The sequence below is a fragment of the Sapajus apella genome, unplaced genomic scaffold (assembly GCF_009761245.1).
Source record: "Sapajus apella isolate SASKATOON/1434 unplaced genomic scaffold, GSC_monkey_1.0 scaffold16, whole genome shotgun sequence".
In the NCBI taxonomy this organism is placed as follows: domain Eukaryota; kingdom Metazoa; phylum Chordata; class Mammalia; order Primates; family Cebidae; genus Sapajus; species Sapajus apella.
In genome coordinates this window covers 21414835-21486315 of record NW_022436956.1, presented here as the reverse complement: position 1 = coordinate 21486315, position 71481 = coordinate 21414835, and the positions used below count along the sequence as shown (strand labels likewise).

At 45.5% G+C, this 71481-nt stretch overlaps 1 protein-coding gene and 4 long non-coding RNA genes across 5 annotated transcripts in view; 1 reads left to right on the top strand and 4 right to left on the bottom strand.

The window, feature by feature from the left end:
* LOC116556276 overlaps positions 1–719 on the bottom strand; it is a 2211-nt gene extending 1492 nt beyond the window's left edge. The window contains exon 1 of the long non-coding RNA XR_004270919.1: positions 570–719. This is a non-coding gene — a long non-coding RNA (uncharacterized LOC116556276). The remainder of the gene's footprint in view (positions 1–569) is intronic.
* Positions 720–768: 49 nt separating this feature from the next.
* LOC116556275 lies at positions 769–3288 on the bottom strand. The gene is made up of 3 exons (XR_004270918.1): positions 2560–3288; positions 2023–2158; positions 769–870 (listed from the first exon to the last, which is right to left on the bottom strand). It is a non-coding gene; the product is annotated as an uncharacterized LOC116556275 (long non-coding RNA).
* Positions 3289–20083: 16795 nt separating this feature from the next.
* LOC116556274 lies at positions 20084–27225 on the bottom strand. The gene is made up of 3 exons (XR_004270917.1): positions 26468–27225; positions 20505–20951; positions 20084–20227 (listed from the first exon to the last, which is right to left on the bottom strand). It is a non-coding gene; the product is annotated as an uncharacterized LOC116556274 (long non-coding RNA).
* A 15427-nt stretch (positions 27226–42652) lies between these two features.
* TMPRSS5 (transmembrane serine protease 5) lies at positions 42653–62878 on the bottom strand. The gene is made up of 13 exons (XM_032285507.1): positions 62073–62878; positions 55249–55351; positions 54779–54877; positions 54178–54300; positions 52241–52376; positions 51817–51930; positions 50275–50318; positions 49380–49542; positions 47996–48174; positions 45631–45729; positions 45038–45180; positions 44566–44718; positions 42653–43381 (listed from the first exon to the last, which is right to left on the bottom strand). The coding sequence occupies exons 1-13, from the start codon at positions 62073–62075 to the stop codon at positions 43367–43369; spliced, it is 1374 nt and encodes a 457-aa protein (XP_032141398.1). The 5' UTR covers positions 62076–62878; the 3' UTR covers positions 42653–43366.
* Positions 56875–58015, top strand: LOC116556273. The gene is made up of 2 exons (XR_004270916.1): positions 56875–56975; positions 57902–58015. It is a non-coding gene; the product is annotated as an uncharacterized LOC116556273 (long non-coding RNA).
* Positions 62879–71481: the final 8603 nt, after the last annotated feature.

Here is a 71481-nt window from a genome sequence, read left to right as displayed (position 1 = left end):
TCTCTTTGGAGATTAATTCTCCTTTCCACAAAAATAAGAAATACAACTGAAACTACAAACTGCAAAACTGTACTATGACCTGCAAAATAGATCAATTGTATCAAACCATACCTTGCAACACCAGCAAAGGTCAAACTGCCTTAAGACCAGCACATTGTTGTGTTGTATGTACAGAGGCTCGATGCCAAGACCATGGGAAAAAGAGTTCAGCACTGACTCTGAACTCAGGCTCTAGAGACAAGACCTCTGACAATTCCAGAAGTTCACATTGTTTACAAATTCTGACCAACCCCAGTCCAGACTTCGCTTACAAATTTCTACCCTGCGACAAAAACCCATTAACTTCCCCATTTTGAGCCACCACTGCATCTCTGTCAAAAAAATGCTCCCTTATGCCATAAAAGAAGGAGCGTTATTTTGAGCATTAATAAACATGTCGTGAAAGAGGGAGCATTGTTTCTCAGTGGTCTTTGTAAGAGGGTTTCAACAGGTAGACAGGGACCCATGCCTTTTGCTCTTAGACTGTCAGCTTGGTTCATGGAAACAGCCTATCCAGCATGTGCACTCACCGAATATAGAAAATGGCTCGTTGTGGACCAAGCACTTCAGAGCAGCCAGTGAGTCATTCCCTCTGATAATCAAAATTCTGGGATGTTTAGCTAACTATTCAAAATTAAATATATTACAGTCTTTTCATATGTGTTTTGAAAAGCAGCCAGGAGTCCAGAGGAAACCTCCACAGGACACTTGCCTTTCAACACTTGGAGCTCTCGGGGCACTTCTTGCAGAGGAAGAGTGGGTAGAAATGCAGGAGCAGCACGTTTCTTGTCTGAAGGGTCTATCGCTGGAGGAAGTGTATCGCTGAGGAGCCTACAGGTGGTGGCGAGAGGAGAGGGGTACCCTGAGCCTGCAGGTGGTGGTGGGGGGAGAAGGGTGCTAGAGCACCTACCTTCTTGTCCTCCTCAGCCCCAGCTCCTGCTCTAAAGGGTTCCACATTCGCTAACACCTCCCAGCCTTTGCCCATGTGAATTGATGTCTTAGTCTGCTCCTGCAGCTATAACAAAATACCATAAACTGGTAGCTTAGAAACCACAGAAATTTATTTCTTAGAGTTCTAGAAGTTAGGAGGTCCAAGGTCAAGGCTCCTGCAGATTTGACACCTGAAGAGGGCTCATTCTCTAGTTCATAGATGACACCTTCCCATTATGCCTTCATTTGGTGGAAGGGACAAGGCAGTTCTAGGGGGTCTCTTTTATAAGGACACTAATCCCATTCATGAGGGCTCCATCCTCGGGACCTAATCACCCCCAAAGGACTCACCTCCTACTACCATCAACTTAAGGGTTTTCAATGTAGGAATTTTGGGGGGACATAAGCATTCAGCCCATAGCAATGATATTAAGGTTATAATGGTTTAATATTATAACAGAAAGGGGTGAACCATGCAGGCAAATGGGAACTTCCTCACCATTCAGTTTGGGAGATTTACGGTTATCTCAAAGCAGAAGAACTTGAATAGCCAAATTTATGCAAGTACATTTTCCTTTTTTGTTTTTTTTTTTCTTCCAGTGAGTTGTTTTTAAAAGATCTTAGTAGTTGTCTACATAGAAAGCCTTTTGTGGTTTTCTGATAACCAAATGCTCTCCTCCATAACCCAACATGTAAAAATAGGCCCTCTCAAGTGTAGCCCCATCTCTCTGTTGCCTTAGGGGTCTGCTCCCAATGTAATTATAACCCCTCTTTCACCTCAAAGCTGTTTCAGTTTGGATAATAAATTATGTGATGACCCTAGTAATAATCTGCTGTTGTCAAATGAGAAATAATGATCCAGAACATATGTTGACTATGTAAACTTTTCTATTATTTTTTATTAAATATTAATTTTGTATGTGTGTGTGTGTCTGTGTGTGTGTGTAGACACACATATATTTTCAGTCCTCGCCAACACTCTGGGAAGTTAAGCAAAATTAATGTTCCCATTTTATATGTGAAAAAAATCAAGGCACAGAATAAATAACTCACCCAATATTGCACAATGTGACTTCAGAACCTGCACTCTTTACCACTGTTTATTGCTGCCTCCTGAGACGCTGAATCTTTACTCCAGAGAATCTGGGTGGTCAGAGAGGGTTTGATTTAGACATGCTGGTCCTGAAACCTAGGAAGAAGAAAAATAAGAGTTCAAAGGGAAAAAACAGTAAGAAAAAAATAGATGGTCCCCCCTTACATTTATTTCTTAGAGCTGCCATTTCTAGAACTTTGCCATTTGTAGATGGTAGCCTGGGCAACATAGTAAGACCCTCACCGCTAGACAAAATATTTTTAAATTAGCCAGGCATATAGCACATGCCTGTAGCTACTTAGCCACTCAAGAGGTTGAGGTGGGACGATTGCTTGAATCCAGGAGTTTGAGGTTACAGTGAGCTATGACCATGCCACTGCACCCCAGACTGGGTAACAAAGTGAGACCCTGTCTCTAAAAAAAGTATATATATTTTTTTCTCACAGTTCGGGAGGCTGGAAGTCCAAAATCAAGGAGGAGGACCCTCCCTCCCTTACCTCTTCCAGCTTCTGGTAGCTCAAGGCACCGCTTGACTTCTGGTGGCATCTCTTCCATCCCTGTTCCCATCTTTATGTGGCCTTCCTCTATGTGCCTGCGTCTCTAATCTTCCTCTGTCTTTCTCTTCTAGGAACACCTGTCATTGGATTCAGGAACCATCCTGAATGACCTCATCTTGAGATCCTTAAGTTAACTATGTCTGCAAAGACCCCTTGTCTGAATAAAGTCACATTTTCACAGTTTCTGGGAATATGGACATGAATATGTGTTTTCCAGTGGGGGATCACCATTCAACCCACTAGGCCTCTGGATGTACATGACAGGAGATGTAGCTCCTATAAGTGTATAAACCTAGGTCTAAATGTATTCCTTTGAGCTCATCTTGAAAAGTCTTTTTTTCCCCCTTCAGAGTTGCTTAATTTTCCCTTCTTAAGAAAACTCCCCAAGTTACCAAAAGCAAGAAGTATTTTCATCATTTCTAGAAAACCTCATAACTTAAAGGAGGCCATGACTGTAGAAGGAAGCAACACCAATCCTATCCTAAAAGCCCTGCTTTTCTTCTGCCTGCCTGGACATTCCTCACCAAACTCAAATGTCACTCTTTGAGGCTTCCTGGAACCATCCTCTCACCCACCCCTACTCACAACCTCATCAGAGACACAGCCAGCTTTCTGCTGACTTTCACTAATCAGCTGTGTGACTTCAGGCTGCTCTTCAAGTTTCTAGGCTTATTTCCTCCTCTGGAAAGAAGGAACAAAAGAAAAAAACAAAGGGATGAAGGGAGACAAGAAGGAAGGAAGGCCAGTCTTGAAGGTCCCTAATAAATATCCTAGCCATAGCATTAAGGTTGTTGAGTGAGGGAACCACATCTTTGTTTATGACCTCCATCTAGTTCTCATTTCCCTGCTTAGGAAATCATTCCATCTTCTTCTCCCAATCTGGCTTGGCCTCTCCTCCTGCCTCCAAAGGGCTTTCTCCAAAACCTGTCTTACTCATCCCGTTAACCAAGTCTTCACTAGTTCTTGAAGATCTCTGATCTCTGCCTCCAGCCAGAACTTCCCAGTTCTAATTCCCAGACCCAGAGCTCTTCTCTCTCCCCTAAAGGAGACAGAGCAAAATTCTCTTTTCCTTTATTCATCTCTTATTTCCTCACCAATAATTAACTTTATTATTATTTAATAAAAATACATAGAGTACACTCCTAGCAAAGCACCACAAATACTTGGTTCCAAATATCAACATTTGGAATTCACATGTCCCACTATCACCAGCAAGTGATTATTAGAAGGAAGAATTTGCTGTAGGGCTTTTATGCCTTTCCTGTTAGAGGTGACAGATGGCTCTCAACAACAAAAAAATATACCAGTCACTCTTGATACAATATGTGCACACCAAACCAAAAAGACAGAGATGGACAGCAAATTGGCAACTATTACCACTACAGTTTATATTTGGCATTTGAAGACACTGGTTGTATATACAGAAGTCACATTATGCCAAAATAAAATCCTTTCTTAATTTGAAAAAAAAAAAAAAAAAAAACAAAACAGGATGGGATGGGCACAGTAGCTCACACTTGTAATCCCAGCACTTTGGGAGGCCAAGGTGGGTCGATCACCTGAGGTCAGGAGTTTGAGACCAGCCTGGCCAACATGGTAAAACCCCGTCTCTACTAAAAATACAAAAACTAGTCAGGCATGGTGGTGGGCGCCTGTAATCCCGGCTACTTGAGAGGCTGAGGTAGGAGAATCTCTTGACCCTGGGAGGCGGAAGTTGCAGTGAGGCAAGATCACACCACTGTACTCCAGTCTCAAAAGAAGGAAACAAATCTTTATATGTTCAGTATTTTTTCCACCAGACTTCAATCTCAACACCAGACCATTCAGTTCAAAATCAAGCACATGGTAACCTTGCTGCCTGCAAAGGCCTAGGGCTAAAAGTTAACCACTTTAACATCCTAAGGAACACGACCTGGGGAGGCCAGCACCATGAGTTTCAGGGGATGAATTGCTTCAAGTAGCTGCCACCTTAGGCCGACCTTGCCTATGTCCTTCAGGGACTGGCTTTGAAATTTCCACAGTAGCCTCTCATCTTGGTCTGCACCATAACGTCAACAGTGTTTTATTTCCCAAACTTGCTAAGGGGAGCAGCTGTTTCATCCCCACACCTGCTACCACCCCCACCCCAGCAGAAGGGCTGTGAGCAGCAGAGCCAGCCCTGTGTCCTCCCAGCCCACCCCCTCCCTGCTCAGAAGCTCAGCCAATGGGGTAGCCTTTGGGTAGCCACAGGACCACTCTCCCCACAGATCTCACTGCAGAATTGGAAAGGTTTCATCAACTGCTAGTAGCAGAAAAAATCAGATAGCAAAAAAATCGAGTTGTTCTCTTTCAAGCCTGCCCTAGGGAGTCTTTGCAAGCCATTATTCTGAAGCCTAGAAGCAATGCTCCCCAGGGTGCCTTGTTCGCACAAATACTGAGAGACAAAACAAAAATGCTGAATTTCAGACCTTCCAAGAGCCCCTGAAGAGGCTGGAGTTCCCTCCGGCAGAACAGTGGCTTTGTGTGTGCAAAGCAATTATAGGAGTCAGATACCAGAGAAAAGGGAGGTGAAACTAAGCACTGCCCCATTACAAAGTACAAATGTTAGTAGCCACCACCTTGTGGCTCCCCCAGAAGCCCAGAGAGCTCCAAAGTGAACAGGTTTCCATTCACCCATCATTTAATAATAGGTGTCAAGGGTTTCAGCCGCCCCTGTCCTATTAGAACTGTTTTAATGGGGAAGTAAACAAGCAAATTTGTGATCTTAAAATACCTGGTATGTTTTCTTAGCCACACACAAGTTGAGGTATTGAGCATGTAAAGAGAGCAGGGAAGACCCAATGCCCAAGGCAGGAGGCAGTTCCTGGAGGAAGCCATGTCTGAACAGAAGGAAGAGGAGCTGGCCAGGGGACGGGGTAAGGAATAGATGTCCAGGCTGCTTGCCCTCCACCCTGGGAGGGACAAACACTGCCATAGTCTATGCCATTGAAAGAAGCTCAGTTTAGCTGGAACAGAGGACAGGAGGGAGGGCTAGTGAGCAAAGAGATTGAAAAAGGAGACCATGGCTGGGTACTGGATTGCAGGCGCTGTAAGGAGTCTGGACATCTCCTAAAGGTATCTCGAGATTCCTCAGTGTGGGAGGAGCAGGAGAGAAGCAAATGATGGGATTGGATCTGCAATTTAGAATGATTTCTCTTCCAAGGAGCACCCCTGGACTCTTTGTTGTCTTTGACACACTCGGAGCTGCTGTCATGGCAATTGTTAAAAAATAGAACTTTTAGAAAATGAAAACCTGAAGGTAGAAAATGGAAGATGGGAGAACTCCCTTAATATCTCTGAGGGTCCCATTCTGTTGGCTGCTGGTTCACTCTGATAATTGTTTCTTTTGCTGTGTAGAAGCTCTTAAGTTAAATTAGATCCCATTTGTCTATTTTGGCTTTTGTTGCCGTTGCTTTTTGTGGTTTAGTCATGAAGTCCTTGCCTATGACTATGTCCTGAATGGTGTTGCCTAGGTTTTCTTCTAGGGTTTTTATGGTGTTAGGTCTCATGTTTAAATCTTTAGTCCATCTGGAGTTAATTTGTGTGTAAGGTGTAAGGAAGGGGTCCAGTTTCAGCTTTCTGCACATGGCTAGCCAGTTTTCCCAACACCATTTATTAAACACGGAATCCTTTCCCCATTGCTAGTTTATGTCAGGTTTGTCAAAGGTCAGATAATTGTAGCTGTGTGGCATTACTTCCAAGACCTCTGTTCTGTTCCATTGGTCTATATCTCTGTTTTGGTACCAGTACCATGTTGTTTTGATTACTGTAGCCTTGTAGTCTAGTTTGAAGTCAGGTAGTGTGATACCTCCAGCTTGGTTATTTTTGCTTAAAAGGATATGAACAGACACTTTTCAAAAGAAGACATTTATGTGACAAAAAAACATATGAAAAAATGCTCATCATCACTGGTCATTAGAGAAATGCAAATCAAAACCACATTGAGATACCATCTCATGCCAGTTAGAATGGCGATCATTAAAAAATCTGGAGACAACAGATGCTGGAGAGGATGTGGAGAAGTAGGGACACTTTTACACTGTTGGTGGGAGTGTAAAATAGTTCAGCCATTGTGGAAAACAGTGTTGCAATTCCTCAAGGATCTAGAAATAGAAATACCATTTGAACCAGCAATCCCATTACTGGATATATATACACAAAGAATTCTAAATCGTTCTATTATGAAGACACATGAACACTTATGTTCATTGTGTCACTGTTTACAACAGCAAAGACCTGGAACCAACCCAAATGCCCATCAATGATAGACTGGACAAGGAAAATGCGGCACATATCCGCCATGGAATACTATGCAGCCATAAAAAATGATGCGTTCATGTTCTTTGTAGGGACATGGATGAATCTGAAAACCATCATTCTCAGCAAACTGACACAAGAACAGAAAACCAAACACCCCATGTTCTCACTTATAGGCAGATGTTGAACAATAAAAGCACATGGACACAGGGAGGGGAACATCACACACTGGGGTCTGTTGTGGGGTGGGGAGCTAGGGGAGGGGATAGTGAGGGATGGGGAGGTTGGGGAGCAATAACATTGGGAGAAATGCCTGATTTACATGACAGGGCAATGGAGGCAGCAAACCACCATGGCATGTGTGTACCTATGCAACAGTCCTGCAAGATCTGCACAGGTACCCCAGAATTTAAAGTATAGTAAAATATATATACATACCTGAGGGTCACTATGGGAAGCCAGCTTAAAGCCCACAAAGTCAGAAGCTCTCTAGAATCCACAGCCAAATTCCAGGGAAAGACCTGGCCCCCAGCCTGCCCTGAAGAGAAGGAGTGATGCTGGGTATAACCTCAGCTCCCTCTTCGCTGCCTCCAGGCTGAGCTTGTTAAACTTTCCATCATTTTCCAGCCAACTGAACTGCATCAGATGAGACTGAGTCTGTGTTTGTAACAGATGAGAAGAGACCCTCTCTACATAGCTGCACCCCCTCCACCCCACCCTCTGCCAATCCCAAGAGTTGAGCCTATCTCTCTCTGCCCTGAGTTTGGGGTTGCTCTAGGAGTCTTCATGGGGTGCAGTGGCCCCCAGACTACTGGGCTGTCACTGAAGTTGATGCCTTTCCTGCAGGGGCAAGGAACCCAGCAGACCTGCCTGCTGCTTCATTCTGCCACCTGGGGAAGGCAGAGTTCTGCCTCTGAGCCTAAAAAGTTTTCTAACCCAGGGCTAAGTGTGTGAATGGAAGTCAGGAGGAACCAGCTCTAGGTAAGGCCCTAGGAAGGGCCTTCTGGTCAACCTCCAGCGGACCTCAGCTCCTCTTTCTCTTCCCATGGAAAAAATCAGAAATTGGTTATTTGGCATAATTTTGCCCAAAGAAGAGATGGAAAGGCTTGGAGGTGCATACAACGGTGCAAGAGTAAAGAGGAAACCAAAACTCTTCCAGGGAAGGCAGGTTCAAATGACCCACTTAATTATAAATGATCTAAGACTCAGGTGACAAGAGGTATCAGAAAACAACCAAAGACTCCAGACCCCATGGGGGCAACAGCATTTCTTGTACAATTCAGAACACTAGAGGTTGAGTGATGTTAAGAGATGTCTTATTTTAGGCAAAAATAAATGTTAAATAGGGCTCCCTAGATGCATGTATAGATGTGTGTGTAGATGAATAGATTCATGTATAGACAATTCGCATTTGTACAGAGCTTTTATAGTTTGCAAGGCATTAACACCATTGTACTGGATCTTCTTCACAAACCAAATGAGGTAAAAAAGCAAGGTATTATCACTACTACCTTGTGACAGGTGAGGCAGCTGGAAGGAGGTTGAAAGAAACAGGTGTGACATAGCAGAAAGGACATAAGATTTAGAGTTTAAAGACCTGAATTCAAGCCCTGCCTCTCCCACCAACTAGATCGCAAAAATAATTGTGCCTGTGTATTATAGTTAATTCTTAAAAGTGTGACTGTATTTCCCTTATTTCCAAGTTCTTGGGAAAAGAATGGACACCTCACTCTTGCCCCCATATGTGGCCAACACAGGTCACATTCTCTCTCAAGACTCCCCAGAAATTATTGCCCTTTAAGTTAATACATCCAGAGAGCTTTGGGTAGTGCCTAGCATGTAGTAAGCAGCATATGAGCCTTAACTAATATGGTTTATCTCTTTGTCCCCAGCACCCTCACAGTGTCTGGCACATGCTAAGTGTTAATATGTTAATAAATATGAGCTGATAGACTGACTGAAAGGTATTTGTCATCCAGTGCAGGAAACAGACCTATAAGCATATAATGGCAATGGAGTGAGGTGAGTGCTATGGAAGGTATGTATAAGTGGTGGGGATTGGAATAGGAAGCTTCTCACTGCAAGAGGAAGGGTGAAAGATGGTGCACTGAAGAGGTAAAAGATATGTACTGACTCACTTATAAGGGCGTAAAGACTTAGGAGGAGAACGTGAGTTAAAGGGAGTGGAGAAAGAATCTCCTAAGCAGGAAGTTAAGCATGTAGAAAAGTCCCTAGTCATGATGCAGTAGCATGTACTCAGTGGAAAGGAGTGACTAACTCAGTATGGCTGGGAAGTCAATTGTCAGGGACATCATGGTGAAAGAAGAGGTTGGAGTCAGGGCCAGATGTGAACAACTTTGAATGTCAGACTAAGGAATTTATATCTGATTCTCTAGGAGAAATGCAGAGCCAACGAAGGGACTGCATGCCAAAGAATGAACATTTGTATCATAGGAAGGTCGATCTATGGGTTTTCTGCAAAATGGAATTGAGAAAAGCAAGACTGGAGGCAGAGGGACAAGTAAGGAAACTATTTCCATAGTCCAGGTAAAACCTAAGAAGCGGTTGAGCTCAGATTATGCCCACTGAGACATCAAAGAGATGACCTATTAGAAACTTACTTAGGAAATGTCATCAGAGGACTTTGTAAACTACTAAACATGTCAGGAAAAGCAAGGAAAGAAGCAAAGACGGTGTCAAGGACCTAAGCTTGAGTAGCTGCATAAACAGAAGCCCCACTAACCAAGTTAGAAAATGCTCGCATAAGAGCAGATGAGGAGTCCCCCATCTGGACACTCTGTGTTTGAAGTTCTTGCTCAGTGTACACAGAGAGCTGCCCAATAGCTGTTGAACCAGAGAAGACAGGAAAGATCCTGGAGAGGAGTCCACCCTGTCATTGTAAGTCCAGGGTCATCGATGGACAAGTGATAGCTTGAACCACAGGAGAGGATGAGATCAGTCAGAGAGAGAATCTAACCTGTGTTGGCCATGCATGGAAGCAAGAGCAAGATGCCCATTCTGCCTAAGAACCTGAAAATAGAAAAATGCAGTCACCCTCCTAAGAACTAAATAGTATTATATAGGCACAATGAATGTGAAGAGCTCATTGTGGGAGTAAAATGAGATGTGTGTGCCTGAGGAATTTGAGAAAGCCTAAAACATCAATCAGCCAGGCTTGCTGTAACCTCCTGTCTGTGGACCTCGTGTTTGGCCAGGAAGCCTGGCATTGCCGCAGCTACCTCAACAGCAGCCTACAGAAGAGACAATGTGCTAAGAGCATCTCAAATAAATCAAGCCAGTGCCAAGTCTGAACCATCTTCCAACCCTGGCCTTTTTTTCAGTTATGTGATCAAATAAATTCCTGTTATCGTTTTCAGTTGAGTTGGGTCAGGTTTTCTGGTAACTGCAGCCAAAAGCATGCTAAGCTGGTATGCTCAGTGTGCTTGGAAGCACAGCAAGCGGAGGAAATGGGTAAGTCCCAGCAGGAACACACCTCTCCAGGGGCCAGGGCACTTGAGTCTGAGGGTCAGGGTGTGCTCACCATGCTTTCTGCTTGGACAGGGTCTGGATCTTTGCTTTCTGTTTTCAGAATTCTGAAGGCATCTGCAACATAGTTTCTATAGCTCTCTTTAGAGTGAAGAAGTCTCTTTCCAAGAAGATCCCAATAAACTTGGACCCCTGTCTCATTAGACAAAATTGGGCCATAGCTTTCCCTGAGCTAGTCCTGAGGCCAGGACTAGTTCGATTCACATTGGCCTGGATTCCAAAAACCAAGGGAGTGAGCTTACTCTTAGGCCCTTTAGGCCCAACCTTGAAGCTGAGGATGGTAGCAGCCCCTCAACTACATGGGCTGGGTGGCAAGGCTTGGGCAAAACTCTGATAATTACCAGGTGAAGGGAGAGTGGATGTCAGGGAGGCCACCGTGACGTCCACTAGACTAGACAACTTTCGTAAGTTGCTTCCTATTTACACCTGCCAGAGGAAAGCACAAAAATACTACCAATTCCAATCTTATGGTCCAGAATGTATTTCCTAATAGTAGGCTGTTTTCATTTATAAGGGTCTGCCATATCAGATAAACAGAGAAATGTTTTCGTAATTTAATACAATGAAATTTTTCTTACTCATATAAACTCTTAAACAGTGGCAAGGTAAGTGACAATGAGCCCTCTGCTCCAGAGATGGCGGGGTCCCTGTCTGCTTCAAAGCCATTTCAAAGGTTATCCTGGACAGCAACGTACAGCCCACACATGGGTAAATAGAAAGGGAAGCATTGAGAGGGAAGTCTCACGGGTCAAGCCTGGCAGCAGAGTGCCTTACTTCAGCCCATAATCCCATGCCACACACAGCAGCAGTGAAGCCGGGGGACATACTATCACTACACGGCCCGGAGGAAAGGAGAACGATGTGCCTGCAGGGGCCAGGCTTTGCCACCATGGCTTCTTGGCACCATCTGGCTCCTTCCCTGCTCCCACACACCCTTCTCATACCTGCCCCTCCATCCCATTTGAACTGCCCGAGAGAGAGAAAAAAACAAACAACAAAAAACAGAAGAGGATGGAAGCCTGGAGAGCAATAAAACAATCTGTAAGCCAAGGATAAAAAAGAAGCCACAAAGAAGACTGAGATGGGTAATCAGAGAACTAAAGACAAAAACCAGAAGTGGAGACAGAGATTAAAGGAAGAGGGAGTTTCAAGAAAGGGAATAAGAACACTTAACCATTTCCCTATCTCATTAGATGGTGCTGAGGATTAAAGGAGCTGGGAAATGTGAAAGTGTTATCAAAATGGTGAAACACTGTAGCCATGTGTGAGACAGCCTCTGATCATCTGCCTGCCTCTGGGGCCTCTTGGGAGCGCAGCCTATCACATTCAGCCCCTCGAATTGCCAGGCCTCACCCTGCTCCCTCCCTTACTGCACTCCCAGCAGATGGGGTAGCAGGGAAGGTTGGATAACTATCACCTAGGGCCTGCAAAAATGCCCTGTGGTTCCAGAACCTCACGCAGAGTCTCCAAAGCTGAGCTGTCCTAAATCCCCAAGAGGCCATAAGGGGTTGCATCTCTCAGGTACAATGTCCTGGGCTCTCCAGGGAAATACCCACCCCTTGATCACACTGGACCAGACTGGGCTGCACTTGTACTTGAAGAGAAAGAGGAGAGATAATAAATACAAGAAATCTTTTGCACAGGAGGGTGGGGTGGGAGGGTTGGAGGAGTGTTTCAAAAGCTTTTCTACATTTAATGATATGTCATTTTCTAATTGTATTTCATAATTGTGTAATTATCCCCAAGTATTTTTCTTTAAGTAATAGAACTAGTAATTACATACTAATTGAATGTGTAATCTCGTCATTAGGATAGGTAAATATATAATAGTGTGATGATGATAAGGTAATTAAAATTCCAAGGATGACTCTGCCATAAAAACCTATGACATGTTCCTGCCTCTGTCCCAGGATTCTCTGCTCCAGCAGGCTTTGAAATTCTACCTGGACAAGAGAGATAAGCTCCAAGGCCTAGGAAACCTGTAACGAAACAACACATTTCCCAGCCAACACAGGCCATCCGGGAGCAGTATTGTCTGCCTCCCTCTCCACAACCCTTCCCAAAATGCCTCCTTGGGATTTCCCACTTTCACACCCTTTGTCATTGGGAAGGAAGCCTAGACTTGTAGAATGGCTGGATATGGGCTAACTCCCCCAACCCTGCCTGAATGCAGAGCTCTGACAGGACCAGGTTGGCCATGAAGCCAGGCTCAACTGATGCATGAAAGGAAAAATAAATGTATCCCCTCTCACCACAGAGCAGCTATGGTACCCACAACCAATACGGATCAGTGTATGAGGCTTCTGCATGGGCAGAGGCTGCCATTTTTAGGGATACCCATTGATAAGGATTGTGCAGGAGGTTCCAGCCACCTGGATGGCCCCATGATGGATGCCAAGGACTGGCCTCAACCACAGCACCAGCTTCCTGCTCCATCCATGGCAAGGACTCCCTCCTCGATCAAACATTATTCAGGCTCCAATGAGCCCCCATCATTGGCCACCTGACTCCAGTTTTAGTAAGTAATCCTGCCGAGCCAGTTTATTGAGAACTCTCCAGCCTTGAAATCTAATCAAGTTTCTCTTCCCCATGCCCTGGAAACCTAACCAAGTTCATCTTAGTGATTTTCCATCTACTTCCTCACCCTGTCATTGGCTATAAGTCCCTACTTGTCCCTTTTGCATTTGAAGTTGAATTTACTCTGTCTTCCCTGTTGCAATAATCTTGAATAAAGTGTTTCTTGCCATTTTGGACAAGCATTTTGTGTATTTTTTTTTAATTGCTAAAACCCAGGAACATGGACCATGAGCAGACATGTCTAATCTGAGATGATACTCATGGCCTCACCTGACAGGTATCTTCCTGGGGTAAACTGAAGATGCTAAGGAAGCACAGATGAGAAGGGACATTTACCTGGACACAGCCAGTGGGAGATGGGCATGGTAGAGGGGTCAAGGTAACAGAGAGTGTGAGGTGGTGGGTCACCATGTGCCTCATCTGGGAGGTCATAACATGGCCTTTTCAACAGGGTGAAGACTATGAAGAATACAGTCAGCAGAGACAAGGCTGGAGGGGGTGGGCTGAAGAGCCTTACAACCTTCATCAAAGTTCAGACTCTCCTGAGGATGGTGGGTTTTTTTACTAATTTGGAAAAGGTATAAGTCCAGATGGATGGAAAGATGGACAGAAAGATGGGCTGATGGATTGACAATGGATGGGAAGGTCCTGGATATCACAGCTGGACCTAAAGCAAAATGATAACCTGGGCTCCACCGAGGCCATGATATTCGTTGAACTTCTGATTTCCTAATCGCAGAAGGTCAGGGCCAGCAAGGCAGAGGCTAGGACCCAAGCAAGGCCCAGTGCTTTCTCCACTCTGCATGCCCCTCCTGAGGAAAGTGAGGGCTTCCCTTGTCTCTACACTACTTCTTATTTTTTTTAATTTAAACTTTAATTTTAGATTCAAGGGGCCTATGTGCAGGTTCGTTACCTGGGTATATTGCATAATGGGGTATGAATGATCCCATCACACAGGTACTAAGCATAGTACCTGACAGTTTTTCAACCCTTGCCCACTCCCTTCCTCCCCTCTCTAGTAGTCCCCAGTTTCTATTGCTGTCATCTCTATGTCCATGAGTACCCATGTTTAACTCCCACTTGTGAGTGAGAACATGAGATATTTGGTTTTCTGCTTCTGTGTTAATTTTCTTAGGGTAATGGCCTCTAGCTGTATTCATGTTCCTGCAAAGGAAATTATTTCATTCTTTTTATGGGTGCATAGTATTCATGGTCTATATGTACCACATTTTCCTTATCCAATCCACCATTAATGGGCGCCTTGGTTGATTCCATGTTTTTGCTATTGTGAATATAGCAAAAACATAGTAAACTGCTATGATGAACATATGTGTGAATGTGTCTTTTTGGTAAAATGATTTATTTTTTTCACCCAATACTTGTTAAATGCACTAGTCACTGCTCTTAGACACACACACTCCAAAGGCCTCACATCACACAACAGCACAAAAGGCCTTTGACTTCCTGTCCCAGAAGGACCTCTCCAAGCCATCAGACTCAAAGAGAAATTTCTTTTCTTTTCTTTTTGTTTTTTGAGAGAGAGTCTCACTCTGTTGCCCAGCCTGGAGTGAAGTGGCACAATCTCAGCTCACTGTAACCTCTGCCTCCCCGGTTCAAGTGATCCTCCCACCTCAGCCTCCTGAGTAGCTGAGATCACAGGCATGTACCATCACACTCACCTAACTTTTGCATTTTTAGTAGAGACAGGATTTCACCATGTTGGCCAGGCTGGTCTCAAACTCCTGGCCTCAAGTGATCTGCCCACCTCAGCCTCCCAAAGTGCTGGGATTACAGTCATGAGCCACCATGCTCAACAAAGAGAATTTCTTAACATCAGATGTGTAGATTGATTTTTCCCCCACGGTCCTATTAAAAAATGAGGAAGCTGCCTTAAGATTTGGTTTGTGGCCCTCAGAAATCTGAAAGGCACATGGGGCTACAACCCAACGTGACAGGGCAGAGGTGGGTCACACGCTTGCCTTTGGAGCAGGAACACTGAAGTGAGGCTTGAGTGACAGAGAGGAGGAGGAAGGGTGGCTCCCTGCAGGGAACCCAGTGGAACCCCTCAGTGACAGCTTTGTCGTGGGAGGGAAGGGAAGGGGAGATGGATGTCAGAAACTGGAAGACGGTACGCGGAGCTCCTACCTAAGCATATTAAGCACTTTCTCTGGACAGCAGTCAGATGAGGGTTGAGTTGTGACTTGACCCTCTGTGCCTAGATGCCAGCAGTCTGTTACAAGACTCCCTAGTCACTTACCCTGAAGAACACTTATTACGTCTTCTTTTTTGCTTTCTTCTGAACTGTCTTTTTCATAATATGACAAATTCTGCCCACATACACACAGAAATTCCCATGCAGATGTTGGCAGCTTTGTTCCACCATGGCAAGGCTGTGGGGTGCAGGAAGCATGGGAACAGAGGGATCCTCGGCACAGAAGATCCTCAATGCCGCTCCTGCAGGATTAGGGATCAGCTTCCTGGCACTTTCTCGGAAGCCTGGGATCCAAACTACAGGCACTGAAGCCACAGATGCCAGCCCCTGGCCAGATGGCTTAAACCCCATCCCATTTATTCAGAAAAGTAACAGGTGCCTGGGTTTAGACATTTTCTTTAGGAAGTTTCCATAATCAGCTGCCTCCGAGGCACACACAATAGGGCACATGTTAGTAACAATACAGCAATGCATTAAAATAAATTACATTTTAAAAGGCATTATCTACCTCAGTAGTCTCTCCCACTGGGTCTGGAAGGTGGGGCTGGACAGCGCCCAGCTGAGTCATTACCAGGAACCTCTTTGGAGAAATCAGACAGTGTACAGGTGCAGAGGGGAAAGAGGGAGTTCCCAGAGCTTGAAGATGTGCTGAGATCCCTGAGCATAGCTAGAGTCCTGAGACCTGCTGTTTAGTTCTGGTGTCTCTGCCTCGGGCCCTTCTGTCTGAGCACTCCTGGGTCACAGGCCAGGGCGTAGCAGAAAGAGCACAAGCTCCTGAGTCACACAGATGTGAACTCAAGTCTTGGCTTCGCTGTTACAAGTTGGGAGACCTAGAGAAATGTAGGTGGAGAGGGTTAAGGTGGGTCTGGTGGAGAGGCTTAGGGTAGGATAGTGGAGAGGGTTAGGGTAAGACAGGTGGAGAGGGTTAGGATGGGTCAGGTGGAGAGGGCAGGCGTGAGATGAGGAGAGGGTTAGGGTGGGTCAGGTGGAGAGTATAAAGGTGAAATAGGGGAGAGGGCTGTCTGTGACTGGTGACTGTATCAGTTACAGAGAACTTCCAGCTGGGGAGGGAATGGAATAAAGCCATGAGTGAGATGATGCATTGAGATTAAAGAAACAGGTAGAGGGACGAAAGATCCTAAGAGGGCAAGGAATCCATAAATGATGAGTGATAAAGCTGGAGGGATGGGAGGTGTGGTCAGAGGATGATGTCCTGGAGTTTCAGGAGTGGAGCCATGCTAGCCGATGACAATGTACAAAAGGTTTTAGTAAAGGCATCAATAAGATTTTTGAGTCCAGGAGATCAAAGACCCCAGAAGCCATGCACTGACTGCTATATGATGCTGCTTATTTTAAAATGCTTAGAGACAGCTAGAAAGAGAAGTCATGCACATACAAAGCTCAGTGGCCTCAGGACCGTGAGATTATAATTAGCCGGGGAACTCACAGAGGGCTGTGTGGAGCATGTGCTACTTAAAATGGGCATCGTGGTGGGCATCATGGCCCATTTTAAGTAGTGGCTCCTGCCTGTAATCCTAGCACTTTGGGAGGCCAACGCAGAAGGATCACTTGAGCCCAGGAGTTTGAGACCAGCTTGGGCAACATAATGGGACCTCATTCCTAAAAAAAATACAAAAATTAGCCAAGTGTGGTGGTGCATGCCTGTAGTCCCAGCTATTTGGGAGGCTGAGATGAGAAAATTGCTTAAGCCTGGGAGGTAGAGGCTATGGTAAGTCGTGATCATGCCACTGCACTCCAGCGTGGGGGACAGAGTATCTCAAAAAAATTGTGTGTATGTGTGTGTGTGTGTGTGTGTGTGTGTGTGTGATGAGAGAGTAAATGAGCAATATTTAGCAATGCAAAGATTAGAGGAAGCAATTCGGAGAGGATAGCATGATGCCTTAATTATGACAAAGGCCTTCAAACTAGCCTTCTTGACCCACAGTTTCCGCCAAGAAGCTGAATATAGAATCAGAAAGGTTCATTTTAATCCTAGCTATTCTGCTTAAAAGTTCGTGAGTTTGGGCATATCACAACTCTTTCTGAGTCTTAGTTTTCTCTACTATAAAATAGAGATAAGAATATTGTTATGGGTTATAGGACTGAATGCAAAGGTGATTTGTAAACAGCATAGATCACTGATTCTAGACCTGCCCGAATATTGGAATTACCTGAAGTGATTGCTAAAATATAGATTTCTAGTGATAAACAGCTATCACCAGCAGGAAAGAGGTCTCTTGACCTCTGCCTTGGCCCACACTCCAATCTACTGCCCATACCCCCATTGACTGAGCCTAACCAGGAGCTGGCCAGCAAAGGAGCATGCAGCCTGTGGGTCTCATTCTCCTGGCACATAAACACAAGGGGACACACAGGATAATTAGCACTCTCCCTTTGTCAGAAGCTTCCAGAGACTTCACTGCCTACTAAATAAAGCCTAATCTCCATAACTGAAAGTTCAAGCCCCTTTATAATCTGCACAATCTTTCCACACTTTTCTTCCACTCACTGCTAACACAACTGAGGCTGAAATGGTAGTCAGTCAGCACCACGTGTTCCCTGGCCCATTGGGTCTTCTGCCATTCCACCTGCCGGTATGCTCTCTCCAGCCCCCTTTTCTCTTAGGAGAACCTTCTCAGCCTCCATTCAAGAAGGTCTGTCTATGAGGGCATCTCTGATAACCTCCAACTGAGAAAGGTCCTCGTCTCCCTCGGCCCCTCTCTAGAGATTGCATTTGTCCCATTTGCATGATTCACCAAGGCCCACCTCACACCTGAGGTGAAGTTATTTGTGTCCACTATTACCTCTTCTATGAGACTGAAAGCTCCTTGAGGACAGAAACCATGTCTTTTATGTCCTTCCATTGCCCAGTTCCCAACATTACACTGGCTTACGACACCTCCACCTCCTTTCCCTGGCTCATAAACTCCTGTGGTTTCTCTAAGATCCAGCTCAAATGCCAACTCTCCTGTCTCCTCCAAGCAGAGCAATTTTATCTCCCCCTTTCTCCTGCCATAGGACTGTGCAATGTATCTCTGTCCCCCCACCCCTTTCCCACTCAGGAAGTCAGTGTCCTGGTTAGCAGTACACATTCTGCAGCCTGTCTGCCTGAGTTCAAACCCTGAGACTATCACTCAAAAGCTGTGCAACATTGAGAAATGCCTGTTTCTTCATTTTACTCACGATAGGAAGTCAGTTTATATATGTAAAGCCCTTAGCATAGTGCTGGCATATATACCAAATGCTAAAAAATGTTAGCTATTAATATCATCACTTTAAGCTCCTTAAAGGCAAGACCTGTGTCTTAGCCTTTGTTTCCCTAGTGTATACACAATTCCTGATATTGATTGGTGTCCAATATATGTTTGTTGATAGCATGAATGCATAGGCATTTAGAATTCAGTAAATATCTGGGTGGGTGAGTGAATGAGGGATAAGTAGATGGGGGGTCAAATGTAGGTACTTTGTAAATGATGCTGGTTTCATGAATACATGAATCAGTAGGTATTCAATACGTGCTGTCTGTTTAGTTCATTGCTTAAAACAAATGAGTGAATGAGAAAAAGAATGAATAATAGGTATTTAATAAGAAGGTTGATTGGTTGCATGGTTGAATTAACAAGCAGATTTTCCACAAATAGCAGATGTTCCATATATGTTGGCTGGCTGAGTAAATAAACAAGCATTCCTAAAATGTAACAACAGCCTGGAGTCAAAGCTGAAAGGACACAGCTAGAGCACCAGTCAGAGAGAGAGGGGTGATAGACTCTATCCCCTCCCCAGTAACTGCTTCAGAAATTGTCCCCTTCTCCCTGCCATTTCTGAAGTTCTCCCCCCAGCCCACAACTGCTTCTGCATCTGGCCTGGTGCTCACGAGTGATACAGGAACCTGGGGTAGGAAGAAGGGCTGGAGATGCGCCAACCTCTTCCTCTTCTCCCCACTCAGCCAAGGACCAGCCTACTGAAGACCCTGGGCCCCCAGTACTGGCCTCCATGCCCCACCCCTCATGAGGAGGGCAGCCTTCACCTCAGAGCACTTTAGAAGCAAAGTCTGTATTACAGCAGACCCAGGGAGCTAATCACCTCACACATTCCAGGCCCCAATTTCTGGCTCCGCTGTTCCCCTGAGGCAGCCCCAGCAACCACACATCTCTAGTTAATGAATTATTTTGCAACACGTCTGGAGATGCATGAACTAGAAATCTTACACATGTTGGAGGATTTTGCCATTTCTATTAAATATGCCATTCATTTGGTGGGTAATTAAATGTGCAATAATGGGCTCTAATTTCCATCTTAAATGACTTCCTAGGAACAGCAGAAAGGAAGAAGCAGGGTGTAATTTTCTGGAAAAACCTTTTTTTCCCCTAAAGCTTTTCAGCACATAGAGAAGCAGGAATTGAATAAAATAAAGTTAGGTTGACACTACTGCCCCACGTGTGAGTCTTCTGCCATTGCCCCCAGCAGGGAAAGAGACTAAAGCCTGCAACACAGCAGCATCCCCCACCCCCAAAGCCCTGATGCAGCCTGGGGAGGGCTGTCCAAAAAGTCTGAGCTCAGGGGAGAGAAGAGAGGTTGGACAGAAACAGGAGCTGGTAGTGAGGTGGGAGGGAACATCTCTGCAGATTGCCACAGATCTGAGGGTGATAAGCCTTCCTCCTCCTCTCTGCACTTCCCCATCTTATATGTGTGCTGTGTGTGAGCACATGCATGCATACACACATGTGCACAAGCATGCATGCACAAACATGCACACACACATAGGTTTCACTGTCCGACGCTAGCAGCACCAGTCTGAGCCAACTGCAGTGAGGTAGCCAGGAAGCAGAAGGGAGGAAGGGTTCATGCTGCACTGGAATAAAAAGGGCCAGGTAGGAAACACCACCCTTGTGGGAGCTGCATGGGCTTTGAGGTCACATACCCCTGGCTTCAGATTCGCGTTCCATCACTTGCTGTGAGAATATGGTCACTTAGCCTTTTGAGACTCAGCTTCCTCATCTGTAAGACGAGAAGGAAACAGTCAACCCAACTACCTGGTACACCCCTGGCACACAGTAGTAGGCTCTCAATAAGCCTGATTCTTGCCTGCCCTTCTCTCCCTCAGTTGGCACTGACGGTCAGCCTTGTTGGGGTCAACATGCAAACTACAGACTAGGTCCTCCCCACCCCAACGCCTCGGACTGGCCTGCACGCTCCACTCCCCCTCCCCTCCCTCCATTCATCCCATCTCTAGACAGCCTTGGCATCTCTACTTCAGTAGGAATGATGCTTTCACCCTTTCTTGAGGTAGGGCTGAGATATGCAGGGAAGCCGAAGACAACATAATGCAACTGGGTTCCTGATGAGAATACAAAGGTAGCACCAGTAAGGAAGGGCAGAAAAAGCAAACCTGGGGCACCTCCCTTTCCCTGCATGGTCTGGAGTGAGTTCACAGACTTCCTAATCTGCACTCCAAGGCATCCCTCCCCTCAGAACCTTCAGGAGCTGACGCCAGAGAGCATCAAGCAGGGCTTCTCCACTCCTGGGGCCGTGAATTTGGAGGGACCACTGGAAGGGCTACTACCACTGGCTAGTGCTTCTCAGCTCCTGGGTCTCTCCCAAGTGGGTTTCTGGTTCAGCTCAGCTTGGCAGAACCCCTGCGTGTAGACAAGGGTGCTGAGAGGAGGCTGAGAGCAGCAGCCGATATCTGCCTGCTCCTCTGCTGGGGCTCCATTCTGGGAATCTGGAAAGAAAATAAGCAAATTATTCTGAGTATCTCCCAGAATACCTCAGGATCTCAGACCAGGAAATGGAAGTAATAGGCCAGTGTAACAGCTGAGCTGGAAGGAGGCCTGGGGTGGAGGTGTGGGGTGGGGGGAGGCAAAATGAAAAGAAATTAGCTGGTTGACTCAAAGCAGAGGCTCCACTCAAATTAAAAGGTAGACATGGGTGAAGGTATGCTGGGAGTGAGGCAGGATCCTTTACAAGGCAAGATCAGACAAGAACCAAAAGGACCCAAGGACAGTACCCAGCTATAGGGCCTGGGCCCCATTCTGCAGGGTAAAATGTGCAGCATACAGCTCCCTCAAGCCAAACTTCTATTTATTTATTCTTTCAAGCACTCACTGTTCACTTACTCAGTTACTCAACCAATATTTATAGATTGTCAGCTTTACACAAAGCAGACCATTCATGAGATAAACGTGAGTTTGAGAGGGAGGCAGACCTGGTTTGAGTCTCTATTCTGTCATTAACATTTATATGACTTTGACAAGTTACCTTGAAGTCTCTGGGCCTCAGTTTCCACATCATAGAATAGGGTTATTGTGCAGACCAAATGAGAAAATACCTACACTGGCTTAGTATGGGGTCTAGCACACAGTTTTGCATTAATTTAAAAATGTGTCATTGCTGTTATTTTGAAGGCAAGGTGCTAAGATCCTAAGACGCTCAAACCATGAGATTATCCCCTTGCACAATCAGTGCATAAAATATACATTCTATAAAATTATGTCCCCAGGGAAGTGTTCTGTCCTTATTGTTGCCTACACTATCTGCCATAGAGCTTTGCACATGATAGGTGCTCCTTAGCTAGGTGCTCCTTAGCTATTTGGCAAATGACCAAGCATGAACCATTTCAACAATAATTAATGTAGGAGATCATAGCCTTATTCAGAACACTGGGCTGTAGAGATGGCAATTTAATCATGGGCACTGACATGGACCCAAATTTAGCCTAGGTATGAAATCTAGGACTGGACACTCCCCAGAGATTACCTTTCTAATGTTTCCTTTGAATTTTTCTTAAGTTACGGAACATAAAGTGTTACGTACAGGATGCCAGGTATTTGTAGTATTACAGCGTTCATCTCTTTTGTGCAATAAATACTGAATTCCTGTCCAGAGGAAAACTGACAAAGAAATTCCAGCTTGTGATGAAGAAAGAGAGAGAGATATTGAGAAGTAGCCAGCCAGAATCCATAAACTCATAAATCCAGCTATAGGGCCTGGGCCCCATTCATAGGGCATGAAACAAGCTTGGACCACAAGGCAGGAAGGGACATGGGGAATCATCGTCATCCTTCCCACTCATCTAACAGATGAGGACACAAGGTCCAAAGAGGCTCTGTGACTTGGCCAAGGATGCCAGCTAGTTAGTGACAGGGCTGCGACAAAGCACGGTCTCCTGGCTCCATTTCAATGATCCTTCCACTACATCCGGTTGTCATCGTCTCTGAACACAAATCAGCAGAGGCAAGCAGATGACTGCTTTCTTCCTAGTCAAGCCAGAGGGACTGGAAGAGCATCACTTAGCAAAAGAGGGCCAAGTACAGCCTCTTATTAGAAGCCAATCACTGGAGCATGGCCACCTCCCAGCAGATGCCAGTCAAGGCAGCTCTTCTTCAGCCCCCACAACCGCTCTCTCTATGCTGGCTTTTCAAATGAAACGTTATCAAGCATGTCCATGTCTGCAATTAAGCCAGCTGGGCAGGGGAATCCGTCCTAGAGACAATTAGAACTGACACCTGCTTTTAAAAATGAAAATAATCTGAGGAATATTTAAGTAAGTCACAGTTCAGCTGCCACATTAAAAAAAAAACAGAAACAGGAGGGTGGGGTTTAAAGGATGGCCTTAGGGGAGAGATAATGGCCACTGGGCAAGGCTCTCCAAGGGGCCTCTTCCAATGAAACCAAACTCGGAGGAATCCACAGAGACCCCAACTTCCCTTTCTTAAAAGCTCTGCCTCCTCACACCTTCCAAGCTACAGGTCAGCTAGGTGCTGCAGCAAGTGGCTGGGGGCTTCAGGGGAGTGAAGAAAGGAAGCTGAAGAACTTAGGGAACTACCTGTGATCAAGCACCATTTGACTCTAGACCCTGCCCTGCACCTCCTCAGGTCCCTGTCCCTCTTTTTGCCCCCTCACACCATCCTGTCTACACACAGTCTGCACCTCCTTCTTCAAAGGCACCTGCCTAGCTCTACTTAGTTCTTTCTGACAACTGTTGCAAAATCTCAAGTGATAATGAAGGCACCTCTTTCACCATTTTCTAACCAGGGTTTGACACAGGTTCTGATGCATACTAAACATTTAATAAATGTGTTAAATGACCAAAAACTCTTAAACATTACCATTTTATTTCCACCTGCAATTTTCTATTTAATTCCATCTCACACCTATTCTTTACTTAGGTAGCTATGACCCTTCAGATGTTGGCAGCTGGGAGCACCATTTCATAGATGAGAAAACCGAAGTTTGAATCAGTGAAGTGGAATTGCCTGTACGACCCGACCCGGTTGGTAGCTGGAAAAGCCAAGCACCCTACAGGTCTTTCACCTGGGGTCTCACACTCTTTCAGCCACAGGAGGTGCCTTTCCTGAACTGTGGATGCTCCATGGGCAATAGAATGTAAAAGGGAACTCTGTTATTCCACGACCTAACCTGGGGCCATGTGCATGGTAGGAGCTCAGTAGCTAAGACAAGCCAACCTAGAGGTTCTGTTGGAAGCTGTTTTTTCACAGCGAAGAGGTGGTGGAGGTAGGGGATGCATCATAGGTGGTGGTGATGGAAAATCTTAGAGAAAAAATGCAAGGCAGAATGCATCAGTTGAATCACAGCCTAAGTTGTATGAGTCAGACTCTTAAGTGCTCAGAGATTTGGCGAAGGGAAGGGAGAGACCAAAGGAGATGAAGTCAGATCCTTCGTGGAACTTAGGTACTGCATTGAAACTTGATGAAAGGTTACAGTTTGGTTAAATAAGGAATCGGGAGCTGAGTCTTCCAAATGTAAAATATAGAGCATGGTGTTTATTCCCACCCTCTCTGGGGACAGGAGAATAATCAGACTATAGCAGGGGGCCCAAGAAAGAGAAAAACGAAAAGAAATGGGTCAGAGCAGCTCAGGTTGGAACAGACCCTAAATTCCAGGACATCCATTTCCCTCTGCATTTTGGTCCCCGTCAGGAATCTCCCATCCCTCTCTCTTTGTCAGTCCTTGTCCTCCCATTCTGTCTAACATTCCCCCCATCCCCACCACCCCTTCTCTTTCCTCTAATAGTCTCACCTTCTTCTCCAGGCCTTCTGGGGACTTCCTGGCCTCCTCTGCTGATTCTCCTTCTGGCCCCTTCCTCCTCCCAGCCTGGGGTTTTTTATCCCCTCTACATTATTCCCACAAATCAGTTCACAGCACAATGCCACAAATAGTGACCAAATTCCAGCTGCCTATGCCAGCCGGCACTAGGTTGAGTATATTGAGACAAATAAGACCATTTTTATGTAAAAGATTTTTATTAAAGATTTCAAAGTACCCAGGATTAGCATCTTTGTTTCAGCTAAAATCCTTCCAGGCCACACTCCAACCTCTCCCCACTGCCCCCATCTCACTGCCTTTCCCTTCAGGGCTGGTGTAGACCTAGGCATTGTGACCACCAGTTTAAGCTATGTGCCACCTCACCCAGTAGCAGGAACACGTAGAAAAGTGTTAAACAAGAACACTTCTATCAAAGGGATCTTTCACCACAACCCCAGCCCAGGACAAAGTCTCTATTCCTTCACATGTTTGATTACTGCATTTGGAGCTCATTGGAAAAAAACTGGCTTTACTTTGATGTTTTTCCAGGTCTCTCTCCCTTGCTTTATTGGTCTCAGCTACTCTGCCAGAGCTTCAGACTTATTTGTCTCCCCTGCATTTATGCACAGGGTGTTTGCGCAGTAATACCCAGGATTTGGTTGGGATTTCTGTAAAACACATTATTGTATATGTTACAGAAGACTGGGGGTGTCTACCTGACTTCTAAGCATGATTCAGAATGCAGAGCTGAGCACAGTCTGATTATTTTTAGCATTGGTATGGGGCTATTAAGTGTCTATCCATGCTCTCTTCTCTCCCTTGGGTCTCAGATGTCACCTTCCAAGATACTCAGAGTCTCTAAGAGGAGTGTGGTCAGCCTGTAACAAGGCCATTGAGCCCCCCTCAACTGCCAGCCTCTCCCAAGCCTTCCCCATGGTAGCTCTGGACTTGCTGGATGATACGAATAAACTTCCAGAGAAACTCAGTCCATGTGAGGAAATAGACCACATAGGTCCACAATGATACAGACCCTTAGTGTGTCCTCAGGCAGTGCCCACCCCACACCAGGAACACTTCAGCCTCACCTATTCCCCTTCCCAGAGCCTGAGTTCCAGCCCCTTCCCTAAAGCTGTCTTCCGAAATGAAAGCACCTCACACCCAGCAAGTCCAGATGGAAAGGCTTGCTCTTCTCTTGGTTACACTCTTTCCGCAACCTTCCCCTTTGAAGAAAGGCACTCCCAATCTCCAGGTGCTCAAGCTACAAAGCCAGGATACATTTTTGGCATTTTCCTTCCCCTTGTCTCTCCTCTATTCAGTCTTTCACCAAACCCAGAATATTTTATCTCCAAAATATCTCGCAGGCCATCCACTTCTCTCCTTCACTGCCATGACACTAGCCCAGGCCACTATCATCTATCTCTCAAGTAGATCACTCACTAGTGTCTCAGCTCCCACTGTTCCCTTTTAGTCTATCCTCCATACTGTGGCCAGATTGAGCTACCCAAAACCAAGTCTGATCACATCATTCCCCTACTTAAAACTTTCCAATGGCAATAAGAAAAAAAGAAATGTCCCAAGTCCCTTATATGGCCTCCAAGACCTTTCATGATCTGGCCCCTGATCACCCCCACGTGAACCTTCTCCCAGGCCACACTACACTCTTACCCCTCCTTGCCAAGCACAGTCCTCAAATATCCCAAGTCCCTCAGCACACGCTGGCCCGTGTGCCTAGAAGAGAACACTGACCCTTGTGTGCCCATGCTCATTCCTGCCTGGCCTACTCCAGCTATCCTTCAAGTCTGCTTAAAATTCATATTAGCAAAGGCCTTCCCTGACCACCCTAATCTAGATTTCGTTCCACTGTTTTAATCTGTCTACATGGTACCCTATACTTCTCCTCCACAGTTTGTAATTACATGATTATGCATGCAATAGTATGTTTAAGTCTTCCTCATCAGACCATAAGCTTCAGGAGGGTAGGGGCCATGTGTTTCCTTCCCGCTATATTACAACTTGGGGGCACAAATATTAACAAGTCCCTCTCATTGAGGAACTCATACTCTCATGCTAAAGACACACCTATGAACAGGACATTCTAACTCAACCTCTAAGGTGTCAAGGTGTATTAGTCCATTCTCACACTGCTATAAAGATACAACCTGAGACTGGATGAAAGAGGTTTAATTGACTCACAGTTCCACATGGCTGGGGAAGCCTCAGGAAACTTACAATCATGGCAGAATGGGATGCAAGGACCTTCTTCACATGGGAACAGGACAGAGAACTGCAAGAAGGGGAAATGCCAGATGAGTATAAAACCATCAGATCTCATGAGAACGCACTCACTATCATGAGAACAGGATGGGAGAAACCGCCCCCATGATCCAGTCATTTCCCTCCCTCGACACGTGGGGATAACAATTCAAGATGAGATTTTGGTGGGGACACAGAGCCAAACCAAGTCACAAGGCTTTTAAGGTTAGCAAGGTCTAGGGCATAGCCACGTTAGCCCAAGAGAACACCAGCTTCCCGGAGTCTGTGAGCATCTAAAGGATGAGCCAAACTCGACCAGTGTGCTGGCCATTTGATCATGGCACCTGCTGCCCCTACAGCTCCTTCTAAGGGATGGCTGCCCCACCTGGACCTGAGGAATGGGTATTCATGGCCATGCCTTACACCAAACCTACCCACCAGACCTCTGCTCCCTGACACAGTTGATTTCATAATAGGGAGTGGCTGACCAAGAGTAAACAATCCCCAGGCTTTCTAGCATGGCATAGAGCAGTGGTGCTCAAATTCTGGGGGCTCAGGACATCTTTATATGCTTAAAAATTGCTTAGAACTACAGAAAACTTTTGTTTTTGTGGCTTATATCTACTAATATTAACCGTATTTTTCATACAACACCACATATGTAAATTTTACCATATTTTAACTCTAAAAACATTCATTTATGAGTTCATTTAAAAATAAAAATAGAAAACCTATTGCATCCTAACATAAACAACATATTTTTATGTTAATCACTTATGTCTTTAGATGCAGGCACACTTACACATAGACATATAGCTTAGAAGGTATATAAGCTCTGGAAAACTTTGTGATTTTGAGTTGGTCTGGTGATTTTTTCCAGGTCTCCTCCCTGTACCTGGTAATAAAAATAAACTCCCTTCCTTCCCAGTTCATCTGCATCTCCATATTAGTCTGCAAGAACAAGCAGCCCGACCCTCAGTTTGGTCTGGGAACAACGTCTCCTCCAACTTCAATGCAGGCTGTTGTGCAAGACCCTCCTTCTTTACCCTTCAGCAGCTTTCAGTGCATGTAGTTTATCGATCCTCAACATTAGAATAAAAGGGCAGCTTAAAAAGCAATTTTAAGTCCAAGCCCCATCCCAGAGCAATTAAATTGGAATTTCTAGAAGTGGTTCAATCATTGCTATTTTTAGAAAGCCACCAAGGTGATTCTATCATGCAGCCAGGGTTGAGAACTACTGAGGACTAAAGTTTTTGTGTGAATCCATCTTCCTTCTTTCTGGTCTCCAGTGCTTAAGGAAAGGAGGGTCCCCTTTGATAATGAGACCTGGACTCTTGGTAAGGAAGTTCATGAGACTCAATTATTCCAAGGCTATGACATGGCAAAAATGTCTAACAACTAATATGTATAATTAAAATTTAATGATATATTTTGTGAGCCAGTCTTTCAACAAATACCTACAGCATGCTTATTACATGTCACACACTCAGGATACAACAGACAAAAATTCCTGCCTTCATGAAGCTTACATTCTAGTGAGGGGAATAACAAATTAGTAAAATATATGCTATGTTAAATGGTGACAAGTACTATGGAAAAAAATAAAGCAGAGACTAGGACCAGGAATTCCCCAGGGATAGGGAGCGTTTGCTGTTTTTAGAATGGCAGAGACTTAAGTCAGAGAGAGGGAATAGCTCTGCAGACACTTGGAGAAAGAACAATCCAGTCAGTGGAGGATTACCCTAAGGTAGGAGTGTGCCTACCATGTGCTAAGCTCCTTGCAGACATCTTGTATTTTATTCTCACACAACTATTTAAGGGAGGTATTATCCCCATTTTCCAAACAGTGTTCAGAAAGAATCAGTAGGCCGGGTGCAGTGGTTCACATCTGTAATCCCAGTACTTTGGGAGGCCGAGGCAGGTGGAACTTCCGAACTTGAGGTCAGAAGTTCGAGACCAGCCTGGCCAACAAGGTGAAACCCCATCTCCACTAAAACTACAAAAATTTGCTGGGTGTGGTGGTGCATTCCTGTAATCCCAGCTACTCAGAGGCTGAGGCAGGAGAACCACTTGAACCCAGGAGGCAGAGGGTGCAGTGAGCGGAGATCGCACCACTGCACTCCAGCCTGGGTGACAGAGCAAGACTGTCTAAAAAAACAAAAAACAAAAACACACACACACACACAGAAAGGATCAGTAGCTTGTCCAAGGACACAGTAAAAGTTGAAGTGTGAGTGAAGAGTGGCCCAGAGTGTGAGTACCCTGTGCAGCCCAATAAAAGAGGTAGTTGGGGGTATGAGCTTTGGATTGGTTGGTTTGCATATGAAAGGCACACTTGCAAATGAGTCCTTTCTATATCCAGGAATTGACTAAACCCTAGGAGGGGCAGTGCCTCCAGAATCAGCCAGGCCCCAGATGTCAAAACATCAAAAAACACGGAAAATAAAAAGACATGATGAAGTCAGTGCTGATTTATTTATCCATCTCCTCCTGCCTGCAGCACAGTGCCTGGCCATAGCAGATGGTTCAGTGGTTGCTCACAGAAAAGACTAAGACGAGCAGCACAGAACAAGCAGTCATATCTCGGGAGATACACAAGGGCTGGAGCGGGAGGTGTTGATCACATTGTTTTCCATCCCTGACAGCCAGCAGACAACAAGACCCAAGGGAAAGGTAAGCAGGAAGGGAAGTTCTGATGTAGGGTGAAGGAATTATTTTGAGAGAGAGGCAATCTCAGTAGGACCCTACCATGAGCAAACAAGCAGGACAGCTGGAGATCAGGAGGGTTCCAGATGTCACAAGGGCTCCTTCTTATAGCGTTGAGCCAAGGTGAGCTACAGTCCTTCCCAGGGTCTACAGACATCACCTCCTGCACTTGCCACCACTAACCCCTCCCCAGTCTAACTCTTGAAAGTCCTGAAATGCCTGTGATTTGGCTGGAGCAGCCATCCTCATCCCAGGTAACAGACTCATTACCTGCCTGCCCCTCGTGCCTGGTGCTGGGCAGCTTCCATTGTTCTCTGGAGCTTGGTTGGCTACCAAGCCTTAAATCCAAAAGTTACTTTCTTTCTTGTGCTGGCACAAAAGAAAGTTTTGGCCTTTAGATGGACTTTTCCCCCATTCTTCCCCACAATGACCAGACTCTGAAAGGAAGAGCAAATGACTTTTTCCTCTTGGCAGAATCGTGAGAGCTTGATCAGTTCAAGCCCAGAATGTTTGTGGATCAACACTCACTCAGCAAACCTCGATGGATCGTGATATGTGAAGAAGAGGGTGAACTCACAGCATTTTATCAAGCAAGGGTTATTCTACAATCAAATGCATGTTTGAACACGGCAAAGTGCTTCTGCACATCTGGTTTTATCTTAGATCTATCCACAACTCTGCAAAGAGGTAAGGGAGTGTATTATTCCTATTTTATCCATGTTGGAAGCTGAAACTCAGAAAGGTCAAATAACCTGCCCAAGGTCAAGGCAGGAACCAAGAGCCTCTAACTCACCTGCGGAATATTCTGGCTTCAGCCCTGCTGGGAGACACTGCTCCGAGACTTCAGAGCAAAGAGGGGAGTTTCTTGTCTTCTGTTCAGGAGGCAGGAATAGTAGACGAGCACAGATTCTGAAGCCAGAAAATGTAGACTTGAATCTGTTCCTATTCCTCACTAGCTGTGTGACCTTAAGTGTGTTACTTGATATCTCTGAGGCTCTGTCTCCTCTTACGCAGAGAAGAGCAGACTACCCCTCATGGGGTTTCTATAAAGATTCAGTGAACCAACTTTAATAACACACCCGGCTTAGTACCTGATGAGAAGTAGCTGTGCAAAAAGTCCTGGTTCTCTCTCTGTCTTCTGTTCCGGGGTAACACTTGCCACGTGGAAAAGTGGCCACATACTCATTCTCAGAGTCCTGAGCTGAACAGGTTTCCCAGGAGCTGACGGTTTGAGGTTTGTGGGCTATGGCTAAGGGGTATGAGATTTCCGGGCATGATGCTCACACAAAACCCTGAATGTGAGGTTGGGGCGAGTACAGCATGCTGATGCCTGAGCAGAAACCCTTGAGGGACACTTGGAAATCATGACTGAAGAACACTTGAGTGTGCAGTGGCATCAGAGGGGTCAGGGGAGGCACGCTGAACTTCACAGTGGCACTCCCACACAATTAGGCAAATTCTTTGGACCTCCCTGATTTTCTTTAAGAAGGCCTTTCTGTCTTCACTCTCCAAGAACTCATTAAATTCTTTCTTGACACTATTTTCATTCTGTGGTTCGAATATCAGAGTAAGGAGCTCCATAAAACTGTTCCCAGCAGGATCTTTCTTTCATGAATCCTAAATAAACTTTTTCCAGCTTTAAGGAGTGGTGGCCACTCTGAGACTTGGCAAACGTGTCAGCCTCGACCCTGAATATGACTTGATCCTACAGCATGTTGCTCCTGCCAATCAGTGGGTCCCTGATGGACATGTCTTCATTTATTCAGTCCGCTTGGCTTAGTGTTCATTCTTAAGAAAATCCATCCTGGTCCCTTAGGACCTTCTGCTAATAGACTGGTTTTGTAGGAGCTACTCCCACCCTGCTATTTCCTCTCAGTTTAGTTGCTTTGCCAATTCACTTTCACTCCAGCCTTCTCTTACACTTTTCAGCCTCCTGTCACAATGGAGGCTTAAATGGGAAGCTTCTCTTTACTCGGAAGGACCAATGCCAGATAAGGGTGGGTCTGAGGAGGATTCAGGGGCCAGGACCGCACCTTACCCAGAGCCTGAGCATCACCTTTGCTGTTCTGAGTCTGTTCCCTCCTTTTGGTACCTTGGATCCTGCAATTAAGAGAGAAAGCAGAGACTGCCTAGCTCACAGACCCTGAGGATAATTTACTGACATCATGGCACTGGAGAGTGTCATGAATACCTGGCTCAAGCCTAGCTCCAGAGAGTACATTTCAAAAAATGTCAAATATATGTAAAGTACCCCCTCCCCACCAGTATTGTATATGGCACAATTTCACTGAAACCCCATCCTGAACATTGTCATAAGAACATCATCATAAAACCCACATTCTCCTACTGGCACTGGGGGCATGATTAGGAACAATTAAAGGACAAATGCAGTGTTCATTCCCAATTAAAAGAGATTTGACTTCAGAGGTCCAGTATGAATTCTTTCCTTAAAGAAGCACAATAGAGCATAGTAATTAGAGATTCAGGCTCTAGTGCCAAACTATTGGATTCAAATCCAAGCTCTGCCACTTGCTAGCTGTCTGACTTGGGCAAGATGTTTAGCCTCTTTTGTGCCTCGATTTCCTCATTTGTAAAATAGAAATAATAATAGCAATCAACTTGTAGGGACGCTGTGAAGAATAAAAGTGTCAGTACATATAAAGCGCATAAAACAGTGCCCAGCACACAGTAAGTGCTAACTAAAAGGAGCACCCACCAAGCTCCCTTTGGAGGACTTTTATACTGCATGGGGGCTCCCTGGGGGTACACAGGCAGGAGTTTCCAGATGGATGTGGGGTCTTTCGAAATCCTGACATCAGCAATGTTTTGTGTGTGTTCCCCAATGTCCACAATCATGGATCAGAAAATAACCAAGATTATGCAAATTTTACATACTGTCTATAAGAAAGATGAGCCCAGTGTAGCCATCCCACCCCCACCTTTCCAATGTGCCACAGTGAAGAAGTCTTTATCAATGCAACCCCAACAGTCCAGCTTCAACCATGATGAAGGCCAATTGCAGTCCCCCAATGAATGACTGACACAAATAAATCACAAAATACCCTTCACTCTCAAGGTAGGAATGATTTCATATATCTTCAGTTTTCATATATGGCTAGGGGGGTTTGCAAACATTTTATTTAAACTTCATTTGAAATTTATTTTAACCATGTAAAAAAGCCATGATGAAAATGTTGTATATACTCAATGTTCATAGAGGCCACCAGCCCAGTAACTTAGGATGCCAAATTAACTTATTTTTATGCAGACTTCTGAATGAAGTTTTCTTGTTTTAATTAAAAAGTACCCTGAGACTAAGAGTCAAGCTGTGAAAAGGCCATTGCTGTTTGCAGCTACTCAACTGTATAAACCAGGGTTTCTTGGAGCTATGTAACCAAAACCAAAATCTAGAGAGAAACTGGATGCTGAAACTGATACAACTCTGCAATTTGTTGCATTGGCCCTGATTTCAATTTCCTGTGCTCATCAAAACAACACCATTCACATTATACAAAGTAGGTGTCACCAATCACAAAACATATGTGTGCTCATAAAATATTGCTCTCATCTAAATATTTTATTATTGAAAGAAGTTTGAATTCACACTGTAATTGTTATAACAGTATGCCAGTGTCCCTCAAAACCCTCCTCCATGCCTCTCCCAGAGCAATGCAAACTCTCCACTATACACCTATGATTGTTGACTTTCTCCTACTTAAAAACTTTCAGCGGCTTCTCCCATTCCCCATAAGACAAAGTGAGGACTCCTCAGCTTGGCAGCCAAGGGCATAGCAATCTTGTTCCCACATACTGTTCACTGGTATCTCTTGTTCCCTGGCATCAGTCCCTGCTCCAGCTGCACAGAACTGCTTGGTATTTCCTAGGAAATGTCAGGTATTTTCATGCTGTTCCCTTGGCTGCAAATGTCCTTATCTCTCTCCTTCTTCCAGTCACCTCCCCTCACTCCAACTCATTTCTGAAATTCATCCATCAGCAGCCCATGGCTCATTGGTGCTCCTGTAGCACCTTACACCTGGCTCTATAGTGAAATGATTGGTATGCGTCTCCAGGTTCCTCACCTGATTGACAGCTTCTGCTGAGGTAGTGATGTGTTTATATTCTGGCACACACACATGTTCAATAACATAGAAGGAAGAGAGGGAGGAGAAAGAGAGAAGAGGGAAAAGGACAGAAGGAAGGATAGAAGAGGAGAAAGTGACAGCCCAGCCTCCCATGCCATGCCTGCCACCTCCCAGGAGCATAGAAATAGCCCTTCCAGATTAAGCTGTGTTCCTGGACTAATTGTGTGACTACTCTTTTCCCTGCTCTTTCAAGGTAATAATACCTTTGATTCCCTTTCAGCTTCTTGACACCAAATAACACTTGTGAGGCAGTGTTACTCCTATTACACAGATGAGGTAACTGAGACCAGAGACATAAGGTGATGGGCCAGAATTCTGCCAAGGACCTGGTCTAATTCCGCTAAGGGCCCAGTTTACCCATCACTGTGTGTTCAGTTCATATGTATGTGTGTGTAAGTATGCACACTTTGGTCGGGCACTGTGGTGGGACGGATGTGGCTTAGTCTTTTCTATTAAAAAAATGATTCAGCCAAAGCTACAATTTCACGAATTAGAGGCAGCATTTTGCCTTGGGCTTTTTATTCTGTGCAAATAGGTTGGTATGGAAACCACACTTCTAAGGTTGCAATCAAAACACCATTCACCTCTATTGGTGTTCTTAAAATGTGCTGATTGAAGATGAGAAATTTCTACATTTACCAAATCAATTCTTTCCTGTCAACAAGAATCTATCTATAAATGGTTGTAAAGTAATTGTAGCAAACTCTTTCAAAATATTCCATATTTGTGCTCTAACAGCAAACAATAAATATAGCTACTTTTCAGTGTCTGTCTCCAAATAGATGGTAAGCTCCTTGAAGGCAGTGATATTTTATTCATCTCTGGGTGCTCAAGGATTAGATAGGAAATAGCACTAAGAGGGCATTCAATAAATGGGGTTTGATTGGATAAACAAGACAACCGGCGGATTTGCCAATACAGGTTAACCACAACCTTTTACAGTGTCCTACCTCTGTACAACCTTCAAAACCTTCTTGCTGCTTTACGTGGTTTTCCCACCTTTTCTGCAAGTTAAACAGGAAACATATTATTAGTCCCATTATGCCGAGGAGAAAATAGAAACTCAGCAAAATCCAGTGACTTAGCTGGACTGGTCAACAAGCACTGGAGTCCAGATTCAAATCCAGGCTTGCCAGCTCCTGGGCCAACACCCTCCTCTCCTCCCCACACAGCCCCTCCCAAAAGTCTCTGCACATGGAGCAGCAAGTACCCACTCAACAGGCTTCAGAACACTCATAGCTGACCCCCATACCTTCTCCACTGTTTCCTGAGCATCCTCTGTGGTGACTTAGTTTAATGCAGACCTTTCCAAAATGCATCTGGACTCACTCCTCTCCCACAGCTTTTCCTGGATTCTGCACATCCCTTTTCTCCTAATTAGCTTTGGCTTTCCCTAGTTTGCACTGATGTCTGCTCTGCGAGAGTTCTGGAGTACAGTGTATTTTTATACTAGAGTTTTTCTCAGTGTTTATCGACATTAATTTCTAGGAAGCCATGTGAGTGGGGATGATAATGAATCACTCTGGGTACTTTTCCACAGAGAATGAGCCCAGGGACCACCATGGGGGCTGGGCTGATGCGGACGTGGAGCTCCCTGAAAAGTAATCAGAGATGCTTTACAGTACTTTAGGAAAGTGCGGACTCACAGGAGAGAGGTCTGTTTCTGTCATCTTGCCTTTTTGTCTCACTCGATGGTTAGGAGTAACCATCAGTACCCATGGAAACCAGATGGGAGAAGCCCTCCCTGCTCTGGGCTGCTCACTTTAGAGGATCCTGCCCTACAGGACCAAGACCAGAGTGAGGCAGGAGCTGGCCTGCCTTTGTGTGAGCCTGAGAGTGACACCACCTTAAATTTCGCACTGAGGCACCTCACCTGCCTTGTCCTAGTCCCAGCCCAGCTCTCCTGGCCCTTCTTTGACCAGACCCACCCTAAGGGAAGAATTCACAAAGCTGAAGTCCTGTGCCACCCAGACCTGTGTCTCTCTTTCTAGATCCTGAAATTTCCAAAGGCCCTGAGCCTGCTTCCAAAGGCTGCACAGGTGCCACTGTTGGGCAAACCCCTAAGCAGGATGGAATGTACACATGGCTGTGCAGAAAGCCCTTAGTAGGAGGGACTGGCTCAGGGCATGGTATGAAAAGGTGGCCACAAGCCTACTCTCTTCATCAACCAAGCTCCAGGACAGAATTCAAAAATTCAAGAATTCAAAATTTGGATCTGGCCTTCTATATCCTTATATGTTCTACTTTTGATTATAAGAAGATAGAACGTTTTTAGTTTAACAGTGTGTTAGGGTGATGTATTACTTCAAACTATCTAGACATGTGATATATGGGTCTCTATCCACACTCTTGTCTGGACCCCACAAATGTGAGCCTGGAGGGAAGTCTTGAGAGAGGATGACCTAAACTTCAGAAGACTCTGTGGAGAAATGACCCCTCCACACACACCTGCTACTATAGGTCTCTATTTCTTGTATAGGACCATTGCAATTAATTGTCCTAATTTATGATCCTGCCTGCCAGGTAAATTGTCAAGGTGGTATGTGAGCATGTGTATGAGGGGAAAGGCTTAGCATGGTCACCCATGAGAGAAGAGGCCATTTTTGGTGAGGATGAAGCATGGCAGTTTGCATGAGAATTTCCCTGACATTGTCCATGAAGGAGGCAGCTAAACATGGTGGGGGCCCTGCACATGGAAAGTGGATGGAATTAGATCTGCCTCTATCACAATTAGGAGAGAAGCTCTGCAGAGTCTTACCTCAGGGTACTTATACTTCCCTCCCTTCGGCTGGGCACAGTGGCTCACACTTGTAATTCCAGTACTTTGGGAGGCCGAGGCAAGAGGATCATTTGAGGTCAGGAGTTCGAGTCCTCAAATGGTGTGTCAAATGGTATGTCAAAGTCTGGCATCTGGTGGTTGGGGAGGAGTTCGTCTAAATCCACTCCTCCCAACCTCACCTTCACCCTCCACCATCTACCTGGATCCTTCCAGAAAACTTGCAAGGTCTGGCTTTCTGCCTGGGCCCCAGCAGATCCACTATACAAACCCAGGACTCACTGACAAGATATGGGAACAATAAATCTTCCCTCATTCTTTTATTCATGTCGTCACCTCTGCAGAGAGTACTGAGAAAAACAAACCCCACAAAATCCCTGTGGGCTCTAGCAGTCTTGCAGTCTCTTCTTTGCTCCTTTCTGATGATCTTTGGAAGGCAGAGGCCAAGAGAAGAGGCCCATCCAGCTCCCTTAGGAGCAGCAGGTCCACCCCCTCCCCCTCCTCCTCTTCCATCCCCTCCCCCTCCCCCTCTCCTCCTCCTCCTCTTTCTCCTCCTCCTGGGTGGGCTAGACCACTTGAAGACAGTGGTCTTCAAGTAACATGCTTGCCTGCCCCAGGTTCTGGGGACCAGAAATCACAGTGACTTGGGGAAACTAGGAACTCAATATGCATGACTTCCTGGAGTAACGTTATGCCTGCCTTGCCTTCCTAACCTCCTGCAAATTGCCAGACAGCTTCTGGGCCTTGGAGGGCCAGGTTGTTTGCTCAAAACATTAGGTGAGGGAGGGCTGCCCTGGCTGCCAGCTCAGAAGCTACCACAGGGAAGAAGTGGCAATCAGGGCAGATGCGGACCCTGAAGAAAACGGGACTCTCTCCATAAGGGCCTCGAGGGCAAGCCAGCATCTGCTGATGTCATAGCCTTTGCAAAACAGTTCAGGCCTTGACGATTCCCAGGACCTTCCTCCTCCAAGTCTGGGCATCAGGGAGTGCTTCCATTAAGCTCAATCTAACTGAGGAAGGATAGCAGGAGCAGGGTGCACTGAATTTTGCATAACTCCATTTATACAGAAGAGAGGCACTGGACTTAGGGTGACCCACTGTCCAAGTTTGTCCAGGACTGAAAACTCTCCCAGGACATAAGCCTTTCAGTGCTAAAACCAGGACAGTCCTGGGCCAACTGGGAAGATGGGTCACCCTAACAGAGTGGCTGTGGGAAAAGATCCTCCCTCCCTGAGCCTGGCATGGCTGGGTCCAGAACAGGGCTCGGATCCCAGCTGTCTTCTAGCAGTTCTCTAACCCAGAGCTTTCCTCACTGCAGAGCTTATGGCCTGCAGTGAACACCAAGAACAAAGTACTCAGATAGTTCCAGCTGAGCAGGGCTGGGGGTAGCTCTTCCAAAAGAGTCCACCACAGCCTCCATCCACCAAATATTTATTGAAAACGCCTGTATTAACAATAAACATCCACTAGATGGTCATTTGAGGTGGGTTGCTAAGGCACCTGTGACCTTGTACACACTCAAACTGCATTCTCAGGAGGCTGTTTGCAGCATTCCTTATCACCCCACACACTCCACTCCCTGTCCTGTTTACAGGGTCAAGGAGTTTCATTCTCATGCACAAACATACACAATGCCTCAGTATTTTTCCATGCCCGACCTCAGATGCCATATACATAAGCTTGAATATATTGCCATGCGCCCCTCACTGTTCTACGCATAGGGAAAGGCTGGAGGAAAGAGTGGATCCTCATGGCCAGCTTAGGAGCTGTCAAGGAAAACAGAAAGAAGGAACATGTTCATAGTCTTTGCCGTTGAGAGGAAATTCCTTTGGCTGCCTTTGTGGAGCTGGGGCCCATGAGGCTTCAGACAGAGCCTGGGCTGTCAGGAAGAGAGCTGGAGAACAACTAAAAAACTACCAGGTTGAGGAGCTCAACCTTTCCTTGAATCCTTTCCCAGGGTTCAAATGCTGGGTACAGCAACATGGCGAAAGCTGCCTTTAAAGTCTTTTGCCCATTTCTATGGCTTCCACAAACCCAGAGGGCTCCCAGGGACAGCAGACTTGCAGTGCTGTGAAGCCGTAACAAGCTGACTTCCGTAGATATGTCCCAGGGAACAGGCCCCTCCTGAAGGTTATCCAAACTGGAAGTGGTAAGCAGACATCTCAAGAGGCAAAAGAAGTTTGAGCTAAAGCTTGTCTGACAAGGCAGATCCCATGTAGACCACCATGCCCAGACTTCTAAGTTGACAAATGAGAGACCAAAATCCAGAGAGGCTAAGTCGCCTGCTCGGCACATTCCCATGTGGGATGTGATGGGACTCTGCAGCTAGACCCATTGTTTCCTACTATTAGATGCCACAGCCAGAGGTTCCTTGGAAGGGAAAAAGCTCCAAGATGAGCCCAGCCCTGTGCAAGTCTCTGCCTTCCTGGAGCCCACGTGCTGTTCTGGGAAAGGCTAAGTAGCAAGGGCTCTGTGCCTCTGTAGGAATGACTTCTCTCTCCATTCTGTTTGATTCCCCAGGTTGGTTCCCTCCAGCACCCACCTCCAGGTGAAATCCTCCACAGATCCTCCTAGAGTGCCCCACCCTGGGGAGACCCCAGGCAGCAGGTGCAGGCTTGCTTGGCCTCTCTCTTTCCTAGCCTTGAATGTGTGAGAAAGACCAGCCTCAGCCCTCAGGAGTAGGAAGCTGCTGCCTACCTACTTCCTTACAAAACTTCCTAGAGGTGGACAGGTTTAACACACAGTTGAAAGAGTCATTAACTTTTCAGTCAGTTTAGTAGGAAACAGAGTCCTGATGGTGGGGCAAACCCTGAGAGTTCACTGCAGCATGTCTGCCACGAAGGTAGAAACAGGGCTCAGACCCAGGATGCTGGACTGGGAAGTGAGGGCAGGTGAAGGTACGTTCTCCTTAGAATAGCCACGGAGCAGCAAGAGGGTCCTAAGAGCATGGCCAGGAGAGGGCAGAGGAGAGAGGAGAGAAGAAGCATCAGAGGGACTTGGAAAAAACATCTCCTGACAGCTACCAAACCAGCTCTAAGCATGTATAGCATTTCCAGTTCTGTCCTATTGTGGGTGAGCCAAGCACCTCCAAAAAGAAAATTTAAGAAAGAACCTGAGAAATGTTCCTGAGGAATGGCAGGGCTGCCCCTTGTTCCCAGGAATCCTTTTAGGAAAAGCAGAACTCCACAGAAAGTGTCAGGAGGAGACAATCTGCATCTGATGCCAGAGGGATGCTGAATCCTCTAGCATCTTCGAGATCCCACAAGCACGGAGAAGAAGAAGAAGAGGGAAGGGATCTGCACCTGTCATGGCAGCCAGGAGCAACCCTCTGGGACATCTCAGGAGGCTCGAAAACTCTGCCCAAGCAGGTGGGATGCTGAATCCTAACAGAGGAAGGCAGAAGTTTCCCACATACAGAATTGCCCTGACTTCTATAACAACAGGCTCTTAGAATTCTCTGAGCAATTACTACCTCCCCACTCAGCTCTGTGCCTGGCTGGCTACTAATAATTTTTTGCAAATAAGCCTCATTGCTCCAGTAAGACAGCTGGCTTTTCTACCTCCAAATTCCCTACAGAGCTTAAGAGAGCTGGGAACCCAGCTGGTCCTCATTAAAGCCCCTCTAGACTCGAACCTTCCCAACCTTCCTGGCCCCACCTCCACCCCTTCATTCCAGGAGCAGGCCCAGGGGAACAGAGCTGGCCAGGCCATCACTTCTCTTCCCTCTCCAAAAAGCTGGACTGGCAAATGCTAACAAGGAAAGTGAGAGCTTCTACATCTGCAGATCTGACTGGTAGCCTGTTCATAGATAACAGGATCTTCTGTATAAGTAAGCAAGAAATCATTATTAGCAAATTATCTATTAGGGTACCCTTTGTAGCTCCCCTATGGGAGATATTTATTTGTAAGGTTTAGTCAGACCATGAATCTCAGAGAGAGCTGGAAATTTCTAAGCATATTGCCTGAGAAGGGTCTTTGGCAGGAGCCTCTCAAATTCCTGGGTTTTGGTTCCTTCATCTATAAAAAAGTAAGCGTGGGAGGCAGGGTGCAGTGGCTCATGCCTGTAAACCCAGCACTTTGGGAAACCAAGACAGGTGTATCACTTAAGGACAGGAGTTCAAGATGAGCCTGACCAATGTGGTGAACCCCCATCTCTACAAAAAAAAAAAAAAAGTCGGGCTTGGTGGCACATGCTTGTAGTCCTAGCTACTTGGAAGGCTGAGGCATGAGAATTGCTTGAACCTGGGAGACAGAGGTTGCAGTGAGCCAAGATCATGCCACTGCAATCTAGCCTGGGTGACAGAGTGAGACTCTCTCTCAAAGAAAAAAAAAGTAGGTGTGCCAATGCATTACTGTAAGCAGGTGACTTAGACCAGGTGACCTAAGCAATTACCTTCCAATTCTATTCTTCTGTGTAATACTGGATCATCTCATTCATTCATATGCATGACAGTGTTGTGGATTTAGAGTAAAAAGTTCCAGGGCTGACATCCTGGCTCCGGTGCTTACCAGCTGGGTGGTCTTGGGGGAGCCACTTAATCTCTCTGAGTTAATTTTCTTATCTGTAAAATGAGGACAGTAATACTAATATCTACCACACAGATGTTGTGAGATCCCACATGTGAACGTGTTTCCTAAACTGTAAAACACTATTCAAATGTTACTGATTATTAAAAGGCTTTGATGGCTATAATTTTTTTAAACTCCCCTTTAAATATGCAAATGATTATGATTGACATTAGAAACACAAAAAAGATCACAGCTGTTGGATTTGCTGTTAACTTATCCCTGCCCAGGGGGATCCACTCCCTCATCAGTGCCTCCTGAGGCGAGGACTTAAGGGAGCTGGGCAGTAAATGTTGATCTCAGGGTAGAGGCTGGAGGTCTGACCTCCAGGGACACAGGGCAAGGCTACTTTGCAATTCAGCAGAACTTTTCCCACGTTGCTTCTACACGTTGACAGCAGACTCCCAGCAACTACTTCCTAGGTAATAAACTGGCAGTAAATTGAAACCTTCATTTTTTTTTTTTTTTTTACTGGGGAGAATTTATTTATTTATTTATTTTTTTTTTCCATTTATTTTATTGCATTTTAGGTTTGGGGGTACATGTGAAGAACATGCAAAATTGTTGCATAGGAACACACGTGGCAGTGTGATTTGCTGCCTTCCTCCCCATCACCTACATCTGGCATTTCTCCCCTTGCTATCTCTCCCCAGCTTCCCACCCTCCACCGTCCCTCCCCTATTTCCCCCAACTGACCCCAGTGTGTAGTGCTCCCCTCCCTGTGTCCATGTGTTCTCATTGTTCAACACCCGCCTATGAGTGAGAACATGCGGTGTTTGATCTTCTGCTCTTCTGTCAGTTTGCTGAGAATGATGGTTTCCAGGTTCATCCATGTCCCTACAAAGGACCCAAACTCATCGTTTTTGATGGCTGCATAATATTCCATGGTGTATATTTTTAGTGCTCTTCATGTAAAGGGAGCAGACCCTCTAGAAATGAGTAATCATGTGTACAACTCCTCAAAAAATATGCTGATAAACTCACAAAGTTCTGTTATTGCTAAACACTAATTGCATTTCCTTAGGTAAACACCATAAAAAATTCATTGCAGTTTTTAGAAACAAGATGCCAATTACATTTTAATTGCTAGAGAGGAGAGAGGAGAGGAGGGGTTTAACCAAGGAAAAGCTAACTAGGCATAAACTCAGAAAGAGAGGCCAAGTCAAAAGGCCCAGTTCCAAAACAAGAGCTAAGAAGGAGAGATGGGGCCAGGTGCTATGGCTCACACCTGTAATCCTAGCACTTTGGAAGGCCAAGGTAGGCAGATCCCCTGAAGTCTCGAGTTCGAGTTCAGCATGGTCAACATGGCAGAGCTCCATCTCTACTAAAAATACAAAAAAATTAGCCAGGCATGGTGGCCCACGCCTGTAATCCCAGCTACTTGGAAGGCTGAGGCAGGAGAATTGCTTGAACCCAGGAGGTGGAGGTTGCAGTGAGGTGACAGAGCAAGACTGGAGTCAAAAAAAAAAAAAAAGGAGAGATGGGCCTTGCTGGGAAACCAAACCTTCCCAAGAGAGCATTGACTTAAGTGGTTCTCAGATTCAAAACCTCAGAGCACCTGGATGGCTAAGGCTTTTCACTGCAAATCATGACATGCAGATTTAACAAATGTAAAGAATTAAACCCCATCTCTACAAAAAATACAAAAACAGAATTAGCCAGGTGTGGTGACGTGCACCTGTAGTCCCAGCTACCAGGGAAGCTGAGCTGGGAGCCCAGAGCCCACAATGTCAAGGATCCAGTGAGTGGAGATGGTGCCACTGCACTCCAGCCTCAGCAAAACAAATAAGCACAAAACGGAATTTTGGAGTAGATGAGCAGGAGTCAGCGCCAAAGCTCCAACAAACATGTATAGAAGATAGAAAGAAAATTGTAATTCTACCCTGTAGTGTGTATGTCTTTGTGCGAGTGAGAGAGAGGAAGAAGAGAAAACTGGACCGAGACCATATATCACTTTAATAACAGAACTCCTTGGACCAGTTCACAGAACTGTCATTTAAAACCAACATCCTAAACCAACTCCAACCTTCTTGTTTTCCAGTGCCCCCACCCCAGACAGGGCCAGCCAGAGCCACGTGAGAACAGGAAGGGGAGTGGAGAGAGAGAATGGAGAGGATCCTGCCTCCCATTGGCTTCATCTGGGCTGGCCCAGACTTGACCCCATCTGCCCAGGAGCCTCTCAGCCATAGAATCCTCTAGGGAGGCACTTAGCCCACCTGAGAGCACAGGGAAAAACAGGACTGGGAGCACCTCCCAGCACTCTCCCGAATGACTCACACAGGGGCTGGGAGAAGAGAGGGCAGAAGGGCAGGCTTCCTGCTGCTTCCAGCAGCCTCTTCTTCTCCAGCTCCTTCCTCTTTCCTCCTCCGCCTCAGCCCTCAGCAACCACAGCATTCCCAACCCAGCCCCAGCCTCTCTCCTGTCATTGAGTCTCTAATGAGAAAGAGGACTCTGAAATCAGGGCCCAAGAGGAGAGGCCCGGCGACTGGGTGGCTGGCCGATTAGTGGTGACTGTTCCTCTCACGCAGTAGTGTGGGAGGTCCATGCCTTCGGGGTCGGAGGCTGCTGCCTCTCTAGTAGTGGAGCTGCTCGAGACCCCAGGAAGCATGAGGCGACAGTATGCAGTGAGACTGGAGGAAACAGCAGGACTCAGAGGAGGGCGTCCTAGACCAAAAGAGAAAGGAACCAGATTCACAGTATGGCTCTACACTAGCCAAGCGACTTTTATTTTAGTAAACCACTTAACCATGCAGGGCCTTGATTTTCACTTCTATCAAATGGAGCTAAAAATATCTGCTGCTTGAGATTTTTTGTAAGATTCCTATGAGAAGATGGGTATATACATTCCCTGTGAACGCTGAAATGTATTGTCTACCAACCCCCACCCCTGCCCAATCTTAGAGGAAGATGCTTTTCATGATCACACCCTACATTTGTAAAATACTTTATGTAAATAGTGTGTATGTATACACATTATCTCACTTGGCCTTCCGATTGAACAGATGAAGGAGAGTGGCTTTCCCAGAGTCACACAATTTACGTAGATGCAGAACCCAAACTGCTAAGTGCTGAGTTCTCTCTGCAGTGCAGGGAATGTGGCCACTGGTAACCGCCTCAGAGAGCAGGGAGGGAGGGCGGTAACAGATACACATAAATGACATGACAGCCGAGCGCCGTGGCTCACGCCTGTAATCCCTGCACTTTGGGAGGCCAAGGCGGGTGGATCACCTGAGGTCAGGAGTTCCAGACCAGCCTGACCAAAGTAGTGAAACCCCATTTCTACTAAATACAAAAAATTGGCCAGGCATGGTAGTGCATGACTATAATCCCAGCTACTCGGGAGGCTGAGGCAGGAGAATTGCCTGAACCAGGAGGTGGTGGTTGCGGTGAGCTGAGGTTGCACCATTGTACTCCTGCCTGGGCAACAAGAGCAAAACTCCGTCTCAAAAAAAAAAAAAAAAACACTACAGATCACTCACTCTAAGCCTAGCACCATGCTAGGCATTGTACTGGTCTTTTAATCATTACAATAGCATATAAGTAGCCATGATGGTTATTATCAGGAAACTAAGGTTTACCAAAGTTAGAAACTTGCCAAAGGTCGACACAGGAAATGGTAGATCTGGGATACAAACTCAAATCTACTCTTACCCAGTTCATCCTTAAATTGATAGAAATCCAGTGGATTCAATGTTTAAGCATCACTTCTTCCTCCACTCAGTCTGGGAACATGTCCTAGTCCCCTCCCCTGCCCCCAGCAAGGCCCGGGCCTAAGGGGTAAGCTTCCTGGCATTCGAGGGGCAGGTCCTTTCAAAACCTCCCTGCCCTACTCCTGGCCCCACACTCACCTGAGCAGTGTCATGGATCCAGTCCAGAAACTCAGCTACCTTGGCGTAGACACCTGGGTGATTGGGCTCTGCGCAGCCACGACCCCAGCTGACCACCCCCACCAGGCGCCATGTGTCCCCATCTGGGCACACCAAGGGGCCCCCGCTATCCCCCTAAGAGATCCAGGCATGGAGACACAGAGAAACAGCCAGTTAGTTCTTCCTGATGGAGAGAACCAGACCACTATGGCAAGTGGAATCTCCTTACTGGGCCCTTCCTGCTTCTAGCTGAGATACCTGCTGGCCTCACCCCTCCTTAAACCCTTAGCATGAGTTCCAGACTTGCCTGGGTGCCCTTCCTTCTAGAAAGGCTGTCTTACACCACCAACATGCTCAGACCAGGGCAGGGAGTTAAATCACAGCAGACCCCCTGCCCTCCCACCCCCACCTCTACCTCCACCTCCACCCTCACCCCAGCCGCCACAGGCTGCACCTGGCATGCATCGGCCCTTCCATCCAGGTAGCCAGCACAAAGCATGCGGGGCGTGAGGGCTCCACTGTACATACAAGAGCTGTTGCAGAGCTGAGTGCTGAGCAGGGGCACCACCGTGTCCTGAAGCATGTCCGAGCTGTAAGCTATGGGAGACACCGAGAAAAACTGCAGGGCAAGAATCAAGGCCAGGCAGGCAGAATAGCAAGAGGGGAGGTAATTAGAAGTCCCAGAGACATGGCGACCCAAAGAGGTGAGCCCAGGGTGGGAGCTGTGGACCCTGAGCAAGGAAGCAGGAGGGTATCAGACTTGGGGGCTAGGAATCGGAAGAGGAGGACTCACACATACACCAAATGCTGAGACCATGGTGCTCCTGGGACAAGGGGAGGGGGAGTAAAGGGGTCTGGTTTGGGGAAAACTTTCAGTAGATGTACTCCCCAGAAAGGCCCAGGCAAGGGAGGCTGGAGCCCCCAGGCCTGGCCAAGGCTGATGCCAGGGAAAAACAGAGCCGGCACTGTCATGCAGCCATGCCTCACCTTGGGGAAGAATGCCTCCCCCACCTGCTCCCACATCGAGGGCCCAGGGAGCTGACTCACTATGGCTGGGATCGGTGTGGCCCCAGCCAGACACCCAGCACTGCGAGCCCTTTGGAAAATGCTGCTCCTTGGCTGGCAGGCACACAGCACCCACGGAGTCTGTAGAGAAGCATATGGTCCTGGTCCCCAGTCAGGCTCGGCTTTCCCCACTGCAGAGCCTGGGCGAAGGACCCAGAACTGGCAGGTCCTCCTCCCCCTCCCTTCTCAAACAGTTCTGGTTCCTGGGTTCCACCAGCCAGTCCTCCTAGATGGCTCTGCAAGTGTTGCACTGTCCCCATCCTAGGGGTCACCCATCACAGAGGACAGCATGCAAACTGCAGTGTGCACAGCGCCCTCTACAGGTGGACAGGGCCCACGCTGCCTCCCCTCCCCACACCTGGGGATGAAGTGGGGGTGAAAATTCTTTCAGGCCATGGGTACCCAACTTCTAATAAGGACAGTGTTTCCAAAAACATGTGACATATCCCATGGGTGCAGCCAAATATGATTTTAGGTAGTACATAGGCATGCCATTGAATAAACATTCACTTGGGGAGAATGCCATGTCCTTTTCAATTCTCTTTCAGTTCCTCTAACTGTATCACAGAGAAAGACTTTGGTGCTGGTCTGTGCCTTTCTTGCTACCTGCCAACCTCCCATCCAAACAGGAGACAGCAGGCCCAGGTGCAGCGACTTCTGCAGCGGGCTCAGCTACCTACAACTTCCACACTGATTTGTTTCATGCTACATATTTTTGTGGTTAGTCTCTATTTACGGTAAGTAATATAGGTTCTCTAGTTAGGTAAGTAATATATGTTCTCTAACTAGAGAGGCTAGTTACTATACCTATTTCATATATTTAAATAATAAATATGCTATTTACTTACTATACTATATAGCAAATATGCTATTTACTATAACAAAACAAGTATATCTAAAAGAGAAATACTATTACATTAGATACCTATGCAGTATCTACTACTTAGAATACTAGAATACTTAGAAAATGAGCTGGGTGTGGTGGTGCGCGCCTGTGGTCTCAACTACTTGGGAGGCTGAGGCTGGAGAATCAGTAGTAGATTCTATATAGGTATCTAATGTAGTAGTATTTCTCTTTTAAATATACTTATTTCAGTCAACTAAGACTTGTTTGTTTGTTTGTTTGTTTGGCTGGTTGGTTGGTTGGTTTTTTTTGAGATGGAGTCTTGCTTTGTCGCCCAAGCTGGAGTGCAGTGGTACGATCTGAGCTCATTGCAACCTCTGCCTCCCTGGTTCAAGTGATTCTCCTGCCTCAGCCTACTGAGTAGCTGGGACTACAGGTATGCACCACTACACCCAGCTCATTTTTGTAATTTTAGTAGAGATGAGGTTTCAACATGTTGGCCAGGCTTGTCTTGAACTCCTGACCTCAAGCGATCCACTCACCTTGGCTTCCCAAAGTGCTGGGATTACAGGCATGAGCCACCATGCCCAGACTAACTTAGAAATATTACCCATTGAACAATAGTTCATATATGTGATAAAATATTTGTTAAATGTGTATGGCTGTTATTTGGGAAACCTAAGGCTACAGGTGATGATGGGAGGGAGGAGTGTTGAGTATATGTGAATGTCTGTATGTGTGCACAGTGTGCATGTTTGTGAGTGTGTGTGGTGTGTGTGCACAGGTGTGTTCATGTGAGCACGTATGTGTGAGCATGTGTGAATGCTCGCATATGAGTCTATATGCATGTGCCTGTGTGAGTGCATGTGTGTATGTGTGTTTGTAGGTGAATGCCCACATGCATGTGTGTGTCAGGGAGAGTGGTTGCTGGTATGGCTGCAGCCTGGAGTCATCTTCTAGGGCAGGTGCTGCAGCAGGTGGAGCCCTGGCAACAGGCTTAGGAACTGTTTGCCAACGTGACCTTGAAGACAGTCGCTTCCCTCCCTACACTGCAATGTCCTTATCTGTATCTACCTGTTTCATCTACCTATCAGGGTTGTTTCAAGGACTGAAAGAGAAGATATTTGAAAAAATGTATTTCATAAACTGTAGCATGGCACCAAATGGCCATGTTAGGGCCCAAGGCTGACCTGGGGATAGGGTAGAACAGCCTACTGGTGGATGGGGCAGCTGCCTGGGACCTCAAGGCAAAGCCCACCTGCAGCCCAGCCATGAAAAGGGCCTGAACCTTTGTTCCTAAAAGAGCCTGCACAAGAGTTGATAACAACTTCACATCCAGGTGATGCCAAAATTCACTAAGGTCCCCAAATGGACCGTAGTGAATTGTTTTAAGGTTTACAGTGCTCAAAGGAAACTTTGGAAATCAGCTCACCACTCCCACCCAGCCCCCGCCCTCTCCCGCCATTAGTCTCCAGCCTGCCCACCCTCAAGCCAACACTGCACCTGAGAAATTGAGAGGGGTCCGGAGCTGCAAGAGGGCGATGTCGTAGTCATGACTCTGGGCACTGTAGAGTGGGTGTGAAATAATCCTCTCCACCACAGCCCCCTGGTGGGACCTGACCGCACTGTGGCTGACCAGCTCCGCATGAACCCGCCAGCTGGACAGGCGGGATAGCCTGAAACTGCACACAGGGGCCATGCTGAGCCAGGAAGGAAGGGGTAGAAGAAGTGTTCCTAAGTGAAGTGGCACGTAGAGGAAGCTGGCCAGAGAGGCCATTGGTGGGGGGCCCATCAGTAGGTGGTGAGCTCCCAGGCCCCACGGACCATGCCTCTTAGTATCATCCCAGCAGCCGGCAAGACATTGGGCATGCAGTAGGTGATTAATAATGCTCCAGGCCTGATGGATAGAGAAGACCATGGGTCATCTGCAACCATTACTCCCTCTCTCCTGCATAACTTCCCTCCAAGTTTTCAAACACGCAGAAGGACTGGGTCAGAAAAATTGCCCCCAGTCCTGTCTCTGGACTTACTATGTGTAATCATGGGAGAAGCCCTTCTCCCTCCCAGCCTTGGTAAAATGGGGATTACACTCTCCACCCTGTTCGCCATCAAGAGAAGATCAAAGAGCTCATTCACTCATCATTAATTCGTTCCTCCAAGTCATAGTTATTAAGCACCTACTATATTCCAGGGACTATTCTAGACCCTGGAGACACAGCGGTGGAGAAATCTACCAAGAGATTCAATGGTAAATAAGGCTGAGAGTCCCTGCTCCTGCACAGCTTCCAGTCTAAAAAGGAAGACGGATATTAACCAATAATTAATGGAAAATGATTGAACCAAAGATAAACCTGAAGAAATACAGTATGCTGTGAATGTGAAAATATTTTTAACATTAAAAGCTAGTAAGGCCAGGCTCATGCCTGTAATCGCAGCACTTTGGGAGGCTGAGGCAGGTGGATCACCTAAGGTCAGGAGTTCGAGACCAACCTGCCAACATAGAGAAATCCCATCTCTACTAAAAATACAAAAAATTAGCTAAGCATGGTAGCACCCCAGCTGAAACACAAGAATTGCTTGAACCCGGGAGGCAGAGGTTGCAGTGAACCAAGATTGAGCCACTGCACTCTAGCCTGGGCAACAAAGTGAGATTCTGTCTCAGAAAAAAAAAAAAAAAGGCTGATGAAGATAAAGAACAAATATTCATATTATTACTGTTATTTGTACAGATCTGTTCTTGATACTGAGTGGGCAGAATTTCACAAACACCAGCCTTGGAGCAAAAAGCTGGAGACAGTTGGACATGAACATTTGATGTAGGACACACCAACAGCCAAACAGAAAGGGCAACTAAGGCTCTCTCTTCTCAGCTGCCACAGAGACTTGCCTGTGCATACAATGTGCAGCAGTTACCACCCAGTGTGGCGCTAGCACAGAACCCCCGCACGTGTGCCGGAAGCCCAGAGCCACGATGACCTGCCACGGCCAGCGCCCAGGAGCCACAGCCTGCCCACCAACTATCCGGGAAGCCAGGGGCCTTGCTCCACACTCTGCCAACAGAGATGGGTGAGATAGAAACAGAGAGAGAGTTGGGTGTCAGCATGGTCCTAACTCTCAGGGAGCGCAGCCCAGTGCCAAGCCCCAGAGAGCCAGGGTGGACAGCTCTCATTTTTGATCCCTGGTCCTATGTATGGGGGATGGGAAGGTAGAAGTATTGATTACACCCCTGCCTGCACCATCCGGCTGTGGGCCTGCTGAGAGCAGAAACTATATCTGCGCTAATGGAGCCCCAGTACCTAACAGAATGCCCACCCTGTAGTAGAGGTCAAAGTGTTGGTGTGTGGAAGGATGTGTTAATGGACAGATGAAGAGACGAACAGATGAACAGGAAGACAAATCAAAGTAACTCCACAGACTGCTTTCCATTTGGTACCCAATTCACCATCTGCCCTTAGTTTCCTGAAGCTGCTAACAGGTTAGTCAATAGCCAATAATAATTTCACCCCTGGGGCTCTCCAGAAGAAAGGGGGACTTTGTGTCAGAAGCGAGGAGATCAGCCACCCAGATCTGTGGCTGGTGAGGGACATGATGGAGGCTTAGAAAGGGCTCTGCTGGGGCAGAAAAGCAAGTGCAAGAAGGGGCCCGGCAAGGAGATGGGCAGGTGGGCAAGGACCCCCACCCCAGGCCCAGCAGAGCATCACCATAGGGCTCTTCCACACTTGAGGCAAGCAGAACACCCCTTCCTCCCACCACCACCTCCCAGGGACCAAGACATGACTCACCAGAGCATCTGAGGGAAACAACTTGACCAGAAGTACAGTTTTTCCTACAAAACAGAGGTGGCAGCAAGAAGCTGGCCACCTTGTGGCCACACACATCCAAGGATGTGAAGAATGGGGGAGGTTGGTGGGGGGTAGTGGACATTTCTTAAGGCTGTCATGTAGCCACAGCCTGAAGAATACGACCATTTCCTTCCTGCCCCCACCCAAACACTCAGGCCCCTCCTCATCACTCGTCCCCGGGATAGCAGCACATCTCCTGCCTAACCTCCCAAAGGGCAGCAGAAGGACTTCATGGTCTTTGCAGATCAACTGGGACACAGAGTGTTTACAGATGAGAAAGCCCCACCGTTCCCACAAAGTGTCCTGAATAAATACACACTCAATTAATGAACGGATAGGTAAGTGTGTGCATGACTAGGGTTCTTCACCCCATGCTCCTTCCTAGGTGTGCTGGATTCTCCACCCCAGTCCCTCTGCCTGTGCCTTGCATATTCATATTCTTACTCTCCTCTTTCCCCTCATCTCTCTTAGCATAAGCCTCAGTTCCTTTTTTGACCAAAACCCTCTTCTTTCTTTACTCACCTCTTGCTCCTAGCAGTGCAATGTCTAGACATTAGTTTCTCCTAGTTTCCCAAATTCACAGCACTCCTGGTTCTCCTGGAGAAGTCAGTCCCACCCCTATTTCCATTTGCCCATTCAGGTACCCAAGAAAAGAACCCAGTCAGAACCCTCCCATCTCCAGCCACATTCCCGAGGATAGGAGCTAGACAGGAGGAGCCTGAAGGAACAGTTTAAATTGGAAATGTGGTAATGGGGGTGCCTACCCATCCATCCCAGGAGGCAGACAGGCAGCTTGAGGAAGCCTAGGAAGGGGCAAAGACCCTCTCTGCTTGTGCCCCAGTCACACCAGACCATCCCCAGGATCTGGCGGAGGGGCTGCTCCATTCCACAGCCCTCTTCTCTGGGAGACTCTCCAGGCTACAAGCAACTCTTAGCCAGAGCAATTCAACCATTTCTCTCCTGAAACATCTGAATTATCCAAATAGTGTGTGGCAGGATTCAGAGAGCACTTAGCTTGGAGACAGGGGCCTGGTTTCATGGCTTGACTTGGCTGCTTATTGCTTATGCGACCTTGGACAAGACCCTTTAACCTTATTAAGCCTCAGTTTCCTAACCTGTAAAATGGCAATGCATTTTTCCTAACCTGTAAAATGGCAATGCATTTTTCCTAACCTGTAAAATGGCAATGCATTTTTCCTAACCTGTAAAATGGCAATGCATTTGGAACTTTGGTGATGTTTTATTTGTACCATTGCAAATCTTGTGACAATAATAACCAACCCTACATTTCCTGTGAAGGGCAAATAGCAGATGTGAAGTGGTGACAAACAAGGCTTCATCTGAACTGAGTTTGTAATTTCCGATTAAAAAATGTTCCTCTTTGTCCTCCTATCTCAGACCACCAGTGTCCTCACCACCAGGATCCCAAGAAAGATTTTTGCCGAACTGACCACCAGTAAGTAACCGCCTCGGTAGTCCTACCTGGGCTGCCATGCCTCCTCCAGGAAGCCTTCCAGTGTAGGAGAGAGCTGAGCAAACACCTGGGAGCTGTTGAGTGTGATGTCAGATAGGTTCACTCCCTTGTGGTGAGTGAGTCTTGGCAGAAGAAGGGAATAGAAAGGAAGAAATCATAACTGGAATGTACACAAGATATAATACTAGTATAATGACTGCAAGACTGTGATAATGACTACTTCTGGGATTTATGCTTGTTAAAAAGCAGTAATACTCAAAACAGAGAAATGGGTTGGGGCATCATTGTGCCCAGAGTCCAGAAGATGGCCAAAAAGACCTCTTGACATTTCCTGAGCACACTGACCAGTGAGGGGCATATCGAGGTCTTCAACTCCCATCCCGCGCCAGCCAGGCCTCCCCCTTCACAGGACCCACATCTGGCTCCTGTTACCTGAGATGCCCAAGGCTCCAACAGATCTGCAGCCCCAGAGCGGGGCTCCAGCCCTCGTGGCAGACCAGGAGCCAGCGCGGCCAATCCCTCACTTGCACTTCCAGCAAGAAGTCTTTGCTGCTTATTCTGAAAGATACTGAAATCACAGCAAGAAAACCACATGGAGGACAATGGTGGTAGTGTGGGACAGGAAGAGCTGGACCCAGGACTTTATGGTACTTGAAGAGGCCTTGATGACAGCATCCGGATTACCCAGTGCCAAGCTCCCTGCTCCCCGGGAAGTGAGACCAGTCCCAAGAACAATATAACCCCTACTGGTAGAGCATTTCAGTTTTCTATTTTAACCGAGTGCTTTTAAGCGTGCTCTTAAGTGGTAACTCATTGTCCCAACAGCCCTGTGCAATGAGTACTGCCATCCTCTCCATTTTACAGAAGGAAAACTAAGGCATGGAGTTTAAGCAACTTCCCAAGATCACAGAGTCAGGAAGTGATGGATCCAGGACTTAAGTCTAGGTCCTCTGATTTCAAATCTTGTGATAATAATAGTTACCAGTTGTTGAGTGTATGCTTTTTCCAGGCTGTTATGGGCTGACTTGTGTCCCCCCCCAACAAATTCATATGTTAAAGCCCCAACCCTCAATGTGACTATCTTTGGAGATAGGGCCTTTAAGAAGGTGATTAAGGTTAAATGAGATCATGAGGGTGGGGCCCTGATCCAATAGAGCCAATGTCCTTATAAGAAAAGGAAGAAGGCTGAGTGTGGTGGCTCACACCTGTAATCCCAGCACTTTGGAAGCCTGAGGCGGGCAGATCACGAGGTCAAGAGGTGGAGACCATCCTGGCCAACATGGTGAAATCCCATCTCTACTAAAAAGACAAAAATTATCCAGGTGTGGTGGCATAGTCCCACACTGTAGTCCCAACTACTCGGGGAGGCTGAGGCAGAAGAATCACTTGAACCTGGGAGACGGAGGTTGCAGTGAGCCAAGATCACACCATTGCACTCCAGCCTCATGACAAAGCAAAACTCCATCTCAAAAAAAAAAAAGAAGAAGAAGAGGAAGCGACACCAGACAGCTCCCTCTCCTCAAGAGCACAGAAAAGGCCCTGAGAGGACACAGGCAGAAGACAGCCATCTACAATCCAGGAAAAGAGCCCTCTCTAGAAACTCAATTTGACAGCACCTTGATCTTGGACTTCTAGCCTCCAGAACTGTGAGAAAATAAATGTGGTTTAAGCCACCCAGTCTGTGCTACTTAGTCATGGCAAATCAAACAGACTACTACACAAGCTCTGTGCTAACATCTTTTTTTAGATGAGTTTCTTTTATCCTTACAAACTTATGCAGTAAATATTTGTATTTCCATTTTATGGAGAAGGAAACAGACGCTACAAGAAGTAATGTGCCCAAAGCCACACAGTTAGTCAAAGACAGACTCCAACCTTATTCTAATGAACTTATTCTAACCCCGAGCTTCTGGACAACATTGAACCTTCTGATCCCCAACTCTTACCTGGAGGGGAGGGGACAATCAGGGGAGGGAGATAGGGGGATGAAGTGGGATGATATTCCCAGACCCCTAGGTGACCCTGATGGTCACACACTGGCTCCCATACACACCTGACCCCTCTTCCTCCACATCCCTGGCTCACTCTACCCCACATGGCAAGTTTCCATCCCTCCTGCCATCCTGGTCTCCGGACCTTGCCCCAGCTAGAGATCGGGACAGTCCTCAGGGAGTCCCGAAAGCCCCAAATCAGAGATCACCTCTGCAAGGTGAGACCTTGTCACTGCCCTCACACTAGAGGCGGGAGAGTGTGTTCAATCCCATGTTTGGCATTGAACAGAAGGTCCTTCAGTGTTAGTCCTCTTGCCCCCAGTTGTGACGGGTCCCTGGCAGGGGAGGGAGACCTGTAGCCTTAGGGGTGTGGCCCACCTGTTTCGGGAAGTGCAGGCAGCAGAGCTTCCTCGCTGCTCTCCTCTGAGCAGCTCAAACTTATCTCCTCATCTTGCAAGGTCCCAGAAATGGGCTGAGAGGCAGCCGGCCACAGATATAGCACTTCAGAAAAGAACAAAGAGAAAGGGTCAAATTTCCAAAGAAGAGGTTCAGGGTGCTGACCTCCTCATCAACCATCTTGCTCTCAGGCAGGTCCCCAACTAATCTGCTGAGGAAGGGCACAGCGCTTCATCTCTCTCAATCTTGGCCTCTATCTCTGCCTCTTTGACTCTCCTCCTTCTCTCTCTCTCTGTGTGTCATTCTGTCTGTCTCTCTGTATGTCTCTTTCTCTGTGTGTGTGTACTCTCTATATCTCGCTCACTGGGAAAGATTTCCAGAAAAAGTCGGACTAAGGCCTCCTTGGATCATACACTTCATTCTTTATGCAGAGCCTAGATCCCTCTTGCTGCAATTTCACCATTTCTCCCCTTGTCTGCACAGAGTAGATGAAAACACTTGTCCCATTTACCTTAACACCTGCTCAGCATCTGCTTCTCCCTTCCAACTTCCCCCAGACCAGAGAAGGGCCCCCAGCACTGACCTAGGAGCCACAAGCCGACACCCACACCAGCCAGCAGCCCCAGGGCTCCCAGCACTGCACAGCCACGTCTCAAGGAGCACCAGCACCCCGCCTGAGAAACTGTGGGAAAACGCAGATGGGCATCTGGGTCTCCTGCTCCTGCCAGCCAGCCTTACTTCACCTTAAGTCACCACCGTGGGGCCAGGCACCCAGTGAACTCCAACAGGATACCCCCTCCTGCCCCATCAGCCCAGATGGGGAAGGAGTGGGGAGCAGGGGAGGATGGAGAGGGCCTGATCACTGAAGCCCACAAATCTCACTCAATCCCTGAAGTGGGAAATGGGGAGCAAACGCAGGTCTGGGGATAAAGAGAGAGACAGCCTCTCACCATCGTTTATGTGGGGCTGACCCAAGGAGGAGCCAGGGAATGTAGTACGATTACCCTCCACTGTCCCCACCCTGTCATTCCCCTGTGGCCCAGTCTGGCCTACCGGGATGCTGCTGGTCTCCAGGTTCTGTTCTGAAGATCCCAGGTCCTGGGCCCTCCTCTGCATACTGGGCCTCCACAGGGGCTTGGTCATCCAGCATCAGGTTCTGGGGAAGTAAGTGTCAGAGACCCAGGATCCCCACATCAAGGATTGCAGAGAGAAGTCACAGTCCAGTCCAAGTCCCTATTCTTTTATTTTTTTTGAGATGGAGTCTCACTCTGTCACCTAGGCTGGAGTGCAGTGGCACAATCTCAGCTCACTGCAACTTCCGCCTCCCAGGTTCAAGCAATTCTGCATCAGCCTCCTGAGTAGCTGGGATTACAGGCACGCGCCACCATGCCAGGCTAATTTTTGTATTTTTAGTAGAGACGGGGTTTCACCATGTTGGTCAGGCTGGTCTTGAACTCCTTACCTCGTGATCCACCCACCTTGGTCTTCCAAAGTGCTGGGATTACAGGCATGAGACATCGCACCCTGCCAAGTCCCCATTATTTAACCCCAGTGCTTCCACTGCCACTTGTAAACCTCTTTTCATCTTATGGACTCCCGGCATATTCCCACAGATACCTTGCCAGGCCTCCCTGTGCCCTCCTGGGACCCCTAACTCCACTGACCTTACTCTCATGTAGCCAGTAGTAAATACTTAAATGCAGATTCGGACCACTTCAAAGCCTGCACTCTTAGCCATTATTCATCTTTCCTCCCATAAACATTGAAGGCATCTGCTAATATCCCTCAACACCCTCTTTCAGCTTCAAGATCCCACCCGGTCTTCATTCCCTCCTAGCTCAGAGAAAGAAGTGCCCCTCCACCATTCACCCACCCACCCATGCATTCATTCCATAGATATTTGGTCTAAGTGCACAGGTCACTATAGGGGACACTACAGGGAGTTCAGGATAAACCAACATGGACCACTCCCCACTCTGACTGCCTCAAAGAACCTGTAGTCTGGTCCTGACGATAAGTCATGTAAACAAAGCACAATTTGTTAAGTGACAGAAGAAAAGTTCAGCTAAACTACCTGATATGGTTTGGCTGTGTCCCCACCCAAAATCTCATCTTGAATTGTAATCCAAATTGTAATCCCCATGTGTTGGGGTAGGGACCTTGTGGGAGGTGATTAGATCATGGCAGCAGTTCCCAAATGTTGTTCTCATAATAGTTAGTAAGTTCTCATGAGATCTGATGGTTTTATAAGGGGCTTTTCCCCTCTCCCCTCTGCACCTCTCTCTCCTGCCACCATGTGAAAAAGGACGTGTTTGCTTCCCCTTCTGTCATGATTGTAAGTTTTCTGAGGCCTGCCAGCCATGCAGAACTGTGAGTCAAGTAAACTTTTTGCTTTATAAATCACTCAGTTGCAGGCAGTTCTTTATAGCAGTGTGAGAACAAACTAATACAGTAAATTGGTACTGGGAGCGGGGTGCTGCTGTAACAATATCTAAATTTGTGGAAGTGACTCTGGAACTGGGTAACAGGAAGAGGCTGGAATAGTTTGGAGGGCTCAGAAAAAGACAGCAAGATGTGGGAAAATTTAGAACTTCCTAGAGACTTGTTAAATAGCTTTGACCAAAATGATGATAGTGATATAGACAATGAAATCCAGGCTGAAGTGGTCTCAGATGGAAATAAGGAACTCCTTGGAAACTGGAGGAAAGGTGACTCTTGGTATGCTTTAGCAAAAAGGCTGGAGACATTTTGCCCCTGCCCTAGAGATCTGTGGAACTTTGGTGGTGTTTTATTTTTTTTGTGGGGGGTTGTTCAACTTTATTGAAGCATAATGCACATTCAAAATATTGCATACATTTTAAGTTCTCAGATCAATAACTTTGACAAAGTTATACACCCACATGACCAACACAATCAAAATATAGGACATTAAGGTCACCCCAGAAATTTTCCTCCTGCCTTTTCATAGTTAACTTCTCACCAACCCACAGCCCTGGAAAATCACTGATCTGTTTCTATCACTGTATGTTAGAATTCCCTTTTTTATAGTTTTACATAAATGAAACCATGTCACATATAGTCTTTCCTTTTTTTTTGTTGCTTTACTTTAACTTTCAGGATACCTATGAAAAACCTGCAAGTTTGTTACATAGGTATACATGTGCTATGGTAGTTTGCTGTACCCATCAACCCATCATCTAGATTTTAAGCCCCACATGCATTAAACATTTGTCCTAACACTCTCCCTCCCCTTGTCCACCACCTTTCAACAGGCGCCAATGTGTGTTGTTCCCCTCTCTGTGTCCATGTGTTCTCATTGTTCAGCTCCCACTTATGAGTGAGAATATGTGGTGTTTGGTTTTCTGTTTCTGTGTTAGTTTGCTGAGAATGATGACTTCCAGCTTGATCCATGTCCCTGCAGAGGACATGATCTCATTCTTCTTTTATGGTTGCACAGTATTCCATGGTGTATATGTGCCACATTTTCTTTATCCAGTCTATCGTTGATGGGCATTTGGGTTGGTTCCAAGTCTCTGCTATTGTAAATAGTGCTGCAATAAACATACATGTGCATATGTCTTTAAAGTAGAATGATTTATAATCCTTTGAGTATATACCCAGTAATGGGACTGCTGGGTCAAATGGTATTTCTGGTTTTAGATCCTTGGGGAATCACCACACTGTCTTGAGATCTGTGGAACTTAAGACTTGAGAGAGATGATTTAGGGTATCTGGCAGAAGAAATTTCTAAGCAGCAAAGTGTTCAAGAGGAAACGGAGCATAAAAGTTTGAAAAATTTGTGGCCTGATGATGTGATAGATGAATTTAGGCCTGGCCCAAAAACCCATTTTCTGATGAGCAATTGAAGTCCACTGCAGAAATTTGCCTAAGTAATGGGGAGCTAAATGTTAAACACCAAGACAATGGGGAAAATATATCCAGGGCATGTCAGAGGCCTGCACAGCAGTCCCTTCCAACATAGGCCCAGAAGCCCAGGAGAGAAAAAGGGTTTGTGGGCCAGGCCCAGGACCCCACTATTCTGTGCAGCCTGGGGACATAGTATTCTATGTTCCAGCTGCATCAGCTTCAGCTGTGGCTAAAAGGGGCCAAGGTACAGCTCAGGTCATTGCTTCAGAGGGTGCAAGCCCAAGCCTTGGCAGCTTCCATATGATGTTGAGCCTACGGGTTCACAGAAGCCAAGAACTGAGGTTTGAAAACCTCCACTAGATTTCAGATGTCTGGAAACACTTGGATGTCCAGGCAGAAGTTTGTGCAGGGGTGGAGCCTTCATGGAGAGCCTCTGGTAGGGCACTATAGAAGGGAATTGTAGGGTTGAAGCCCCCACACAGAGTCCCCACTGGGGCACTGCCTAGTGGAGCTATGAAAAGAAGGCCACCGTCCTCCACACCCCAGAATGGTAGATCCACCAACAGCTTGCACTGTGAGTCTGGAAAAGCTGCAGGCACTCAACACCAGCCCATGAAAGCAGCCAGGAGCGGGGCTGTGCCCTGCAAAGCCACAAGGGCAGAGCTGCCTAAGGCCATGGGAGCCCATCTCTTGCATCAGCATAACCTGGATGTCATGCTTCATGTCATGACATGTAGTCAAAGAAGACCATTTTGGAACTTTAATGACTGGTCTATTGGATTTCAGACTTGCATGGGAACTGTAGCCCCCTTGTTTTGGCCAATTTCTCCCATTTGGAATGGATGTATTTACTCAATTCCTGTATCCCATTGTATCAGGGAAGTAACTAAGTTGCTTTTGATTTTACAGGCTCACAGGCAGAAGAGACTTACCTTGTCTCAAATGAGACTTCAGACTTGGACTTTTAAGTCTAAGTCATGAACAAGTTAAGACTTTGAAAGGCAGGATTGTGTTTTGAAATGAGAACATTAGATTTGGGAGGGGCTGGGATAGAATGATATGGTTTGGCTCACCCAATATCTCATCTTGAATTGTAATTCAAATTGTAATTACCATGCATCGGGGAGGGACCTCATGGTAGGTGATTGGATCATGGGGCAGTTCCCTCATGCTGTTCTCATAATAGTGAGTGAGTTTTCACAAGATCTGGTGGTTTTATAAGGGTCTTTTCCCTTTTTACTTTACACTTCCTTCTCCTGCCATCATGTGAAGAAGAACGTGTTTGCTTCCCCTTCCACCATGATTGTAAGTTTCCTGAGGCTTCCCCAGCCATGCGGAACTATGAGTCAATTAAACCTCTTTTATAAATTAACCAGTCTCAGGCAGTTCTTCATAGCAATGTGAGAACAGATTAATATACTACCATCATCATTCAAAAGAACGAGAGCTTACTTCTCATTGAGGTGACCACAGAAGGCTTCCTAGAAAAAGCAGCCTCTGAGACAGGCCCACATGGATGAAGATACATGCTCTACGGGCAAGGTGTTGGGCTGCTGCAACAAGTGTGAGGTATCAGCCCTACCTCCCATCCCCTACATCAGCCACAGCACAGGACCTGTAGGACTGGACCTCCCAAGAGCTGCAGACCTTGCTTTTCCAGGAGAAACAGAGGTACATGCACATTGGGTAATTCAGGCAAAGAGGATTGAATCAGCAAAGACGTGGCAATGAGAAAGCATAGAGCAGAATAAGTCATGAGTGTGCCTGAAGCTCATGAGCCATTAAGAAGAGTAATGAAAATAAGATCTTTAAAAAAAAAAAAAAAAAAAAAAAAGCTAGGTCTACAATCTACTATGTGAACTTACAACTCAGGCCATCTCTTCAAATATCAGTTTTCTAATTTGTAAAATAAGAGTAATAACTCCTATTTCTCAAGGAATAATCTCCCTCCTTGAGTGTCTTGTCTCTCTCTGTTATTCTCCAGCCATAAAGTCAGAATAATCTTTCTAAAATGCAAATATGAACATGTGAGCCCTATCTCTAAAATACCCCATGAGTCTTTGTGGCCTTCAGGATCAAACCAGAGCTCCATGGCATGGCTCAAAGGTCCTCCGTGATCTTACCCTGCCTCACCTCTCCATCCTCACTGCCAGCACTTGCTCCTTCCACAGCAAAACTTGGGGTCACACTGACATGCATGTCATTTCTCAGTGCCTTCAGGCACTCTCACAACGCAGAGACTTTGCATCTGCTCTCCCCCTTCCCCATGTAGCTGACTCCTACTGACCCTTCAAGACTCAGCACAGACATCACTTCCCCCAGAGCTTCCTTCAATGCATACAGCACTTGTTGGGCCCTATATTGTGCTCATGTACTTCCTTCTCTCTCCTTCCTCACTGGTTTACACGTCTCAGGGCTAAGCACAGGGCCTGGAACAAAGTGAGAATTCAGTTAAAGTACAGTAAAGGAGGAAAGGAAAGAAGGGAGAGAGGGAGATACAAATAAGATTATGTGAATTAAAAATAGCTTTATAAATTGTAAAGCCCAATGCAAATGTTAAGTATAATCATATTCATAAGAATTACACATAAGCTGTGTATCTTTCCCCCCAAAATTCATAATCCAGTAGGTTAGATAAGATCTCTTAAAACTGAAGCAACTTCCATTTCCCCTGCAGACTCCCACCTCCCTAGCATCTTTTCCTATCAACATGTAGGGTTGTACCCAATGAGGATAAAACCCTGAAACACTGACTCCAAAACAAAATTGGCTTAAATGTGATTTTCACGTGTCATATGAAATGTTCTTTTCACACCAAAATCTCCCTGATCATGTCTTCATACTTTACTGAACTAGTCCTCCTAACCCTCTGGCAGGAGGAAGGAAAGCCTTTGTCAGACTCACCTAGGTCAGTCACCTCCAAATTTCCCTGAAAATCATTCCACTGGACCCAGACCACCCATGCCAGTTCAGCTCACAGACAGGGCAGCAGCCCAATACCTTGCCTACAGAGTGAGGTAGCAGCCCCACCTCCCCATCCCCTACACCAGCCACAGCCCAGGACCTGTAGGACTGGACCTCCCAAGAGCTACAGGCCTTGCTTTTCCAGGAGAAAGAGAGGTAATGGTTTGTATCATACCACATGCATTCTTTCTTGTGCCTAGAGGTGAGACTCACAGGACACAGGCAGCAAGGCTGGAGGACAGCAGGCTTGGGAGAGCCAGTCAAGCACCCATAAGAGAGTAGAGAGGCCAGGCACGGTGGCTCATGCCTGTAATCCCAGCACTTTGGGAGGCCAAGGTGGGAAGATCACCCGAGGTCAGGAGCTCGAGACCAGCGTGACCAACATGGAGAAACCCCATCTCTACCAAAAATACAAAATAAGCCAGACATGGTAGTGCATGACTGTAATCACAGCTACTTGGGAAGCTGAGGCAGGAGAATCACTTGAACCTGGGAAGCAGAGGTTGCAGTGAGCTGAGATCATACCATTGCACTCTAGCCTGGGCAACAAGAGCGAAACTCTGTCTCAAAAAAAAAAGAGAGAGAGAGAAAGTAGAGAAGTGGCAACAGAGGGTGTCCCACCTCAGTGCAAGGAAGCTTGGCTTTAAACTTAGCCTCTGAACAAACTGGCCTCACCTCATGAACTGCCCACCTCAAAATTCAACAGCCCAAGTTCATGTGCTAGTCTAGAAAACATGGCCTTTAAAATTACAGGACTCCTTGCTCCGCTTTTTGAGTGAAAGTTCAACATAATAATAATTTGTTGAGCACCATGTATGTGCAAAGCACTTGATGTTCCTAAGAGGGACAAGAGAGGAGAATAAAAGGCAGTCCCTGGAGAGGAAACAGGAAATTGGCCACACGGGGCCCTTGCTAGGATCCAGCCCCTGTACCAGAGCTGTCTCAGGAGGCTTGCTCCACCAGCCTAGAATCCCAAGGGCAGAGTGGGGAGAGAGAAAGAAAAAGAGAGAGGCCACAGCAGGGATGGCACAGAGGCGCAGTCTTACCATAGGGGTCAGTAGCACTGTTGTAAAGCCTCAGGGTCTACTAGGCAGAGTTCCGCTCCTGTTTTCAGGCCAGCATTGATTAAAGCTAGCCCAGCAAGCTTGGTTGGAAGATGAGGTCTCCCTGGTTTACACACGGCCCCTCCCTTTTTCCCGTCTCCAACACACACAGACACGCGCCACAAAGACAATGAACTCTGCTCAGGACCCATGAATAGGCCCCTTGTTGCAGGAAAGGGGGACAAGGGCTGGGTTGGGCTGGGCTGGGCAGCCGCAGCCCCTCTCATCTGCTAACTGGAAACTCAGAAACAGAGGAAAAGATTATGGGGAGGGAGGAAGGCCAACTACTGTTGCTTAGCAACCGGGTCCCTTGTGCCAAAAAGTGTGCCCCATGCATGCTGGCAGAATTCTCCCTTCCTGCTGACAGGGCTGTATTGGGTAGACCGATATTAGCATTTGTTGAAATATTTCTGAGCCCTCTGGATTATGTCTTGCCTCCACGTGGGCTGGCTTTCCTAGCAGGCTGGAGCCATCACCATGCTGGAATTGTTGGGGTGATGATGGAAGATCTTTCTCACCTGTTGCCTCAGGGCCACATCTGTCACCCCAGTGCCAGGGAAGTGGGACCTCTCCCCCTTTCTACCCTGGGAGACAGTTGCAAACACGGGTGGGGCTTCCCTTCCTCCAACTGGCTTCTCAAAAGCCCCTCAAATGGAACAGTTAAGAATATAGGGTTTAGGCTGGGTGCAGTGGCTCACACCTGTAATCCCAGCACTTTGGGAGACAGAGGTGGGTGGATCACAAGGTCAGGAGATTGAGACCATTCTGGCCAGCGTGGTGAAACCCCGTCTCTACTAAAATACAAAAAAATTATCAGGGTGTGGTGGTGCACGCCTGTAGTCCCAGCTACTTGGGAGGCTGAGGCAGGGTAATTGTTTGAACCCAGGAGGTAGAGGTTGCAGTGAGCCATGATTGTGCCATCACACTCCAGCCTGGCAACAGAGCAAGGCTCTGTCTCAAAAAAAAAAAAAAAAAGAATATTAGAGTCAGACCCTTCATCCAACCTCAGTTCTCCCACTTCCCTTCCTCAGCCTCACCTGTAAAATGAGGATAGTAGCACCTACCTCATAGGGTTGATGTTAGAATGTATTGAGATATTGACTATAAAGCCCATAGCCTGATGTCTAGCACAGACTGTATTCAGCAATCAGTAGCTGCTATTATTACTATTGTCGTTGTTGTTGAATCACCACACAGGATTTAACTTTTTGCTCCCTATTTTCCTCATACACTGTATTAATCAGTTCTTCTACTGCTTTAAATAAATACCTGAGACTGCATAATTTCTAGAGAAAAGAGATTTAATTGACTCATGGTTCCACAGGCTATAAAGGAAGCACAGTGGCTCCTGCTTCTGGAGAGGCCTCAGGAAGCTTCCAATCATGGTGGAAGACAAAGGGCAGAAAGGCCTCTAACATGGCAAAATTTTGTAAGAGCAAGAGAGCGAGTGGGGAGATGCCACACACTTTTAAACAACCAGATCTCATGAAAACTCTATCACGAGAATAGCACCAAGTGCATGATGAATCATGAAGGATTCTCAATCATGAAGAATTCACCCCTATGATCCAATCACCGCTCATCAGGGGCCACTTCTAACATTGGGGGTTACGATTTGACATGAGATTTGGATTGGGACACAGATCCAAACCATATCACACACTCAGTGTGTCAACTTTGAGCTTATGGGATCATCACACCAGAGCACATACAAGACAATGAAGAGACAGGGCTCAGCTGTGAATTATAGAAGGAGAAGGAGTAAAATGGTGGCTGGAATTCGAAGCCCTTGGCTAGGCTCTGAGGTCTCCTAGGACCATATTCTTCAGACTACAAACTTGAGTATCTACTCTGTGTCAGAAACTAGACTGGGCATGGGGTATGAACAAGTCACAGACTGGGTGCTTACAGACTGGAGAAAGGGATAGAAACAGATGTAAGTAATTGTTATTATGAAAAGTGAAATAACAAAGGTGTAAACCCAGAGGTATAGGAGAATAGAGGAAGAGCTGCCCCGAGGATACAAAGAAGAGGGCTTCACAAGTGAAGAGCTTCTCCTCCTTCATCATGGAGGAGGCATTTGAATTGGGTTTTGAGAAGTGACAAAGCAATCACAGAGAAGGGTATTTAAAATATATTGCAGGTAATGTCAATAAAAACGGTAGAAGTAAAATCCTCTGAAAATTCCCTCCTCCCTAAAAGCAATGAGAAAAATGGCAAAAAATAAAAAATAAAAAAAAAGAGAAGAATCAAATTTTGCAGAACTCTGGAAATTATTCAAATGTTTACAGCAATCTGGGAAGTCTTTGTTCAAGAAAAAAAAAATAACAATCTTAGTAAGAATGGCGAGCCTTGTGGTATTTTAACTTGCTCCAATTCCATCCCCCTCACCCCAACTCTGCAGTAGCCTTGAAAACCAACAAACCACAATCACCATGGAAACCAGCAGCCTGGCAGCTACAAGGAGTAGAATAGGCTTGGAGTTCCTTCAAAGCTTCATTCCCAAAGAGTTGTAATTATTTGACCTGTCTAGTGGTTCCCTGGAACATCCCATTTGCAAGAGTGTCTTTATTTCACCTGTCTCAAAGCTTGCCTAAAGTTAACAACTTTTTCCTTAAAGGTATTTGTTGAAAACAACTGGAGACAATTGCTGGACTTTGTGGCTGCCTAAAACAATAATAACAGTTGAGGCAAAAAAATAAATAAATAAATTGGCTAACCAAAAACCTTAAAAGAAAAATCTGGGGGAATAAATTATCTATAGAGGGCCTTGAAAGACTCTGAAATATTCCTGGGAATATAGAAAGCCATATGTATGCATAGGAGGTTGCACATGCCCAGGGCTGTGCACATGTGCAGGAAAAACCTAAGGAAGGTCCTAAGCTCTCACCCTGGACTAACCTTAAGGTTCTGCACCGGCAGGAAAGCTAAGATGGAATTGTCAAATTTCCTGTCTGACTATTGAAGTCATGTCCCAACATACACACAGAGTCCCTCTGCAAAAACAGAGCAACTTACTGGTTCCAAGCATCAAGGCATTCTGTTCAATTATTAGCTGAACACTAAGCAGAGATGTCAGTGGCCATACACAACAAGAAAAATATAGACTTTGCAGAATTAGCTCAGAAAATTCACAAAACAAACAAGCAACATCAACAACAGCAAACCCGGAAGAAGGAAGAGAATCTTATTTCCAAAGTTGCTGTATTGTATTACATTGTTTAAAATGTAGTTTTCAATAATAAATTGTGAGGCACACAAAGAAACAAGAAAGTAAGGCACATACACATGGGGAAAAAAACAATTGATAAAAACTCTCCCTGAGGAAGCCCATATATTGAACTTATAAGATGGAAACTTTAAATCAGCAATTCTATATGCATTCAAAGAATTAAAGAAAACCATATCCAAAGAACTAGAAAAGGTATGAGAATAATATCAGGTAATGAATATCAATAAGGAGATAGAAATTATATATTTTTTGAAAGAACAAAATATAAATTCTGAGTTGAGTAGTATAGTATCTGAAATAAAAAATTCACTAGAGGGGCTCAACAGCAGATTTGAGCAGGCAGAAGAAAGAATCTGTGAATTAAAGATATGTAAATAGATATTATACAGTCTAATGGATAGAAAGGAAAAAAGAATGGAGAAAAATGAACAAAGGTTCACAGACATTTGAGAGAACATCAAAAATATGGTGTGTTTGTGTATGTGTGTGTAATGAGCATCCAAGAAAGAGAAGAGTGAGAGAAGAAGGCAGAAAGAATATTTGAAAAAATAACGAGAAAAACTTTCCAAATTTGATGAAAAATATTAATCTGCACATGGAAGAAAACTCAATAAACTCCAAGTAGGATACATCAAGAGATCCACATGTAAATACATTATAATCAAATTGTTTAAGGCCAAAGACCAGAAAAGAGTGGGAGGCAGCATGAGGAAAGCAACTCATCACATACAAAGGGATCCTCAATCCACAGTTTAACAGTTAAGAGTTGGCTTCTCATCAGAAACTATGGAAGCCAGAATAACATATCAAGTTACTTAAAGAAAAAGATTGTCAACCAGAATTCTGTATATAGCAAAACTATCCTTCAAAAGTGAAAAAGAAATTAAGATAATCTCAGATAGACAAAAACTAAGAGAATTCATCGCTAGCAAACCTGTCCTACAAGAAATACAGTCATGTGCCACATGACAGTCAGCAGTGTACCACATATTCAACAGTGGTCCCACAAGATTATAATGGAGCTTTTACACTGTATTTTTAATGTATCTTTTCTATGTTTAGTTACACAAATACTTAGCATTGTGTTACAATTGTATTCAGTATTGTAATATGCTAACCAGGTTCGTAGCCTCAGAGCAATAGGCTATGCCACATAGCCTAGGTGTGTAGTAAGCCATACCATCTAGGTTTGTGTAAGTACACTCTATTTCACACAATGACAAAATTGCCAGCAACGCAGTTCTCAGAATGTGTCTCCATCATTAAGTGATGCATGACTATATGAAAGCGAGTCCTTTAGGCTGAAATAAAAAGATATAAGACAGTAACTTGAATCTATATTAAGAAATAAAAAATGCTAGTAAAGTATATAGCTAAACATAAAAGACAGTATAAATGTATATTTATGTTTGTAATTCTTTATGTTCCTCCATCTGACCTTAAAGACAATTGCATAAATCTACAATTATAAATCTGTATTATGGCCATATAATACAAAATTATACAATTTGTATGACAATACAGCACAAAGTAAGAAGAGAATAAACTAATAAGAGCAAAGATTTTTTATACTAGTGAAATTAAATTGGTATTAATCAGAATAGATTGTTATAATTTAAAACATTAATTGAAATTATCAGGATACTAAGAAAATAACTTTTAAAACTTACATAGTAAAAGAGATGAGAAAGGAATTTAAATGGAACACTAAAAAATAACTTTAATACAAAGCAGCAATGAAACAAAAACATATAAGACATACAAAAAATAGCAAAATAGTGGATGAAGGATGTGAACAGACACTTTTCAAAAGAAGACATATATGATGACAACAAACATATGAAAAAATGCTTATCATCACTGGTCATTAGAAAAATGCACATCAAAACCACATTGAGATACCATCTCACACCTGTTAGAATGGCGATCATTAAAAAATCTGGAGACAACAGATGCTGGAGAAGATGTGGAGAAACAGGAACACATTACACTGTTGATGGGAGCGTAAATTAGTTCAACCATTTCAGAAGACAATGTGGCAATTCCTCAAGGATCTAGAAACAGAAATTCCATTTGACCCAGCAATCCTATTACTGGGTATATATCCAAAGGATTATAAATCCTTGTATTATAAAGACACATGCACATGTATGTTCATAGTGGCACTGTTTGCAATAGCAAAGACCTGGAACCAACCCAGATACCCATTGATGATAGACTGGACAAGGAAAATGTGGCACATATACACCATGGAATACTATGCAGCCATAAAAAATGATGACTTCATGTCCTTTGTAGGGACATGGATGAATCTGGAAACCATAATTCTCAGCAAACTGATACAAGAACAGAAAATCAAACACTGCATGTTCTCACTCATAGACAGGTGTTAAACAATTAGAACACATAGACACAGGGAAGGGAGCATCACACACTGGGGTCTGTTGAGGGGAATGGGGAGGGACAGCAGGGGGTAGGGAGGTTGGGGAGGGATAACATGGGGAGAAATGCCAGATATAGGTGATGGAGGGATGGAGGCAGCAAACAACATTGCCATGTATGCACGTATGCAACAATCCTGTATGTTCTGCACATGTACCCCAGAATCTAAAATGTAATTATATATATATATATATATATATATATATATATAATTCTTTATATATATATAAAGAATATTTTATAGGGCAAGGACTAGGTTTTAGACTCCATTTTAATCTTGATGTTTTTTGCATGGTGTCTTGACACACAAATAAAATATTTGCTGGGTTAAAAAAAAAATAGAAAAATAATAGACATAAATTCTACCTTATCAGTAGTTATACTAAATGTAAATGGATTAAACTCTTCAATGAAAAAGTAGAGTTTGGCAGAAGGAATTTTTAAAGCCATGATCAAGCTATATGCTATATACAAAAGACACATTTTAGGTTTAAAGACAAAATACATTGAAGGTAAAAAGATGGAAAAACATGTTCCATGTACACAGAAATCAAAAGAGAACTAGAATAACTGATATTATAACTAATATCAGACAAAACAGGCTTTAAGACAAAAATCATTATGAGAGACAAAGTAGGACATTTTATTATAATAAAAGAGTTAATCCTGCCAGGCACATTGGCTCACACCTGTAATCCCAGCACTTTGGAGGGCTGAAGCAGGCAGATCACTTAAGGTCAGGTGTTCAAGACCAGGCTGGCCAATATGGTGAAACCTCTTTTCTACTAAATATACAAAAGTCAGCCCGGCATGGTGGCATGTACCTGTAATCCCAGCTATTCGGGAGGCTGATGTGAGAGAGTCACTTGAATCCAAGATGCAGAGTTTGCAGTGAGCTGAGATCATGCCACTACACTCCATCCTGGGCAACAGAGCTAGACTCCATCTTGGAAAAAAAAAAAAAAAGTCAATCCATCAAGAAGATATAATAATTATAAACATATACACCTGCACCTGACAGAGCCCCAAAATACATAAAGCAGAAACTGTCAGAGAAAAACAGACAATTCAACAATAATAGTTGGATACTTCAATACCCACAATAATGGATAGAACAACTAGACAGAAAGTCAATAAGGAAATAAAAGACTTGAAGGACACTATAAACCAACTAGACCTAATAGAGATCTATAATAAAACACTCCATGCAACAACACTAGAATATATTCTTCTTGAGCACATATAAAATATTCTTCATGAATGACCATATTGTAGGACATAAAACAACTATAAATAAAATAATTAAAATTATGCAAAGTATGTTCTGTGACACAAGTCTTGCTACTTGCTATTGGTCTGTTCAGAGTTTCTTTTTCTTCCTGATTTAATCTAGGAAGGTTGTATATTTCCAGGAATTTATCCACCTCTTCTAGATTTTCTAGTTTGTGTGTGTAAAGGTGTTCATAGTAGCCTTGAACAATCTTTTGCATTTCTGTGGCATCAGTTGTAATAGCTCCCATTTTGTTTCTAATTGACCTTATTTAGATCTTCTCTCTTCTTTTCTTGGTTAATCTCACTAATGGTCTATCAATTCTGTTTATCTTTTCAAAGAACCAGCTTTTTGTTTCATTTATCTATCTTTTGTATTTTTTAATTTCAATTTTATTTAATTCTGCACTGATCTTTGTCCAATTAAATCAAGATGGAAATTAAAAATTCTTTGAACTGAACAATAATCATGACACAACCTATCAAAACCTCTCGGATACAGCAAAAACAGTGCTAAGAGGAAAGTCCATAGCATTAAATGCCTACATTAAAAAGTCTGTAAGAGTACAAATAGACAATATAAGGTCACACCTCAAGGTACTAGAGAAACAAGAACAAATCAAACCCAAACCCAGCAGAAGAAAATAAATAACAAAGATCAGTGCAGAACTAAATAAAATTGAAATAAAAAAAATACAAAAGATAGATAAATGAAACAAAAACCTGGTTCTTTGAAAAGATAAACGGTTATTTTACTCCAGCAGTCAGTCAATATATATTTATTGAGAACATACTATGTGCCAGGCACTGTGCAACACTGAAGTCACATTGGTGAGCAGAGACGTTCATGAGACAAAGGACCATATAAATGCAAATTTATGACTTTGATAAAGTGCTATGGAAGACAGATACAAAGGCGAATTTTCTGTGTCAGGAGAGGGTGGTGCTTCCAAGGGACTGGAAGAAGCAGTGCAGGACAGCAAAGAAGAGATGGTGGAGCAGAGGCTGGGGCAATGAACTGGTCAGAATAACCAGGGCCTTTAGTCCTGAAGCAAAGATCAGTCTTTGTCCCCAGAGCAATGGCAACCATTTTTAATAAGCAACCTAAAGACATAATCAGCTCACCACCATCCTTTAAGACCCAGGTTAAATGTCCCTCTACCTTCCCCAGTGCCTGAGGCAACCTACGCACTGTATAGTCCCCTCTGGAAAAGCATGCACCATGTCATGAGATGTGGTGAGTGTTAACTGTGTTTGGCTCAGTCAGTGGTAAGTTCTCAAGAACGGACATCCTGTCCTCTTCATCTTTGTAACCTCAACTGCACACAGTACCTGCCATGTGGCAAGTGTTCCGTAAAGGTTTGTTCAATCAATCAACATGTGCAGATGCCAGTCAGTTTTAAATTTCCTCCCCTCTCCCTTTCTGCACGTTCAAGAAAGTTCCATCCCCAACCCCTTACCCCACTGCCAACAATCTCCCTGCCTCCCTTCTCTCCCCAACACCCACCCATCCCCCATGTAGCTACCAAGTTTTCTTCCTAAACAGGTCAGAGCAGGCCAGTCTACTCCTTACATAAGCCTCCACTGATTTCCCCATTGCTGGCAGGATCAAATTCAAATTCTTCAGGCTAATTATCCAGTGCATTCATGACCCAATCCCAAACTTACCTTCTTGGCCTCACGTTTCATTGCATTCTTTCTTCCCTGTACTCAATGTTCCAAACTACAAAAAAGCTCTAGAAAATTCCTCAAATCGAACACCCACTCCCACCTCCATGCCTTAGCTTAGGCTGTGCTCTCAGTCTAGAATGTCCTTCCCTCATGTTTCCCTAATTAGAAAATTACTGGTACTTCAAGATACAGCTCAAACACCAACCCATCCCGAAACCTCTCCTCTCATGCCCCAAATCCAGAATTAGTGGCTTCTGTTTGTATAGGTATGTTTATTCCTAGCACTTTCCTAGGTGTGTAAATGCTACATCATAGTTCTCAAATTAAAAAACAACAACAAAAAAGCCCCATTCTGTCCCTGCACTGCAGTCTCTGCACCAGCCATGGCAGCAACAAAGAGTGGGAGAAATGGGAAAGCAGCTTTCTCCTCCCACATGGGACCGTGCATTCCCAGGAGAAAGGGATCACAAGGCTTTCCTTGTCACAATATTCAGACAAAAAATGACCCAAGTTGTATTCTAGGAAATTATTTCTAAGCCTACAAAGAACCATCCATTGTTTCTAGACTATTTTTCTAGCTCAGAGATAAAATATGAAGTTTATAATTTAATACTATAAATTAAAATGCCCCCCCCTACAATTGCTCATTTTGTAAAGCAGTTTTTTACTTTGTTTAAAAACCATTTACTCTGGGAGCCTTTCATGTTTATATTTAAAGACTTAAGCTTATAAAATACT

Excerpts from the sequence above, each read along its gene's own strand:
- TMPRSS5 (XM_032285507.1), bottom strand. Across the intron at positions 52,377-54,177 it reads GCCTGCACTTCCCGAAACAG|TATCTTTCAGAATAAGCAGC; the intron begins GTGGGCCACACC and ends CTGTGATTTCAG. Across the intron at positions 51,931-52,240 it reads TGGAGCCTTGGGCATCTCAG|ACTCACTCACCACAAGGGAG; the intron begins GTAACAGGAGCC and ends TCTTCTGCCAAG.